Here is a 70,797-nt window from a genome sequence, read left to right as displayed (position 1 = left end):
TCCTCCTGTGCGGTTGTGGAATGACTTGATGGATGGATGAACATCCCCGACCATAGCGCGGGGCTGCTGTGATTGAGACGTCACGCCGGTGGAATCGCATGTCGAGCGTAAGGCGGAGACGTTTCTCTGCAAAAGACAGATTGATGCGATGTGTTTGTAGAAAGAAGAATGCTGCATTTCTCGTGGTCTGGGAGCCATCATCTGTTTGATTTTTTATCTTTATGTTTAGGCTACTTCAGCTCCTTTCATTCCTTCTTTAGTCAAACATCCCATCACAACAAATGTATTGTTCAAATCCGCCAAAATCACATCATCCCCCATGATTACTAAATGTTTTTTAAACACTAATAATACTGGTCTCTTTCCTCTCCTGTCTCCTTCAGCCCGGAGCCTCTCATGCAGCCTCCCATGCAGCCTCCTATGCAGCGGCCCATGCATTCTCCCGTGCAACTTCCCATGCAGCCTCCCATGCAGTCTCCCCTGCAGCCTCCCCTGCACTCCCCCGGGGGCCACAATGGTTTCAACCCACAGTCGGACGTCTACAAGATGCTGCAGGACTACGAGGAGCCCGTCTCTGAACCCAAACAGTCCGGCTCCTTCAAGTATCTCCAGGGAATCCTGGAGGCTGAGGATGGAGGTAGGGATTACTGTGCTGCACTTCACACCATGCTGCTTTTTGCAGGAACAGGGAAACACCCATAACAATCTTTGTATTGAGCCAGAAGCCAGAGTTGAATTTCATTCATTGGAGTTTTAAATGTTGAGATGAGGCATGTGGTAAGCCCCTCTGGACTTTCCCGTGTGCATCCATGCAATTCTCACAAAGTGTTTTGTAACCTAATATTGTTTATTCGTGTATATGCTGAAAATTCCTGGGTCAATGTTTCCTCCAATGCAAATGAGGCCAAGTCCGGCCAAAGGAACATCTTGCTCAAGACTGTTTCCAAATCCTTCTGTCAAACTGGCATAGTTTTCCTTATATAGAAAGACCCAGGCAGCGAGGACAGAGCGAGCGAGTCAGCAGGAGAGAGAACAAGAGACAGAGGGAACAGGAGAAGAAAAAAAAAGCGATGAAGCTCTTTAAATAGCTCACGCACGGATGAACAAGGGAGGGAAGTTTTTCTAAGGCGATCTACTGCAAAAACAACTTCACAAAGGTCACTAAAGAGAGAAATATGGTTTTCCTGTCGGCCCTCTGACCACGCGGCCGCCGAACTTCTGAGAGGGAGTCATGTGATGCTGACAGCAGGGATAATCCCCGGAACTAAAACCCTCTCTTCGGGGTTCCTTGTTTATCACCAGCGCAGGACAAAAGTTGTGAAAGCAGTAATGATAAGCCAAGGGTCGGTATGTCACAGCAGAGAGAGCACAGTCCTCAGGGAACAGGGGTGGTGACCTGTTAGCTCGGATCATCAATGATTGATACATTTTTTTCTCACACTGAGGCGTCCTTTAGAAACGTCCTTTAACTCGTACTGCTGGAACTGGAGTGTCAGCAGCTGTTAATGCAGGATTCCGCCCAAGCATCATCAGCATGTTTGCTCAGTAACAAATTCCACGTGTCAACAATCGTTCGAATGGTTTGTGTGCACCGTGTGAACTTTGTCATATTTAAGAAGCTCTGTCCAAAGTTCTAGCAATTGCTTCAATCTGCTCGGAGAGAGTTCACATACTCTGGTTTGACTGATGTGGGTTTCAGATGGCAGTGCAGTTGCAGATGTTCCTGTTCTACAGCACCGAAATATGGCTAATGTGTCGTGGTATAGTAAACTGAATATTTTCCATGCAACAAATCAAGACAAATATGCAGTTTATGTTTCCTCCTGGGGCCCATTTCAGTAAATTTGCAGCATGCAGGCTTGCAACTTGAGAGCATTCCCTCTTATATTAATGTTAACACAAAAGAAAAGCACTGCAGGAGTTGTATTCCCTCAGTTTATTTATTATTGACAATTCATGCTTGCCATTCTACTGTCTATTAGACACGCAGCTACATCAGCAACACACAAACACACGCACACACACACAATGACACAAGGAACTTTTACAGCGTATACTCTGTCGAGATGTCAAGGTCAAACTCTTACTTAGCATTTGCACATGTTCCGTATTGTTGCACAGTTTGAAGATTTGCTTTCAACTTTTCCTTAGTTTTATTCTTTTTTTTGCTTTATATAAAACGCTAGTGCAAGAGATAACAAAAATAAGAAAGTCTATCATTTTGATACGTATCAGTCATTTTATGGGAGATAATCAACGGCACCATTTGTGTGTAAGACGTGTCAGCAAATCACTTTCGGGAAACAAAGACCCTGTTACTCATTTTTGACAAAAGCAAAATAAGCCCATATCTCTTCTCTCACTAATAATGCTGGGTAATATCAAAGCTCAGTGTTTCTTGCTTCTCTGCCAAAACACAGCTGGGATTGGCTCCAGCCCCGCGGTGACCCTGAAAAGGATAAGCGGTGTAGGTACTTAGAGAGATAGCAACGTTTAGTCTGCAAATCATTATCTTTAGCAACTATATACAGTGCGATATATACGGAAAAATATCAGTTTCTCACATTTTAGAAGAAGAAAACGACTGATTTCTTTTCCCTGTGGAATATTACCATCCCGGGGGCAAAAGTGAAAACTTCCCTGCCGGTTATCACACCTCTGGGTCGGCCTTTTTGATGTGAGAACCGACAGGATAATCCAGAGCACACGGAACAAACGCTGAGGCCTGGAGCGCTGCCAGGCCGCTTCAACCTGAATTTACTGCTCAATACTGCACTCAACGCAGCGAGCGAGAGGGGGAGTGCTGTTGAAGGAGAAGAGTGGCGCTAATGATAGACAAAGGGGCTGCAGGGAGAGAGAGATAGAGGGAGAGAGAGAGAGAGTAAGTAGCGCCGCTGATGGATGGAAGAGATTAAAAGGAAAGTGTGTTTGTCTGCTGTCGGTGGTCGTTCGGCTCCGGGGGAGACTCGACAGGTTGATTGACAGACCGGGTCCTCGGTGAGATGAGCCTGACGAATCCCCAGGTTTAACATCGGGATCACTTTTCAAAAAGCTGTACCTGTCTCAGCGTTCGTCTGCGTGAGATGTGAGAGAGGTCCTGTCGCTGCAGTGCGTCCCCGGGACAGGCAGGAAGTCGAGTTAACAGCTGTGAGCGGGTTCGGGTGAAATCCTCCTGTTTTTTTACGCATACCTTGTTGTCAGGCTTTTAAATCACCACAGTTGGTCCCACTTTTGAAGAAGCACCCCCCCCCCCCCCCCTTTGGTAGAGGCCATGTTGACTTTCAGGGGGCTTTTAAAGTTAAAGCAAACAAGAGTGTCAGTTTACCCAGAATTCCAGAGGCTTCGAGATGATTGGCTAGAAACGGTGATATAGAAAAGGGGAGGAGGTTTAAAGTTTCATTCTTTAAGATGGATAGAATATAGAGAGTTAAACCCAATTTACCAATATTTGGGTCTTCTTTGTGTAAGTTATATGAGAACAAATAAGCATTTACTCAAGAATAGAACAACTACTTTATGTTTTTATTTCTTTTGAATATGAATACTTGAGATTTCTCTATCGCACACGACACTTTATGATATAAAATAAAAAAGCGATTCATGGATAGAAGGATACGAGAGGACAAGACGTTTGAGAACGTGTTTCTTCAACAGCTGGGAAAAGAAATAAACATTAGTGCCGGTGACCTCCGCTAAAAACCTCACACCTTCCCACCCGCCATATTTTCTACCTTCAGTTGTTTATGTCCCACAAAAACGACCTTCTATCAACTGCTCCGGGGTAATGTTGCAGCAGAAAGATGGTCGCCTCACACAATGATGAACGACGGCCACAAAAGCTAGTTTCAGTGCGTGTAAAAGAGCTCAGAAGGGAAACAGGCCGTGTCCTTTCCCAGAATACCTACATCCATCAGCGTCTCTGGTCTGCACGGAGGGAAATGTTATACTCTCAAAGTAAAACACTTCTCTGATTATTGATGCCTGCTGGATGATGAAATGTAAACGTGAAATTGCTCGCACATAGTGGGAGCTGCAACGCTCAGGTCACCTTGTCCCATGCACCATATGGGAGGTCAAAGGGAAAATATATCAAAGTGGTCCCTCTGCTCGAATGCAGTGCAGGCGATAGAGTGATGGAGATAAACATCACATCAGTCAAGTTCCCCTTTTCAATCCAGTGCAGAGGAGGTTGATCCGGGGGTGCGAGGGTTCGAGGGAACGTTAAGCTCAGATGATTATTCCTCAGGGGCCGAGACGGACCTGAAAAGATTTAAAGCCCCGTTAAGACTTCTGCTCCAGTGGTTGTTAAACATGTGATTCCATGGGGACCTTTCAACTGTCGAAAGGCACAGGGGAGAAAACCTCCGATCTCCGAACAGACATTGTTTAGATTCTTAATTTAATTTGTAGAACTAGTTCAATGCTTTTTATGAAACCTGTTTGCTTTGCCTCTTGTGATGCTTTTTTCTGAAGCTATAAAAATACCTGCTGAGGGAGCTGAGCTGCTTCTGCTTCACAAAGAGCTGGTTACTTGTTTAAATTAAATTTCAACTGAAACTTGACTCAGTATACAGAACCCTGAACTGCAGAATCAGTTGTTGTTGTTGTTGTTGTTGTTGTTGTGAATGCGCTGTTATCGTCACTTTCACTTTGGTTGGAGCCGCCGCTGCTTCAGAGCGTTGATCACTGATCATTAATACTTTATGTTTCGCACCAAATTCTAAGCTGCTCTCACAGTGTGAAGCCGATAAGATTCCAAAACACATGGTTTTAATAATAGGTTTTCATTAATCCTTAAAACTATCATGTCAGCACTTTCTTCAGTTGTTCTTTATCTTGTAACAAAGTTTTTCTCTGACGTCCCCAGAGAAGATGAATGTATCCCCCCAGCAGCGGATCATTGGCTCCATTTTCCAATTCTATATTTCTTTCTAAATCCCCTTTTTAAAACCCTTTGAGAATTTAAAACCTGCAAATGGTCAGGAACAAATCAAGACAGTTTACTCTGACTTCCTTAAAGAGTGCTTTCTCTCCCCTCAACAGCTGTATACACTTATATTATTACAGCTGTTTATTTTTCTTTCAATATCGGGATTTGCTCTGCCTGCAACCCCCCCCCCCCCCGGCTCCAAACTCTGCACTTGACAGGTCTCAGTCAGACGGAGGCTAACACACACACACACACGCACACACACACGCACACACACATACACACACACACACACACACACACACACACACACACACACAAACACACACATCTGGTTGATATTAGTCACAGTGAGGGACACACTAGTTGCTTGGGGTGAGATACGCCGGCTTGTCACTGTCCGTCAAACGAAACAAGCTCTCAGTCGTCTTGTTTTGCTTCCGTCCTAACTCTGAAAACTCTAAACGTCCAATGTCTCTCAAAGACAATGCACATAAAAGCTCCTCCATTAGAGAGCATCATTAGCTGGTGGAGACATTAATCCCAGGAATAACAAACCCAGCTCATGTCAGCTCTTTAACACGGAGCGGTGTGAGGGGAACTGGTACAGAGTCCTTTGAGTCGGGGGCCAGATGCCAGGTTGTTAGGCCGTGGTAAGTATCGGTGATATGAGGCCTCCGAGCTGCTGGCACATCCCCAGTGAACTAAGTGAAGGAAAATCACTTCTGTGCTGCAGTGGCTCTGCCCAGCTGATCTACCCTGGTGCACCAGTCTGAAGTGGTTCCAGATATACAGTGTTAACCGTACGCCCCTTTTCATGTGATCCAGTTAGACATGACTAAATGCTCATAAGGATATATATGTAAAACTGTAGCAACATAAATAAAAAGTTGGAATAACAACTCTGGAAAAACAATAGGAACTGAACATTACACAATCATTTTTAAGGCCTGGGCCAGTTTCCAAATGTTCTTGTATTTATGCTGTTGTTATTTTCTTATTTCCAGGTGTGTCCCCAACGGAGAGGATGAGAAACTTGAAGTCTCCCATCAGGTCTCCGATCCCCAAACTGGGAAGCCCCATTCCCAGCCCCATGCCTGGTCTCCAGAAGCTCCCGCAGTGCACACGCTGCTGCAACGGCATTGTGTAAGTACAGACATGATATGATGATAATATGAATAGTATGAATTCATCCTTTTTGTGTCAAATATTTAAAAGCTAAGGTAAAATGATCAATCAGCACTGATCTGAGTAGTGTAACAAATGAAACTCAGCAGGTAGTAGCTCCTCTGGTTGACACATAATACGGCCAAGACTTTACTACAGCACCCGTCCATCGCTACATGTCCTATCCTCTGTCCTCCCCCGTATCCTGTCCTATCCTTTACAGTGACAGCCAAGTAAAGGTCTCCGTGATCCACGATTACAGACTGCTGACGATACAGTAAACATGATACTGAAAATACGATGATTTATTCTGAGCCTCGCTGTTTAGACCGTTTCACTCCCACATCTGGAAAGGGTATTTCTCCCGCATGTTTCATCGACACAGCTCGTGGTCATAAAGCTAACATAGTTATTCAGTTATGTTAAAACATAACCTAACAACAGGCATTTCCCAAGCGCCCGAAAAAAAAAATATATATTCCCATTCATCATTTTTAAGGATCAAACCAAACCCTGCTCCACACCCCTTCCCTGGCACAAATGATGTTTACACGTATTTTTGACTGCACACGTGCATGTAGCTGCATATTCATAAACAGTGAGCACACGCACATTCCCGAACACACACTCCAGCCTTCATGCACTGCTAACACCCCCCCCCCCCCCCCCCCCCCCCCGTAAAAGCACCAGGTAAGCAGTGATGTCATCGGCCTACTCTACCCGTGGACAAGAGGGCATTGTGGGAGCTTGTGTGGCATAATTAAGCTGTTATGACCTGGGAGCATTTTACAGCTTTTTAAACAAGTGCAGAGCAGAAGTCAGGGCTTTATCCTGCAAGTTAGGGTTATCGGGAAAGCTGTTAAAGAAAAAAGAAAAGAGAAAATCAACAGGCCCTCGACTGAATGATCGGGTCCCGAGAGGAAAGTCTAACTGGAAGCCTGTGAAGGAACAAGTGCAGTCACTGTGTCACAGAGCAGAGAGCGTCTAAATGAAGCAGTGTTGATCGGTGGCAAGCCGGAAAAACAAACATGTACTATTCATATGTGACAGAAGGAATATGTGTAATGTTTTGTCGAGGAAGGAATATATTAAAATATTTGGTTAGTTGCTATAAAGCTTGATAAACGTGGATTTGCATAGATAACGGGAAATGCAATAAACATCTGTGAGTGTGCAGCTTCCTTTTTAAGAGTTCTGCTCAATGTGATGTCGTCTGCAGCGATGCCTTTTAAGGCCGTCTGCGTTTTGCACGTCAAAGCATCATCATCACTATTTTAGTTTTCGCTCCCCCCACACATATATGGCTGTGTTCTTCCTGTACACTGGTGGTAGAAAGTAAATGTTGGATTCAGACTATAGAGTCCAGCAGTGCACGCAGCAAAGTGAGTCCACATGAAGGCCGAGCAAGAAACCAGTCGACACTAAACACAAATCATACAGTAAACCTCAAGCTGGATATTAAAGACTGAGTGAAGGACGGAGAGCTGGTCCTAAAATAAATCTTGGTGGCTCTTTTGGACAGAGAGCTAGAAAAAATAACCACATACTCAGGAATAGTTTTTTCTCAAGAGGATTATGCAGTTACAGTACGGGAAGTCAAAATAAAAAAGTTTAAATCAGTACATCGAAGATATTTCTGTGTCCTTTGATCCTGTATTGTTTTATGTCATGGTAACCAACACACCACTTATTTTCCAATATATATACAATTTTATTTTCAAATTTTAGTTTTTTGGGGGGGTGTTTGTATGTTTTTTTCACCTATTGCTCTTGTGCCTTAAGGTCCCGTCAATTTGAAATCAAAATGGTGCATCTGTTATAAGTGTTTGTTGGATTAAGGCTAAAAACAACATCTGCTTGTTTCATGTTGGTTGTTTTTCATTGTGCGACCGTCCCCTGCTGTTTCTAAATGTCTAAAAGTCTGTCTCCCCCTCTCTTGTCTCCCTTCAGCGGCACCATCGTGAAGGCCAGGGACAAGCTCTACCACCCCGACTGCTTCAAGTGCGACGACTGCGGCGTCAACCTCAAGCAGAGAGGCTACTTTTTCATCGAGGACAATCTGTACTGTGAGACCCACGCCATGGCGCACGTCCAGGCCCCCGAGGGCTACGACGTCGTGGCGGTCTACCCCAACTCCAAGGTGGAGCTCGTCTGAGCCGGAGGTGGAGCCGGTCATTCTGTAATATAAGTGGGAAGCCAGGATATGGGAGGATGGGTCTAGTGAGTATCTTAGCCTGGGTTTCATTTGGCTCCGTCAAGCAGGAATGACGGTGTTGGATCTTGGAGTTTTTTTACCTTTTCGCAGAGTCCTATGAAATGTGTGTTTCTACACTGACTGACCTTATGAAATGCAAATAGGCATCAGCTATCTTAAAATATGCAAAAGCATCTCCAACCCATCAACCACCTGATATCGTTCTCCACTCACCCATTGAATCCTACACACACAACTACCAGTTCAAGACAAAACAATGTTCAAATCCACATCCCACCCACATTACCAGATTATCCCATGTAAAAATAATACCACGAATAAGCATTGCAGTTAACACAAGAGATGTTTGAGCTGATTGGTCTGTTTGCTGTGATGCCGTGTGCAGAGGAGCTGCTGAATTTTTCCATTTCACCCATTATAGCCACAGTTTCCCAGACAGAACACTCCACTAGGAAATTACCTGTGTTCTGCAAAGTCACCTGAAGGTATCGGTGATGTATTGTTTCATGCTTGGATGGGTTTAAAGGTGTCCGTGTCTTTTTAAACTATAACTTACAGTTACACATTATACTCCTGCTGCCGTTGGACTTTTTGCATTTGTAATTTACATGTTCATTTTTCAGACTTTTATACAGTTACGCAAACCGGGGAGCATCTCTCTTTGATTGTCAATTTTTTATTTTTTAGTGCTCACTTTTCTGTTAAGTGTGATTCATTATAAGCCGAGCGGGGATGGAATGTGTGGCGGTTTGCTTTGAGGTGTGGGTTTGCTGAACTATAACCTGCAGTGGACGCCTCGGTACACAGCTATGAAAACACCACCTTCTGAAATGTCAACAAAAACTGCAGGAGGCATTTTCAAAGCTCCGCGAGAGTCGTGGTTTGATTTAGTCAAAGATGTGAGCACAAAATAAATAACTGAATTAATTTTCAGCTAAATTGCCACAAATGCAGTGAAGGTCATTCCCAACAGAGGAGATAAAGAGCTTCTGGCTCCTGCACCTGACTGGGAGAGGAATTCGAAGCTCTCACACTGAAGAATTCCAGCTCACCGAGGAGAGAGCACAGAGTTCAGCGGCTGTGTTTATTAAAAACACTCGGGGTTAACGCTCTCCGCCCGCTCGCCACATCCTTTAAAAGCAACCATGTGCATTCGAGGAGATAGAGCCGTAGAAAACTGTTAGAAACTCATAAAGTGGGGTTCCGCAGTCGGCAACATGTGGGAGCAATATTGGCTGTGTGTAGAGGGTCGGACCCACTGAGGAGAAACAGCACTGTTCCTCACTGTGGAAGACAGAGAGAGAGAGAGAGAGAGAGAGAGAGAGAGAAGTTGGAGGTCTGCTTAGCTTTTTATTCCCTTCCTACTCTGAATTCAGATTTCTGCTCATAGCCAAGAGATAAATTAAATATTTCTGTACTTGTCTTTTAAAGAGAGAGAGAGAGACACAGAGAGAGGGAGGGAGGGAGGAAAGAAATGAGGGGACTGCGCAAGTTTTCTCCTCTTGACACACTTTTTTTGTTTTTTTTTCGATATCATTCTTGGCGTGTTGTGAACTGGGTGGAGAACAGTGATTTGTTTCTTTTAAAAAACCTTCCTAACAAAACTACTTGGATCATTTCAGATGAGAAAATGAACTTTGCCGTGCTGATATCCGTCTTTTTTTATTTTTTTTCTAGATATCAACAATGTCGTGTAGCCACTGGTATGCCATCTGTACTAGTCACCTTGTAAATTATGTGAAAATGATATTGCTACCACATTGCTCCTTTGGTATTGTATATATTTGTTTTTAATCGTGATTGCTTTAACATACATAAAACATGTGTACTCACATGCCTTTTGCATAGCCTGTGTCTTCACATGATTTCTTTGACACAAAGCCTCTTTTTGTGTTTAACTTATTGTTCTACCAACACGTGTTTTTGTCCTGGATATTCTTATTCGCCTTTTTTTGTAGGATCTGAATAAAATGAGAATTAAATTACAATGATCGTCCACTTTTCTTTACTGCACGAGAAAAGTTTCAAGACCGGCATCTTTAACAGATATCTGGGTCTGTACTTGGTCTGTATTTATGTAGCACTGTGCATCTATGTGCAGCACTCGCTTCTGTGAGAAGGGACAATTTGGTGGGGTCGGTATCTTCTTCAAGGACACTTAGAATGAATGGGGAAGAGTGGGAATCGAACCATTGGCCTTCTGGTGAGAGGACAACCGCTCTACCCCCTTTCACCCACAGCCTCCCACAAGATGTGTGTCTTACGGCCCAAATCCTCAGACATCCACTTCACAGATGCTTTGATTCTGAGCATAAAATTGTCAGGATGTAAAACCCAACCTCGTGGTTTCAGCATGTTGCGTCTCATGCAGCTCTATTCCCCTCGAGAACATGTCTATTTTTCAAGATGTGAGTTAATACACATAAAGTCTAATTTTGACTACTCTTTCTGGGCAGAAATAACAGGAGTTGGTTTTATTAAAGGAGCTCAGATGCTTGTTTTAAAGTTCACTCTGTTATTAATTCAGTTCTACATGTTGCCTTTGCCAAGTTCAACTATCAATAAGATTACCCATCATCCTCCTGCTCACATGTTCCCATCATTAGTTTCCTACTGTAAATGTTCACTTGAAAGTCAACAGATGATCTATTTTTATCACGTTTTGTATCCGCCAGACATTTGTTTTGGAACTTTGCCTGTTACTTGGTCCCTTTCGGCCTTTTGGCCCAATGTCCCCACCTCCGCGTCACCAAACACTGCCTGTCCTATATTTTAATTTGGGCCTATTGTTTAATCTGAGTATGTATACTGACAACATAGTAAATGACAATAAACAAGGAGAGGAGATAAATCATCAACTTTAATCTGCTTGTCCAGTTCTTGTGGGTGGTCCACATGTATTTCTCAACTGACAGAAATCATTAATTTGGAATTAAACCACTGTTTCTCTAAGTGCATTATGTGCTAAACTAACTCCAATCATTCTTTAGGACCTCGGTTTATTAACTTTGAAGTTATGAGAGGCTGAATTTAGTCAGATACATTTTCAAAACATGTGTGAAACATGTTTAAACGAACACTTCGGCTCAGACGTCGTTTGGGAATCGAGCCTGTGGTGCTAAATTCTTCACACATTTCTGCAACGATGCTTTACATTAACTGCAAATGTGTTGACGTTCATCGCTCTTCTGGCTTTTCCTGTCGCTGTGTGTGCTCCAGCCACAGAGCAGACCGACTCCGACACACAGGCAGAGCAGATGTCGAAGATTCAAGGGGTTCGTAATGAAAATCAGGAGGTGAGAAGTCATATATTACCCCATTAAATGACCCAGCGCCTTCAGCTCATTCAGCACAAAGAATGAATGTGTGCAGATCAGGGCGAGAAACAGACACACAACAAGAAAAGAAAGCACGAGAGAGGAAGAAGTAAACAGAACAGCAGTGTCTGGACCAACAGATACCTACTCCTCTGAGGGGTTTTCGTCTAATCAGCATTTGCATGTGGTAAACATTAGCAAATGCTTCCCACATGCGTAACCCAAACTGAACCTAATGCAGTTAGAGGGCTCATGTAGGAATTTTCTTTAAAATTGGCGCCACGGGCAAAATCCAGTCCACTCAAGATGTATGTATTTGTTTCAGGAGAAGGGTCAGATAAGTTTACTGCAAAGTGAATTTTCCTAATGTTCCAAATGTCAGCCGTCGAGATACCTTAGACGTTCATCCACCTTTTGAAAAATACTCCTGGAAAAGGTTCATTCATCGTGCTTTAGTTCAGTTTAGTGATGTGAGCATGAAGTAAAGGTAAATCTGTTGTGGAGGAAATTTACTGAAGAGACCCACGCAGCGAAAAGGAAACAAGACAGGCAACAAGAGGGAGCGAGGGAGCGAGGGAGAGGGAGAGGGAGACCGAGGCTTAAACATGGAAAGAATTCAGCCTCTCTCTCCCGTCTATAAACATTTAGTTCATTTTAAAGATAAACACTTCCAGTTGCACAGACACAGAGCTCGCTGTGCTCTGCAGGCTGCAGCATCGCCACTTGACCGACTAGTTCAGTGTCCGTCACTTCTGTGAACTTTGAATATCAATATGCATGTATAATGTGCAGTTTCCTTCAGCAAAAAATTAAGAAGTGTCATCCTCAAATCAAACAGTGCCTCAAATATACAATTCTACAAAGACTTAAGCAACTACCCTATGAAAAAGTATAAATACAAACAAATTAAAGTTTTTCAATTAAATATAAGTAAACACAAGTCGAGGTAACGTGATTGCAAGGAGCAGAACCACAAAGACAAATTCATCTGTATGGAATAGATGACTGTTATTTGTTTGTTTCATGCATTTGTTGTCATGTCAGTTCCTCCATCCATTATCTGTATTGTTCCAAGGTCCCAGGGGATGTGGAGCCAATCCCAGCTGACATCAGGCGAGAGACGGGTACACAGGTCGTCAGAATATGGCCGACATACAGGGACAAACAACCATTAACATACACAGTCTCAATAAAGAGTCACCAATTAACCTTTCCTCAAATCTGCATAACTTGGAGGAAGCCATAGAAAACCCATGTAATTACGGGGGGGAACATTCAAAGGTCTGAATAAACTGGGATTCGAACCATCAACATTAAGGAAACATTGCTAACCACTGACCACCATGCCACCTAATGTCAATATTTTGTATCTTTGATAATAGACAATCACAGATAAACAAAATATATATATTTCTTCCTTGGCCAAACTTGCATCTGAAGATTACGATCAGACTCTTTGTAGCTCAGTGCAGAAATACATTAAAAAAAAAAAAGATTTATGTATTGAGAATAGATGTTTGATTTATCAACTGTAACTTAATCCTTCTTTAGGCTTCACATGGAGTTTAATACCATCTCTACTCAATAAATCCCAAAGATGAAAGTCCAGTTCTGTGTCTGTGAGTTACAGGCTTGTTTTTCTTTCTGTAAATGTGCTGCTCCGGCTCTTTATTCATGTGAGTGACAGCTCTGATCTGCTGATAGTTCACCAACAGGTCTCTGATCCACCGTTAACACCAGGTTCCTCGTTCTTATCCTTTCTCCTGCATGGTCTTTTCTCCTCTACTTCGAGTTGCATCCCAACAGTGTCACTATAGCACCTCACCTCCTTTGTGTTTGACGACACGTCCTGATCTCTCCATCGTCTCTCTTTCATCTTTGCACCTCCCTCTCCATCTTGACGGAGCATACTGTTCATTCCAGGGCTGTGGTTCCATACGGTACCAACCTGCTGCCTGGGACAGCCGTGATTTGTGGAGTCTTACTGGACGTGTGCCGGAGATACCTGAGAATAAGACTCTGTACATGCAGGAGAGAAACATTCTGGCCATTCCTGGTCACGAGTAAATTAGAAACATGCAACATAAATCAAAGGAGTCTCATGAGCAACACACGGACCTTTGATTTACTTCAGAAGAGGGTTTGGTTCGAAGATGGAGGAGACAAGAGACGACCTTCTGTTTTGCTTTAGATTAAATGGCTCCAACATGAATTCCATTCAAATGTGAAAGCAATAATGCAAATGATTTCTTTTTTTATACGAGCGTACACGTCACAAAGAAATATGCATCTCGTGCATTAAAGTAAAAATCGAGTTGTAGCTTTTGAAACATGGAGGAGTTCACGAGAGGAGCTCTGGGTTTGTCTTTCAGTTATTGAGGATTTTGGTCGTTAAGGATGAGATTCATGAGGATTCTTCTCAAACGTGACAAAACGTTTACAGACAGAGCAACAGTGCTCAAGTATTTGGCAGAAGACTATAGGCGACATCCTCGGTGAGAAATCTGCTGCTTCAAAATGATTTTTTGTGATTATAAAAACATCACACACAAATTGGCAGAGCTTTAATTTAATGGCGTTGTGTTTTTTTTTTACATTCATGATTGCACATGTGTTTGATATTGTATCTTCATTGTTTTGGCTGCGTGAAGGGATGAGACTCTGATGAGTCTTGCTCTGATTCTCATTGGGTTTTGGAAAAGAAACAGTGAGTGATCTCGAGATATGCACAAAGTTCTCAGAGGAGCAGTGAAGTCTGGTGAGGAAAGTCAGCAGCTGGTCCTGAAGAGGTTGGCTAAAAAAGATTGATGGCGGAACAAAATGTTAACTTGGAGTGAATAAACCTGTGAATAATCAAGAAACACAGTTTTCCCAAAATAAAATAAAGGAACGAGCCGAGTGGAAACAAGTTCTAGGGTCTGACTTGAAAACTTTGTGCCTTCATGTGTGATTTCCGACCCCAATTATCTTTTGTTTAACACAACATCACCTAATTCAACTTGATCTGTTTTTATGTTCACTGAGGAAGAGATAATTTTCAGTTCCATTTGTTTGTCAGATTTACTGAAACGGCTTAAATCTGTGTTGACAGAATCAATCGAACGCAGTGAAGTGCGAGACCATTTGCTCTCCAAGTGATTTCTAGGTTCGTTTGGCTGCCTAATCTTATTAACTGGAAAAAGCTTGACCCCATCCGGGAATTAAACTGCTCCCATTGAGCCTTAAGCTGGTTTCACTCAACTACAGGTAAAAAGGAATATTCCAGTATCATGTTAAAATCAACAATAGTCAAAAGTTTCTGCGAATTTGATTGGACCAAGACCGAATCCACACATCTAATGTTGCACAAAAGAGAAGTGACGTGACAGAGCCGGCATTGGAAAAGAGTTTCGGCATCTAAGTTTGTTTTACAGTCAATATTTATCCATGAAGGCAACATTTAAATTGCACAGAACATACATCACATGTGCTGCAATGCATCGAGGGAACGTCCTCTGACGTCCTCTGTTTACTCTGCACAGTGTAAACAGCCAACATGGCCGTCTTCCAGTCAACAAGGAGCCATGGCCACAGTCACTGTTGATCTCTCGACATATGCGACGCATCTCTGCTCTCACACGTCTAAATAAATGTGGAAATAAAAAAAAGCTGAAACAGATGGCTCGTGTTTGAGACATTCCCGCTCTCACCAGAACCTGGCTCGCTGAACGGTAAACTCACCGACAGTGAGGACGGATCAAAGCGGTGCTGGTTTTTGATGGAGGATTATCTTGTCGATCTGAATTTTTAAAAATATGCACGTATATATCTTTGTTTCTGTGAAGAACGCCTTCTGAAACAAACCAGTGGGAATGTTTATGGATTATAACAAATATTTGTGTATAAAAAAAATGCACATTTTAAAAGGAAAAGACAGTGTAAGGACTTTGTAAAACATTATATTCTATGCTGTTGAATCAACCTTACTCATAAGCAAGACAGTGAATGATTGTACTAACAACCTGCACGGTGGGTTTTCAGGGAATACTTTCTTTATTTTTCAATAAAAAATGGAGGTTACCACATGGTAAACTGTGTTGGCATGCTGGGAATCTGAACCATAGACTCTACCTGAAACAAAACAATGGACGAGGTGGATTTCCACAGCCTCCACTGAGCCAGACACACTTGCATAAAAACCTGTTACTGGTCAGGCCTCTGTGTTTAGGCCATTTAGGCACCGATAGAGATTTAGAGGCAAGAGACAGGAAAGACCAGTTAAGCCGATCCAATCAAAACAAGTCAGCCAAAACGGTAAACAGATGTCGCCAGCCGTAAAGAAGTCTCTTGTCTTGTTTTTTCCTCCCTGTCTTTTATCCAAGCCTGGAACTTTGTCCTTTATACTTCCCCCCAGTTCTCTTAATGTCTGTCTGTACTTTTTAAAGGTCTTTTTAATGACAAACTCCCGACAACACCCTAACAAGAAGCAGCAACGTGTCCCAGTGGATACCATAGTGACTCTGTGAGAAGTTCCACCACTGTTGGCTCTACTTGACAAACACTGCAGGAAACGAGTGCCAATTCTTTCTCTCTTTCTTCTTCGTCTCTTTATTCCTCTGTCTCTCTTCCCCTTTAACTGATTGAAAAAAGGTCTCTTTCTTTCTGCAAACAACTCAGGCTGGATGACGTGAAGCGGCCGGATGAGATACTATCATCACAGGAGCTAAGTATAGGACAAGCAGACTCGTAATTCCATCAGAGGTGCCTGTCTGCTGGAGGTATTTGTGTTGCTTTGGTCTCTCTGTATGAATCACACAAACACAGGCAGCGAGGACAGTTCATCTCTTCACTTCAGCATCAGAAAGAATTGAATCGTACAACTCTTTAGTTTGTTGTATAAACTTTATCTAGACTGAAACCTGAGATCTTTGACTGTGCAAAGCTTGTTGTTTTTGTCTTTTCAAAATAAAACTCTACAAAACGTTATCAAAGTTTAAACACTCACTTCATTTTAAATGTAATTAATGAAACGGTTTCAGACAGAAAAGACAAATGAGCACTCGGACTACATGTCAGATGGACAGCCGATCCTTGGATTAATGTAAACTAATATTAGTGATCACAGCGAGAAGGTTCCTGGTTCTAATCCCAGATTGGCAGGGGGCTTTACCGTGTGGAGCTTTCTCCTCATGTCTGCGTAACTTTTGTCCGGGCACTGTGCCTGGCCTCCTACCAGGAGGAGTGGAGTAGATGAGGGATGGATGGATGGATTTTGGCAGCTCCGATTTTTAGCATGCAGTAGAAACAAAGAAAAAACAGCAGCAGTATTAGAACTTTCATAAAACCACATTGTTTGTGTCGTACACGTTATTTTCTGTGTGCTACAGGTAAGCCAAAATACTAGATAGAATACAGTGTTAATACAAGCATATCATCCATATCTTGGGATCAACAAATAGTTTATTTAAATATGTGGATTGGTTGTAATCTGGTCAGCGGTTCAACATTTATTACGTTCTGCTGCATGTCAGTTGTTTCTGTTCACGTGCATGTTTACATTCCTTACATCTTTTGAAGCTCTTCATATATTTCGGGTTCTGTGCCAAATGGTATTTCATGCCAGTTCCCCTTTTCATGAGTCTGGCTATAATTTTTTTAAGAGGTTATCCAACTCTGCTGATGGCTTCCAAGATCATTATCGCTTAGAGTTACCACAACAGAACAATCATTTGGGAAACATGATATATCTACTTTTAAAGTGGCAATAATTAACATTTCAACAATAAAACTGTATCGAATGCCAACGTGAGAACAATGTGTGCATGTGAAAAGGACCTTTTGAGAGGAAATACCACCTTAATCTGCAACTCCCATCAGCTGTGGAGTTTTACAGCAGGTTTAAGTATATTGTTTATTTCTCTGGCTCCAGCTTCACCGTGCTGGTCACGTGTCCGGCTGCAGCAGGCGGCTGCTTCCAGTGAAAAGGCTGTAAAACTCCACAGTGTGCTACCTGCTTGGTTCTAAACAACAGCATCGCCGAGTTAGTGAGAAGCTGCGGAACATCTGGAGAGTGAGACAGCCGAGGTAAAAAGAGAGTCAGTGTTGGAGTTGTATTTGCCAGATGGTGAAAAACACAACTTCACATTTGCTACATTACTGGGAATAACTGGAAATTCACCTTATCAAGTTAAAGAGCGATGATCTTTTAAAGTCTCATAGAAAATAAAGTCTCCATGTTTTATCGACAGATGTATAAATCTTTCATTTCATATTCATCAGCTTTAAATGACTTTCTTACAACAGGGTTAGTTGAAAAACAGAAGTAGTCTGAGAACACAGAAACTATTTGCTCACACACACACACACACACACAGTTTTAAGTTATCCAGGTTTGTGTAAATGACAGGGATTGTGTAATTATAGTTGTGTTAATATGACATAATGTGCAATCCATCCCCAGATGCGTGGGAGTTTTCTGCCGACCGCCTCGATGAAACCATGCAGCTCCACCGGCAAACATGAGCTCATCTCCACCTTCAGACTCATAATTCAAGCTCAGAGCTTAAAATTTGATTCATGAGCGTGAAGATTTCAAGTTTCCTCCAGGAGACAATCTCCATTAGCCTCCGTTGTACCTCACCAACAAAGATTTCTTTGAGGAAGAGTAGAACTTGAAATTCGTCTCGTATTTCTCATGGAGTAACTGCACAAATATTAAAATAATTCAAGTCATGTCAATTTATAATATATATTGTAAAGCTCGTTTCAAAATAACAGATGTTGACCAAAGTGGCTGAAAGATCAAACAAACAGAGACAGGAAATTAATTATTGGCAGCAGCTATTTTTAGCCCCAACATGGAACAATTAAGTAAATGACTGAACAGAATAAACAATGTGTTTCTTCCTTTTTGTTTGCCGTCTCCATGTTAGTGGATCGAACTCAAAGTATCTTGATACCGCGGCTCCATCCCTCGGTCACTACAATGCAGACTGTGGCTCACAATGTGCAAAATGGCCTGATCGTCCGATCTAGTGGATCTAGTGGCGCCGCAGCATCCTTCTTGATGCTCAGTCAGTTAAAGTTTGGACTTGTTATAGTGAATCACGTTGTGTAAACCAGAGGGGGTCTGACTGGAGACAGGCGAAGTTTGTCGAGGCCCCTGCGGAGCGCACACCTGTTCCATCCTGTTCCATCCCCTGACGCACTGCGCAGGCGTGTACCCCCTGATTGAATTTGACTTGTGTGTGTGGGGGGGGGGGGGGGGGGGGTGAAGAGAGGTTCATCCACCGAGGCTGGGGCCTCCACAAGAAATGTCTGGAGCCTGGTGAGTTAGGATTAATTTCAATGTTAGAGTCAATCTGGAAACTGTACTGACTCTCACACATCCTCATAACACCTGGTGGGTTCTATTTTAGGAGTTGTGTTTTGTGTCAGTTGTTTGGTGGTGGTATGAGTCAGCTGTTTATGAAATGCATTGGTTTGATCCCCACTGCTGTGTGGATGAGCTCAGCAGTTCCCTTAATTCAAATGAAGCTGCACCAAATTGCACAAACACATAAATAGCAGTCCCATAAACATGCCCAATTTTTCCAATGAATAATTACCTGGGAAATATGTAAAAAAAATGGAAAAAAATTATCCTGATCAACACCCTGATCCGGATCAGCACCAACATTTTATGAGTTCTTTCCTGACCTATATTCCATCCATCCACCAAGTTTCGTGATAATTTGTCTCGTTGTTTTTGCGTAATCTTACAAACAAACATAAATGGACATGGGTGAAAACAGGACCTCCTGGGCAAAGGTCAAAACACTCTGGTGATGCCACAGCAGAACTTACATTTTAACTTTTAAAAGAAGGTTCAGAACAGAATGTACAAATGGTTGCTCTTCACTTGTTTGGTGGAAGTTCACAAGTCTCAGAGGATTTTCAGATAGAGCAAAAGCTAAAGTGTCAGTCGGACCACCCAGTTTCCTATCTCCCACTCACCTTGCCCCGTTACTGGTAAATACACTATAATTGTTACACTGTCCCGTTTTTTCAGAATCATCCAGTTAAGCTTTGCCTCAACTTTTAAGAAATAAGTAAAAATCAAATTTTTATCAAATGTCGTTCTCCACAGACAAAACCAAAAAATCTGAACAAGAGCATTGAGCCCATAATGGATCATAGAAATTCTTCAAATAGCTGAAAAGTGGATGCTGCCATAGCCTAAGCCTCCATTTTGGCCCATGCTATTGTAATAATCATTTAACTCATTGTTACCATTGTTACCACAAATCTGACAGCACATGAAAATAACTCTACGAAAGCCTGTGGCTGCTGGAAGCAATGAAGTGGATATGATTGATCAAATCCATCCAAAACAGAAATTTAGCTCTCCTCTAATGCCGAGCCAGGCGTTCCCATGCAGCATTTGTTAAGTGTTTTTATAAAAAAAGGAAATAGCTCCATTAAGCTAGAGCCCTAAAATCCTAAAGGACTATTCCTGACTTTAATTATTGGCTTATCAAGACCAAAACGCAAAAAACAGCTCGCCACCGCAGCCCACACAAACACATTTGTTATGAATCAACACACAAGTGGGCCGCTGTCGGATGAACTTGTTTAACTTTGCCCGCGCTTTAATCTGAGGGGCATCAATCTTCCGCTCTTCGAAAATAAGCCCATAAAGTAAAGTTAATCTAGGGCAAATGTATCCGTGTCGGTTACCTCACCACACCAACCCTAGCAGGTCCCACAGATGAGAGGCCAGCGAGCCGCCCTCCTGCCAGATGACAGCACTTTGTTTGCTTGGCATTCCCATGGTTTCCATGGGCAGGGGCTGGAAGGAGGTGCATGGATGTGGCTGTGTGTGAGGGAGCAAAGAAAGAGCGACTGCATGTAGGATCAATTTGTTTACATGAACATGTCGTGCATATAATTGGGCATGTGCACGGGGAGCTGGGAGCGCTCGTGCTTGTTGGAGTTCGCCTGGGATCGTCTAGATGACGATCCCATTGGACCCTCTGAGCTGCATCACGCCTCCTGTGAAGATTGGGACATCACTTCGTTCACGGGATCATTCCTCTGAAACTGCAGTGACACGATACTTTCTAGCAGGTTCGGTGTGGGCATGAAACTGGTTCCCTCTTTGGACACTGGTCCCATTGTGTTTTGCCCTGACACAAATGCTTACTTGACCATTTTATTTGTTTGCAATTCAGGCTGGGCCATGACAGGTTATCCTGGGTGACAAAGCTTTTAAGGTTCGCTGTCAAAACATTTAAAAAGAGACATGTTATTCTTATAATCGTGTTTTATTTTTCCATTTCTGCAGCTCCTCTTCTCAGCCTCTGTCTAAAACTCTTGTCTCTGTAAGGTCACGCCCCCCTTTAAGTCCAGTCTGCTCTGATTCGCCGAGCAGGTCAAAGTGGGGCATTGTGATGTCACATATAAAAGTAGCACCTACTGATGAGTAGCTTCAGTATCAGTGTTTTCTGTGAAGAAGAGGAGCTTGTTTTTTATCATTTTTGGATTTTACATACAGATAAAATCTACATAACCCACTAGAGGAAAGAGATAAACAGATAAAGCACAAGCGGTGCCCTTACAAAGTAAATTATAAAGCAGTGTTTCTAACACATTAAATTAATGTTTAATTTCTGGGATTCATTTCAGCTGTTCAGTCAGCTGTGACTTCACTGTTGTTTATGTAATACATTTCTTAATTTAAGGCCTCCCCCCCTAAGTGCCTCTTAGCTGGGTGTGTCAGGGTGTTCAGCCAGTTCACCCACCAAAGAGCTTTCACTGGGAGATAAGAGCCTCCATTGTCTGAGTGACCCCGGCTGAGCCCGAGTTGGCCAGCGCTCTCTCCTACTGTGCATAACGCTGCATTAATAACATTGTTCACAGGCCTTGAACTCCTTTATCTGACTTCCAGCGGAGAGAAAGAAACTCGCAGCCACTGGGTGTCAAGTGGAAAGCAGGAGAAGGGCTGGGAGGGGTTGATTGGTGGAGAGGTTTCCGATAAGAAAAGACTGATGGCATGAGGAAGCTTTTTCCCACACCCTTGGCTCATCAAGTGAACATTGTTGGTAGAGGCGTGTGCAGAGAGAGATCTGGGCACCAATTGCTGAACCTTGACCTCTGACGTCTTTAATGCATGATGGGCCAATTGGCAGACCGGTTGTTTTGAGACTTTGCCATGAAAAACAAAAAGATATCTAGGACGACCCTGAGAAGTGACATCTTCTGCTTTCATGACACCGAAGGAAGGTTAACCAGTGCTTTGTTTGAACATTGCTACTTTCATGACTTCAGTTAAATCGATGTAAACGTATCCAGGGCCACCGTGCTCGATATATTATCTTAACAGTTTGAGTGGGTGTGAGAATTATTTATTCAATCTGTGGGTTTTGTCCGTCCAGCACCTCGTTCAAATTTAGGGTTTTCCTTTGATTATTTTGCTTTCCCATAGATTATTTTACCTTCTCAAGCTCATTTTCCTCTCTCTCTGACTCCATTCATTGCTTATATTTTATTACATTTCATTCATTCTTCTTCCCTTTCACCACTTTTCCAGCTTTCAATGCCCCTTCATTTAAACCAGCTGTACAGTCTATCGTCAGTATTGGACCAGAATGCTTCTAATGTTATTATTTATATATTATTGTAGTTATGATTTGTGTTATCGCCAAAGTATAAATTGGCATAAGGACATTTGGTTATGGTATAGCCACGAGTTGAGGATTGCCCAATGTGCTCCTTTCTGTCTTCGAAGACTAAAATAGTTTTTTGGGGGATGTCGGTGAAAACAAATTCATAACGTTTGTAATACAGACACTGAATTGTACTGACCACGGACTGAGAGCAGCAGTTCTGTTCAACAGAACAAACCTCAGTGTTTCCAGGATGTAGCTGAGCGGTGCCGCAGTCAGCTGAGACACACATAATAATACATGTTAGAGTCTTTTGGCTGTGGCGAGGGAGGCCTGCTCTTCCTCCTGCCAATGCCTGACCACTGAATCCCAGACAGCCGGTCTCCCACCCAGCCCCCTCCTAATGGTGCGTTCACGTCAAACACGTTCCAAAGAGAGATTACACACATCAATGCAAAGACGGGATTTCCGTCTCATTGGCACGGGCAAAGCCAATTGCGCGTAATTCACTTTAGCTGAAATATTTGAACTCATGCAAACATTTCTCGTGACCTGATGTCGTGAAAACCAATCAGGACAGAGCATGAAGCTCACCGGACTCAGATCCTGGCACGACCCAAGCTATGTGATCAAACCATCCACTGGTCAGTTACTGGTATCGTTGGACATGTCATCCAGACACAGCTCTTGGAGAAGACGGTGAAATTCCCCGAGCTGTGTGTGTGCTTCTGGATGGTTTTTGTGGACCCACACACAACAGCGCTGGCTTCTCTGGCGTTTACACAAAATGCACAACTTGCATTAGTAATGTTAATAAACACAAATGAACCCGTCAACGCAACGCACTATCCTCCATGGTAAAGTAGTGCACTTTCTATACGTATGATGCTTTGTTTTTGTTATAGAATCCAGGAACAACGTATGGCCTTTGTCGAGCAGCTTTCAAAGTGGATAATTGTTCCAACAAGAAAAACAAAAATTTTCGCAGATTGTATCTTCACATAAATTCAGAGGGGGGATCCTCGCACAAGAAGAAGGGGACAATATTGTTCTCTCATCTTACCCACTGGATGTGGCTGAGTGTATTAATGCTGGGATTGTGTTCCCCTCTCTCCCCTGGCTGGCTCCAGGCTTTCTGCCAGGTCCATACAGTAAAATCCTGAGCCTGAATGGAGGACAAAAGCTGCAGCTGTGGAGGCAGCAGGCAGTCAGACAAAAGTAAATGGAGCCATTCTCCAAATCAAGGCCAACTTGCTGGACTGCTGCTGCAGTTGTTACCCAATTACTCCCAGGCCACATGTTCTCAAAAAGCAGGGACGTCAGGCCGAGGGGGAAGCCCTCCTTCTTTCCCCTGCAGCCACCCCGTAAAAAAAAGCACTGGAGGGGGTTGAGAGGGAGGGGTGGAGCGGAGAGTAAGTGTTATTCCATACGACCCAAGTGTAAAGTCCGTTTCACATGTTGTGGCTGTGGACGAGGGCTGACATGTGTTGTGGTATGGTGGGCTGAATATTCTAGAATTCAACTGGAATCCCAATATGAGATGACAGGGAACCTACGAGAGATAGAGAGATGATTGGTTGGAAGTTAAATGAAGGAAAACTTTCAGGTTTATGTGGACTGCTTCACTTAATTTATTCTACGCCTTTAAAACAGCCACAAGGTTATTTAGTAGTTAAACACTCACAAGGTAAATCCATGTAAAATCACTGAGTGATGATGAGTATGGAGAGGTGTCGGCTAAAGACTGATGTGAGAGTTTATATTGTAAGCCACTGCACAGAGTGGGATTGGTCAACTTCTTTGACCATGTGTTGGAAATGTCACGCCCCTTACCCCGAGGCATCAGCTGTGAACACACTGCAGCCACACGGGGAAGGTTGCAGTACCAATTCAAGCCAGACATGATGCAGGTCATTTGACCATAGGAGAAACATGCCATGACTGCATAGCTGGCATTGTTTCAGTCCCAGACATTGAACTCAGCAAATCTTGTTCATGCAAGTCCAAAGATATGATCTGTTGTGCAGTAGGTAGTTGCGTGTTATTGCCCCCCTGTGGTGGTTAAAGGTGAAGAATTCAACAACACATGCAGGTATTTGCAGCCTGAATGGATTTGAAGGTTAGTGAGGAAATTATTCATTCATCAGTTTGAAAGTTACCAAAGCTAACTGCATTAAAAAGAAGAAAAAGTAAACAGATACGTGGATTACAGTGGTTTCCTTTCTCTCTCTCTCTCTCTCTCGCTCTCATCCGGGTACATGTGATGGCCTTTGTCTCCATCATGTGGTTAAAGACGATCACTACATTACCTGCAACTCGCAGTCATGTAGGATAACTGGCAAACTAACCCTAACCCAAACAGAGGTTAGGATGAAAGAATCACACGGTAAGAAGAACAGGTGCACAAGTCAAAGTGGGAATGCAAATACAGCAGAAGTTACTTTCACAAAAAAACTGTGATAAAAGCAGCAAAAACCTTATTTTCAATCACATCATGTTGTGTTTAATGTCAGGTTTTGCACTGTAATCCATAATAAACAGGAGAATCATGTTACACTGAAAAGATGCTGCTATCACTTGTTTACATAAAGGTTAGAAATTCACCTTCGGAATATGAATATTGTTTGTATCTTTATGTTTGCAAAGGATGCATCATTGTTTGGGAGCCAATTACGCCTTAGTTTCGGCAAATAGGACTTCAGACCCCGACAAGTCCGGCAGGGCTCGGACAATGATTTCGCAGTGAGGGGTTCATGTAGTGCTCGGTCACATGGACTGGTCCGATCCACTTGATCTTTTTACCCTGCGCGTGCCTGTAATCGTGGAAAACATTGGGCTGTGGTCAAGGCGGTCGTCGGGTTGGACTCTGGCTTGCTTATTTTTCTCAGTCGGGCTCTGTGGTCGGGTCGGACCAAAAATATCCCCCTGACCCGCACCCTAATGTGCACTCAGGTGCATTGTTATCGACTGGGTTGGGGTTTGTAACTAGGGTATGTGGCAGTTAAGTGTGACTTAGTGCCCCCCCGCCCCTTTGAGTGACCTTTGACCCTGTGGTGCTGTAGATGGTCACTGCAGTTGTTTTATAGCATCTGTAATAATACTAATAATAATATCATATTAACAGTATAGCTGTTTCAAGTCACAACTCAACAGCTCCCATGTGCCATACCACAATGTGACAGGGAATTGAAACAGTTTTTTACTTTTCCAATAAGAAAAAAGTACCTTAAGATGATTTCATCAGAGGACAAGAGATGATAATAGACGTTACTGTCTCTTGATAAAGTGTGCAAAATGTCCCAAGGTCTAACTTTGAGGTAACTTTGAGTTTCTTTTCACTTCAGTTTTTGTGTTTCAGCGCTGCCTCTACTGTCTGTCATGTTTGCCCTGTCTATTCCTGCTGCTGTCTGTATTTAAACTGACATGGAATAACCCTAACCCTAACCCTAATTTTAGTAAGTGGCTCAGTGAGAACTTCAAGAAAACATTCCAGAGATGTTGCCTATAAGGTCCATATGATTACAGGGAAATGCAGAAAGAAAAACAACATTGCAAACAACATACTCGGCTCTGTTAATTCACAGCCTGCATGCAAGAACGGGAAAACCTAGGGTGTGTCCTCCCGCCTCTCACAAACGAGTGCCAACCGCTGTTGAGTGAACAGTGAAGTTGTCACTCAAAAGGAGGGATTATAAAACCCCTGGTAAGACAGGGGTGTTAAATGCAACTTAACCGGTTGGTGTAGGTATAGAATGAATCCTCACTCATGTCCGACATTACCTTGAGCAAACAAAATCATCTTTACCAGGAAGACGTCCACACGCAGGTGAAACAGATGTGAGAACTCAAGTGTCCCTCTTGCCCTTGGCCTTCTCAGTAACTTCATGTCGTTTTTATGTTGTACTCATTGTGCTGTAACTTTTAATATAAACCTTTATGTACTTTATTCATTGTTGTTTGTCTGCTGATTGTTGTTCGACAGCCATTGGTGGTTATAAATATATCCACATAACCCTCAGTCCTATAATTATACTGCAGCTCTGCACGCACACAAACAAACACACAGAGCTGTACTTTTCAAACTCCTCTCTCTCCCCCGCCTGCATTAGAGCAACAATGGTGTTGGTGACTGATGTTCTGATGTTTGAGCCCATGATGATTGTAAACGGCCGACTGAACATTCAGCTCTACACAGACAGACACGATCAAACAAAGTATGTATTTATAATATAATTATAATTAATCAGATGTGATAATCAATTTAACAGGTAGTGTTGTTTATCTCTTACTCACAACCCGCAGGGACGAGACTGACGATGATGCACGTAGAGGTGGAAGATCTCCGGACTAACACCGTCACCAGTATTCACACCAGAGGTCCAGCTGAGAATACAGCGTATTGTAGAAGAGTGACGGTGCTCACCTCCAGCAGGTTGAACAGCAGAGCTCAACCAGTCGAGGGAACACATGAAGAAGTGGGGCAGCAGAAAGAGGAGAGGGATTTTGCAGAGGGGCACATGCTACTGATTTCACTCGCTCTGACATTGCCTCAGTTTCCATCATCCCGTTCTGGCGGGGCGATGGGAGGCAGTCATATGATTTGTACAACAACAACAACAGAACTCTCATTTAGAACAACAGTAACACTCCTACTTGTTTTCAAAATTGCAAAAGTCACCCTAATGAATACTGTGCTCAAAACAATAAAGAATGACTATGAATCAATGCTGCTTCCATTATGTGGGGTATACAAATAATATTTTATTTTAAGACCTTGGGTTTTGATGAAATGGGCCTGCTTAAGAAAGTTAATACTCTCTTAGATTGCAACAGAATGAATAAGAGTTATGAGAAGAAAAAAAAGCCCATTCTATTTTATACAGTTAAAGAGGGTAAGAAAGGGACGTGAGACGATAAGAAAGAGAGGAATGAGAGAGCGGAGGGGAGGTGCCACTGTGCCGTGCAGATTAACCATATTAGCAGAGAGTGACAGTTTAATTGAAAGCTAAGACTTTTCTCCTTTGTCTTTTAATCCCTCTTTGTTTTCATTTCTAAACCGCGTAGATGTTGTCATGGCTTCATTCAGTCAGATAACTACCAAGTTTGTAGACTGACAGAACACTTACAGGGTTTAAGCTCCATCTTGCAGTGAATCACGTTAAATTGCTTTGTCGAAAACAGGACTGTCTAACGCGGACAATGTCCCACTAATGGAGGAATGTCTCTGTCAGTATTTGCATTTCTGAATCGACTTTTACCTTCGCTGGTTTGACGAAGGTAAATTATCACAGATAATATTCTTTTATAGAACTTAATATAAAACAAGAGCAAATGCAGTTTTCTTTCATGTTAATTACTTACAGTGTAAAATTGGTTTTAATAATCAGGAGCCAATAACTTTTTATTTTCTTAAATCTTATGTGCATATCCTACACGTTGAAATATGTGCAAGGAATATTTTATTGAACTTTTTGCGGTGGGTTGACCTCATTCATTTGTCTCATTCCAGTGAGTTCAGTTACTGGCGGATAATTTCTGTTTACTATGCTTTTGTGAACAAGGCGAATACAAATTATCAGAAAAACTAATGTTGTCAGGCTTTTCTTTTAGGATCTAATTAGATTTTTCCTGGAAAAGTTGTTTGTGTTCTTCAAACGGAGAGAAGTCCTCACGATGAAAACTTAGAAATGACAAAGCTTTGTTATTTTTAGGTTCTAACAAGAGTCCAGCAGGAAAGTCAGTGGGTATAAAATGTGGTACAACTTGTTCAGTTTGTTGTTTCTCTCAAACCTGAAACTTTCTGCCCATTTGTTGAACACTGAGGCAGGAGGTCCCTCCCCCAGTCTCCTCTGAGGTCACAATGAGAAAATGCTGCTTCCAGGAACTGTTGAGACATTTTGGACCATCCTCACACATTACTGTATATGCCACTCTATATTCTGTATATAGTGTATATTACATTACATCTGTACTCCATTAGGAGAACACCGCCTGTCTAATTCCACACATTCTCCCTTCTCTCAGAGCAATATCCAAGGTCAGGTTATAGATAAAGGGCCAACTAGCAGTATATAGGGTCTAAGCTGCGGGACTTTCATATCTAACGCAGATGACACAGAAGCACCGGAATCCAAGTCATTTGCGTGTCCAGGGGCGAGACGTAAAGACACAACGTGAATTAGGAATAGTTACTTTAGGCCAAACTGTCCGATAGGATGCAACATAAAGTGACAGCAGCTCTAGCCGTTCATGGATGTGCTGCTGGAATGGATGACGCAGGGAGAGGGAGATATACTGGGATGCTGTGGGCGACATCTTCAGACTTGGGGGGGGGAGGGGGGGGGGGGAACAATTGCTCATGTAACTCCTTAAGAGTGCTATAGGCAGAACTTCCACTGAGACGATGCAGATTTCCTATAAGACAAATCATTTATAAGATTAAATAAACAAAACATTGTGTTTTTTGTATCAGGTAAGATTGCTGCATCGTACCTGATCCTCTTAGGTAACAGATAACACATGACAGGGTTGTGTAACTTTTGAAATCCAAACGTCTTAAAATGCACAATATACCTATGACAATATAAGCTACCTGTTAGTTCCTGCTCCAGTTGGACAGTATTGGCCTATAAAACAAGCAGTGGGTGTCAGTCCGCCTCTGTAACCTGAGCCTGAGAACAGAAACCTGAGATCACCTGTATTATTGTTGTCCTACAGGTTTGTCGGAGAAGGCCTAGCAGCAGAGTGCTCATGTTGCCTTTTGCGTGCGCATCCGCCACTGGATAAATAGATTACGCGAGAGAAATGCAAACTATTGTCCGGACTGCGCCCAAGTAGACGTTTGCCTTGTGCAGGGCGGGAGTTGCGTGTGCAGTTGGGCGGGCGAGGCACATCCCAACACAGCCTCGGGGCTTTTTTGTTCAAGTTTGCCTCATCTGGACCACAAACATGGTTGTGCGCTCAGCTTGGCACCAGATGACTCCGCAGGACGCAGCTACAGGAGACGACCGGAGAGGAACCTCTGACGATGAGGGATTACGATGAGAGCATAGCTTTCCTGGGGCAATGGGGACGTTTCCAGCAGGTCGTCTTCTTCCTGCTCTGCTCCACCATTGTTCCCAATGGATTTGGAGCTTTCACCCTCGTCTTCCTCACGGACATGCCGAGCCACCACTGCCTGGTGCCTGACGACAACCTCACAGAGGACTGGCGCAAAGCCACCATACCAGTGGAGGTGAGAGCTCCATCTCATTCATTTTCCTCAATGAATAGGGGCATAATAATTGAAATATTGCAATAGAATATCATTCGTAAAACATTTGTATTCATTGTTATTTGATAAGATAAGACTTTATTTATATCAAAGCTCCAGCTGGCTCCAAAATTACAGTAACGCTATCAAATAAAACAGAATACAGTTAAGTAAAACAATGAAAGTGACAAATAGAAGTTTATAGTAAATGAAATAAAGATAGAGTATATGCGGAGAACCGAAGAACCAGTGTTCAATAGTTAATATCAATAGCTGCATGAGACAGAGAAACTAATACAAACACACAAAGTGGCAGTGATTATAAAGGATAAATAAGTAATTCATATGGGATATTACACCTGACCTGTTAATGAAATAATGTAATAATGATGGTGGTCATTATTGCACATGTTTGGTTATGACGCACATGAAGAAAGAGAAAGAACAATTTTGCACTTCTCTTGTGTTGTTTGTGTCCAAAACATCAGTTGTGCAAATCCACACATAAATTCCAAGTCATTTCTTTGCTTTGCCAAAGACATTTCTGCAGAATATTTCTAATTCAAGAATTCAAAGGTCAAATTCGTAGGCAATTTTGTTCCTGTTGTATCCGAAGATAATAGAGATACAGGTAGTGTATGGATATAGTGCCTAATTGATGCCATATATTTCCTTTGTCTCGTTATTATTTTACCCAATATGTTATGACAGATAATATTACTGCAAAATAAACTTGTGACTTGTGTTATTTTTACCACTGTGAGGTGGTGAATGGGAAGGAGGAGCAGAGCAGATGCAGCAGATACCGGTTGGATGTGGTCAGAAATCTGTCGGCTCAGGGCTTCGTGCCTGGCAGGGACGTCAACCTCACCGACCTGGAGCAGGAGGCCTGTGTGGACGGGTGGAGCTACAGCACGGACACATACACATCCACTGTAGTCTCTGAGGTAAGGGATGTGTGCGGCCGAGGCTGTGAGTGAGCTTCTTGTTATATTTGTCTCTTGCGGTGTCCTGAAGGTGTTTAATTAGTATACTGTCTCTGCATAGGCACATCAGCCTCTCCCTGTATATGTCTCTTTTGTCCCTGCAGCATCTGGGTGCGTTAGAAACTCTCCCTCTTTGTTCTAGTCGTACTGAAATTAAAGCGGTCACAATAAAGATGTTGACAAAATGCTGGGCCCAGGATTTCCTAGGCTCGTCAAACCTTGTGCAAATGTACCTTTAGGTCATTTTTATTAACTTCCACATGTTTGCATGGAAACACAAGAATGGAATTTAGTTTTTACGAGTCCACGTGTTGCGTTTGACCTGGAAAAAGAAGACATATTTTTCTCAGAAAGCCTTGAAGGCAAACGTCTCCCACGTGCACATGTGGATCAAGAGATTTCTGTTTAGGAAGTGTCCTTGTTGTGCAAACAGCAATGAAAACAGAACCTCCTTGGGCGCAGGTCATCATATCTTGAAGTCCGTGCAATTCCCTTTGTTCAAATGTTAATGCATTGATATTTCAGTTTAACCTGGTGTGCAGTGAAGAGTGGAAGCAGCCGTTAACCGCCACCGTCTATTTCCTGGGAAGTCTGTGTGGATCTTTCTTCTCCGGGCTGCTGTCAGACAAGTACTCAAACACATGCACCACATGATATTACTGTCAAGTTGTAATGTACGGGTTATTCATGAAAAAACTCCATAAAGAAAGACAATGCACTTTAATTAATATATGTGATGTGGCAGTTGAAGTCTTGACATTTGTATCTTTCACCGTATATTACCTTATACCTTTGTGTGCACAAAATCAGAACATTTATTTTGGGAGACTTTGGGACTTTAGGTTTCCTTCCACAAATGTTGTGGTGCATAACATTTCTATACTTTAACTACAATACAATTTTGAATGCAATACTTAATATTTTGACATTTATTATTAGACTCAACTCAAGAACCCGAGTGTTTCCTCCACCGCTGACGATATTCGCAGTACAACATTTAGTCTTAGACAACTGTACAATATCTTGATTTATTTGACTTCTCCCTACAGATTTGGAAGGAAGCCTATTCTGTTTGCCACCGTCGCACTTCAGACGGTTTTTACCTTCATTCTCGTCTACTCTGCCTCATGGCTAATGTTAACCATCCTCCTCTTCATCAATGGTTTGGGACAGATATCAAACTTCGTAGCTGCTTTAGTGCTGGGTAAATAAATATACGCTTCTCCTCTGTCGTCACACACTTTCGAGATTTACAATGAGAGTGTAAATAACTTGGTGCATTTCTCCTCCTTGTTCCACACACATCACAAGGGTTGTATTTCTTTCTCCCTGCGTGCAGGAGCTGAGATCTTCACCGGCAACGTGCGAGTCCTCTACTCATCTTTAGGCACGTGTTTAGGTTTCACCATCGGCTACATGATGCTGCCGGCCTTCGCTTACTTTATTAGAGACTGGAGATCTCTCACTCTGGCTTTGGCGCTGCCAGGCCTGCTCTACATCCCCCACTGGTGGTAAGTTGTAAGCACCCACTTCAAGGAAGCACATATTTGTGGTTACCCTACTTTGGAGGCTCATGAATGGAATGCTTTGTCTGTTACCAGGATATAAGTGTGTTTGTTAGGAAGAAGTTGAATTCATTCATTATGATTCAACTTCATAATGAGTGATTCGTGACCATCATCGTGACCAACAGTCCCAGTGGAGCTACACTTTAGGTGAAACCCCAGACAAAACAGCGATCAGTGTCCCAGGAATTGGGAGGAGCAGAACAAAGCTTATACATGTTTAACATGTTTTCATCATGGAGTTAGAATTTCCAAAAAGAAATGAAGCAACTGAAACAAATGTGAAACTAAAGTGAAGAAAGCTGTCAATGTCTTTTTTGATTATAACGCGGGTCAGAGTGCTGTTAATCCTGTGAAAGTATCAAACTACTGAATCTACTGAGAAATGCACAGCCTGTATTTGTAAACTATGTAAACTGCATCCATCTGGTGTCTGCCGTGTGGAATGTGGTCTCTCAGCCCCGGGTGCAGCACCCTGGCATGGCGGCTTGCAGCTAGTTAACCAGAGACTTTATGAAAAATGAGCTGAGCCTCTTTGTTTCCTGGTTCAACAGCAGCTGGGTGGATCTTTACTCTCAAAGATCACAGCCTTCCAAGAAACAAACTGCTCTACCTGGATGTCCTTGATATTTACCACACCACTAATGAGAGCTTTCAGGAAGGCCCGCTCATGCACAAACGTGCACAAACATGAACAGTGGCGTGAAGTTGCACCTGAACCGGCAGATAAACTTGAATTACAACAGATAGAGAGTTTGACTGAATTCTCTGCTCAGGGCAACAGTACCACACTATATTTGTATACATTGAAATGAGTGTTTGCTGCTGTATATTTAATTCATGTTGTAAAGTTATTGTCTTTAGATCCACTGAAACTGTTGAACTGCAGGTTCATCCCGGAGTCTCCTCGGTGGCTGCTCTCTCAGGGACGAGTGGAGGAGGCTGAAGCCATCGTGAGAAAAGCTGCTAAATGGAACAAGCTGCAGGCTCCTCCCGTCATCTTTGAGATTTGCAGTGTAAGTTGATCTGAACCCTTTTGGCTGTGAGGCTGAGAAGTACAGTATGTGGATGAAATACAGAGACAAACCCTTTGTTTTGGGAAGGAATAATAATACAGAGCTCTTTTACCATGAACACCTTGAGCCTGAGGTCCTTGTATCTTGCAGGAGGATGAGGATAAGACAGAGGTGAAGGAAAGCCACAGTTTCTTCGACCTGCTGAGGACGCACAACATCAGATTCACAACAATCCTTCTCTGCTGGGTATCGTGAGTTTCACTTCATCATCCTCACGCTGAGATCCTCTCCAACCCTGTCGACAGTTTTAGAATTCCAAGCTGCGATGGCTGAGACAGCTCAACATATTAGAACCAATGAAGAGGATATCTTTCACTTTGGAAACACACATGTTTAGAAAAGAAAAGTGTTTTCTGAAGGACGTTTTTCCTGATTTACTTTAAAATACAGTTTTTTATTTGAGTGAAGTTTACCACCAGATTAGGTACATGTATATATATATATATATATATATATGCATTTGTCTTTGTATGTGCTTGTTCACGTGTATGTTTATCTATGTCCATGTGTGCACTTATGTATGTGCATGTGTATATATGTGTACATGTGTATTTAGGTGAACGTGAATATGCATGTTCATAGACATCTGCATGTGCACATGTATGTGTATTTATATATGTCCATGTGCATGTTTATGTGTCTGGGCATGTTTATATACATGTGCATTTGTATATTTATTTCCATGTGTATATGTATTTGCATGTGTATGTGATTGTTTATGAGAGTGTACATGTGTCTGTGTTAAAGGTTATTTATATTCAGATTTCTGCTGTAGGTTCACCATGATGACCGGATACTTTGGCCTGTCCTTCAGCACGGCCCAGCTCCACGATGACCCCTACATCAGCTGCTTCATCTCAGCAGCCATAGAGGTTCCTGGGTACATCACCAGCTGGGTGGCGCTGCGATATTTTCCACGACGATCAGCTATGATCTGCATCCTGCTCATTGGATCAGTGCCACTGTTACTCATTCAATTTGTACCTGAAAGTAAGTAAAATCCTCATTAGCCTACAGGAGTTATAGCTACTAGTTATAAAGTGTTAGTGGTACAGTTGGAGCCTTGAGGTGATCTGTATCAATATGTTGTTTCAGTGTCGAATGACTGATGAGGTCTGGTTTCAAACATCACTGGTCTTTTCAGAAAGGGCTTAATTTATTTTGACACTAGGCCTGAACTACACTAACTAATTTTTTCAGTGTCGATACCATGTATGTTTAATGCAGCATCACTGGATAAACAGTATTTAGAGGCTGCTTCAAGGTTTGCAAGCCGCCAGCTCCTCCCAGTGCTCGCTTCTTTTGAAATCCTAAACAACGTCCAAAACGCTGCACAAGTCTTCACCTGCAAATGACAAATCCATTTCATTTGCACACACTCATAGATAGCAGTCTCCTCAACACACCAGAGACAAGAGCCGTGAACAATTAGCCCCGTTGTCCAGATACAGGCCCGAAATTGAAACAGTGATTTCTCGGGACCATTTTTCAGGGAGCAAATTGCCACCTCCCTTCAAGCAACATGGAAATCCGATCGGTAGATTTTGCATACTCCTGCTGACAAACAACAGGACTGCAAACAAAGCTCCTGGGCAGTGGTGACTAAGAGCTCCAGGCGCTGTTGTGTTTCCACTGTGTTGTCTTTGGTTAAAAACAAACTCCCCCCTTGTCTTTCAGCTCTACCACACATGTCTCTTGCTCTGGAGATATTGGGTAAATACGCTCTCACCGCTGGCGTCTCCATGATATTTACCTACACCTCGGAGCTCTACCCAACGCCGCTCAGGAACACGGCCACAGGAACAACGTCCACCATCTCCAGAGTGGGGGCCTGCTTCGCGCCGTTTTTGTTGACGCTGAGTGAGTACACACATTGGCGTTTTTATTTTTTCACCTCCCATGAGACCCAGAGCCCGTTCTCCCATCTAAACGTCCCCTTCTCCTCGGTGTAGGGATCTACCTGAAGGGCCTTCCTCATATTGTGATGGGGTCTCTGTGTGTTGTCTCCATCTTTGCCACCCTCTTCCTCCCCGAGAGTTTCGGACGACCTCTACCCGAAACCATTCAAGCGATGTACAAAAGAGAAAGGTATTCTGCGTCAGAAATACATATGTTTTTTCTACCCACTGAATTTGATTGGCCAATGCATTGAATAACTACAGGGTAGAAGTGATTGAATTCAGAACACTACAAGTAATATTGTTTTTGTCTGTTTGTCTTTATTCCTTCTGACAGGATACGGTGCCCATGCATCAGTGGGGGGGAACAAAACGTCCATGTGCACTACCAGGACAGTCTAATATGATTATCAAGTGTTTTATTTATTTACAGTGATTTTCCTCTGTATCAATATCTCAAATCACCTTGAAATGTTACACAACAACCCGTAGGGTGGAGCAGCCGTCTGCCTCGAATTGGAGCAGAGAAATATTTAGAGTGAAGTTATCCATGGAATTGAAAAGGTTCAATGAGCTCTTTAAAACATTTTGTACACAGGATTTTAAACACTATTCTGGATTTTACTGGGAGCAAATGCAGAGAAGCTTAGAGTGGAGAGATGTGAGGTTCCTGTCAGTGTTCCTGCTGCAGCAGTATGGATCACCTCTGACCTATCGGGACGTCCTGAAAATAGAGAATTACAGTAGTCCAATCTACAGGGAACAGATGTTTCTACTCGTTTTTCAGCATCAATCTAAAACAGGGTATCTTTGAAACCCCAGCAGAAGAATGTGACATTGAAAGAAGTTGAGTAATACATCTTAGAATTGTAAATTGATTTTATAAATTAGGTTTCCATTGTTTCAAGAAATGTTACAGAATGTTTTAGTTTTTTTTACATAAATAAACAATTGAAAAACAAGATTGTATCTAAATGTAATTCATTTAAATATTGAAGTATTACTTTGTATTAAAACTACCTTATTTAATGATTGGTAGCTAAGATCATATTACTATTCACTGCGAGGTTTACAGCGGTGACAGTGATCAGAAGAAAGTGGCATTCATATAATTAAATATCTTGTTATGTTTGTGCAGCCATGGGAATCTTCACTGGGATTGTGTGCGTCTTGTTTCCATCAGTATGTCTGTGCTCGATCGATGAGTGTTCCAATAAGAAAATGGCAACAAAACAGAAAATGTCACGATGACTCTTTTAATATATCCCTCAAAACCAAAATACCTTCATCATCATCATGATCGATTGTCTAAAGCGTTAAATACACAAAGCAAATTTGTGTGTCATCGCAGCCTTTTTGTGTTCAGAAAATTCAGATAATTCTATCCACGTCTATTGCACAATGTGATGCTTTATAAACAACTGACGATGAAGAGATATTCAACAATACACCACCATGAAAAATAGACCGTTTTTATTACCGTCTTTCTCCCTCTTAGTTCAGTCTGTGCACTGTTTGTTTATTTACAAAGATCATTCAGAAATGTTTAAATACACATTTTTAAAGTGAAAAAAAAATGAATTGCAGCTACACTAAATGTGAAAATCAGTATATTAGAACATTCTCCTATATGTACCAAGTGTATTTGTATCTAATTCATAACAGTTAAGCAGCATGTGAGTGCAGTTGCAGAGGTTGCTCTCACAGAATATATTATTCCAGGTCTATGGAGATATTTCAAAGCATTATTATTATTATTATTATTATTTATATCATGTTCTTGCTCCTGGTGATGCCACGTAATTCCACATTAAAATACCATTTAATGAGGAACAGTTGGGGGGGGGGGGGGGGTTCTTCCTTCAATAGCCGGATGTCAGTGCTGCTCCTCGATCAAGTGACCACTGGATTTTTCTTTTCACTGGAAATGTCCTCGTCTTCCTCGGTGTGTGCTGCTGTGTAAGGTTTCTTCTGACAGCATCTGGAGAGTAGAAAAAAACAAACAGTGATGCACTTTCAGCAGAGCAGGCTGCTTAGGGCCCCACAGCCACCAGGGGGCCACAATAGTCATTTACCATCAGTTAAATTAGGGTTGCCAATGTATTGCTTACTGCAAGAGACTGAGATTTGACTCTATTGAGACTTTGATCCAAAACTGGCTGCAATGACATTAGTAAGTTTGTAACACAAAGCCCCTCAGATACAGACTTGTGTTGCAGGTTGGAAATAGAAAGTAATAAGGTTGCTGTAATATTTACCAGATGAAAAAGTATTTATTCTTTTATAGTGTACTTTTAAAAAGTTGACATGACTTTTGAATTTCGAATTTTGGAGATCATCTGGATAAATGGGTACATCCATTTTTTTTTTTTTCAAACTTTCTTTAACTTGTCGATAGGGCATTACTCTTGCGGAGATATGTATTCTCCATTTGCCCTTCTAGTTATGGCCATGAAGGGTACAGCATATATTTGATATTACATTAGTATTAGTAGCCAAAGGAATAACTTGGTGGGTTCAAAGCAGTGGTTTGCTGTGTGTGAACAATCACTGAAGTAAATCATTTTAAATCTGGCTCTTGTGCAGCAAATGAATCTGCGAAATGAAAAATAAATAGTTGAATAATTGAAAATAATGCTGCAGAAACACAGACAGAGAACTAAGCTTGAATAAACTAATGACGAAATCCTTATGAGCCCCAGTCTGTGGCAGGCGCTGTGACTGGGAGGTGTAAACTCACCCAGGGAAGGGCTGCATGTGAGTGATGGTGTCGGGCAGAGGCATTCCATAGGTCTCGGGCAGCAGGAGACTCAGCAACCCCACCAGAGTCATCAAACTTCCCATGAGGATGTAAGGCAGCGACACGGAATAGCTTCCTGTGGCAGCACATCAGAAGAGCACAGGGTGAAAAACAACCTCGGCTGCAGAGGAAACCGTCGAGCGGTCCAAAACAAATGAGACAAAAGGTGACGTTGTAAGAGACTCTGAAAAAAAAGTGTGATTTAAAACCAATCCAGTAAATCTTGGTAGAAACCGCGACTGGTTCATCCAACCTGTGAGCTAATCGAGCTGGTCTTTGTTTCTACTCTGGGCACATTTGTTCTTGCAGGAACCAGCGTCTCGTTAACGTAGAAGAAGGAACTGGTTTTATAAGAACTGGACTCAGATCAGTTGATTCACGACCATGTTTTTAAACATAGAAGTAGTTATTATTCAGATAAATTAAATTTTTTAACCAAAACTTTCTACGTTATCATTCAAACAGATCACTTTTAATTTTAGTTTTTTTATGTATATAGCTCATTTGAAGAAGAATGACATTATATCTAGTGTTAACTTGATGCTTGAGTTTGATCTATTAAATTAATGAAAAGTGGCAAATGAAAAACTCCAGAGTGCAGATGTAATTAAATGTAATTCTTAAGGACATAATTACCAAGAACCAGCGATACTTTTTATAACAGTTTTAAAAAGCCTGTGAGCCCAAAAATTGAATTAATGGTGAGACAGACCCACTCAGTTACAGAGGTCCAGTTCCCTCCCACAGGACAAGGGGTACATGACATGAGGACTCTGAACTCACTGCAAGTGTGACTGTGGGTGTGTAAACACTGAAACATAAGAACCAGTCTCACACAACCCTGAACAGAACCGCTGGAACAGACGATGGATCGACGGATCGACATTTTACAAACTGAAATGCGTCCATGAGTCAAAATATGCCAAAAAGTAAGAGAGAGCTAAAGGTTCAGAAACAGGGAGATCAAGATAATGTGATGGAGGGATGGTGCAACTCCGCCATCTATCCCAGATACAGGATGGATAGATTTTGTGTATGGCCTGTACTGCGGCCAGCCACCAGGGGGTGATCAAGATGATTTAGCTTCACTTTGGAGGAGCTGTCAAGTTGTAAAATCTTCATTAACCTAAAACGCAGCTGGATATTTAGGATTTCGTTTCCCTGCACTTACCCCGTAGGGTTGAATAGACGGCTGAGTGATGTCACGTAAACACACTGTACTTTGAGCAGATCTTAGAGCATTCTTACTCAAGTAAATGAAGTACGGGGCGATGATGCTGCCTAATCTGGAGGCCATGGAGCAGGCGCCAATGGCTGTGTTCCTCAGCACGGTGGGGTAGACCTCTGCTGTGTAGGCGTACACAAAGGCGAAGGCTGTCGACACGGAAAACTTCCCCATCATCTCCAGCGTTATGGCGACAGGAATCAGGTCTGGAGGGAATACAAAGGTTTTTTGGTTCGAGGCTAAGTGTGAGTTGTTAAACAATTCGGCTTCAAACTAAAGTTCTGCTCTTATTGAAACTCGAATGACGAATGTCGCCGAGGCATCGTACTTGCTGGGATGAGCTGTATGAACAGTAGAGACAGTCCTCCCATGGAGAGCGTGGAGAAGATGCTCAGTCGTCTGGAAACCCAGCGAAACAGAACCCACGACAACATGTAGGCGGGCAGCTCGACCACGGCCGACAGGAAGCAGTTGAAGTACGGGTTGCCGTGAAGGTTCGCTGTGTTCAGGGACAGCGCGAAGTAGCCAATGGTCAGGATGTTCCTGTGGGAATGATTGATAAGGTCAGAAACAGAGTGAGTTTTATCAGTGTTTCAATACTGTGGCAAAATTGTAAACACGACTAATAAATTAAAAAGCTGCAGAGGAACAAAGGGTACGACTTTCACAAAGTGGATCACAAATACAGTTACGTGGTGATTGATCAAGCATGGATCTGCCATGTCAGGGCGGGAGAATCAGACTGCAGGAATCTGAGAGGCCGAACCCGGTTCCCTTCAGCACTTAAAGCAACACGATGTATGTTTTACTGAGCAACAGCGCCCTCTGCAGCAACAACTGAACTGTGGGTATTACCCATGATCCTCGGCTTCCTGAACCAGGAGATCTGCTGCTGTAACAAATCCACCAAATTCTGTTTAGAATTCTTCACATTTTAAGTTTCCTGACTGAATATTGATAAAACGCTAAATAAACGCTGGTTTTTAATGACTTCTTAGTCTTTTTTAACTTTTCTGCAGTTCAGCATCACCCTTGAATTGGCTGGACCTGATCCTGAAATAAAGTTGTTTTGAATTTAAATTTGACAATTGAAGCTGTGATTATCAGGTCCACACTTCTCACCAGAGATCGCAGCCACTCAACCAAATAACTCCAGGTCACTGTGTAGCATCAATCACATTGTGAAGATGCTGTTTTTAGGTTGACCAAGTTGCATAGTGTTGCTCAGCTCATTGGTTTATTTTTTACCGGTCCGCTACTTTACTAAGATAGTAACGTTAGTGGACAGCAAATAATAAGATTCATCAGGTGGATGCAAAGCAAATAGTGTTTTGTAGGACTGTTAGGATATATGTACATAACTGAAAGACTTGTAAATAGTCTATTTACTTAAAGGTTTAATAAATATGACTGTTGTGTTTACAGTTTGTTTCTGCTGTCTACTAGCGGCGAATAAGTGTTGCTGCAAGTCTAAGAAGCATTAACAGCACAAACAGGACAGTAACAATATTGCTTTCCGTCCATGAGCGCAAAGACACTTGCAGTAAAAATAGTTGTTGAATATAATATATAAGAAATATAATTACAAGTTAAGAGGAAGGAGAACTACATATGAAGTTTTGGTAGAGAAAACAAAATGAAGGTATTTATTAAAACCTGTTATGACCCGTATTACAACAATATTCAGTTAGGAAATTAATGAAAGCCTAGATAAATATTTAAATAAAATATTATTAGCTGAAGAGGTAAAAATGCCAGTATACAAGAAGCAGACTAGACTTGAAAAAGAAGTACTTTGCATTTGCAGCCTTAATTAATTTGAAAGTATTAATGTAAATTCAAGTATTCTTAAAAATCGGTAAAATTTTGCTCATTCACCTGCTGTGATTCGCTTTTATTATGTAAGAATAAGTGTTTCGACCAAAAAAAGAAAAGAAAAAGAATCAAGCTGCATCTGTTTTCCGACTCAGCGAGGAAGTGAGCACAGGAAGAACTCAGTCGTGCTGTGCAGTTACATAAAGCCTGATTTTGATCTGGGTCTCAGGCTTCACAGCACCTGACAGGTCATTATTTGTTGTTAAGGAAGCAGGTTGACATTCAGTTGAGTTGATGCATGAACCGGCCATCACCATTCGTTAACAGGGTGCATGTACTACATGTCTGCATGCCAGTGCATACACACGTGTGTGTGTGTGTGTTTGTGTGTGTGTGTGTGTGTGTGTGTGTGTGTGTGTGTGTGTGTGTGTCTGTGTGTGTGTCTGTGGAGCTGTGCATGCAGGGTCACTGTACTAAAAGTGGAGGTCGCCTGGGACAGCGGGGACTCACCACACCAGCCACAGCGTGAGCGAAGTCCCGCAGATGTTTCGTGATCGCAGCAGATCGCAGATGTTGTGGGTCGTTCTCTCCTCGGACTGGCTTTTATTCTGTGGGGCAGTGGAGCGAGTGGAACAACAAACATGTAACAAGGAGAGGCAGCAGTCCAGACATAATGTCATTACAGAGGGAACATCGTGAAATAGTGGCCACTTGCTGAGTGAACACGTGCACGTGCACAGGTTCACACAAACAGAGACCAAACGTGATCAGAAATGAGTGCAGGGGAAATGTCCAAAGTTAAATGAGAAAATGAGCTAGAAGACGACTAGAAAGAAAAGTACATATTGTATGGTTTTATCCCTTGATCCCATTTATAGTTATCAAACCATTCCTTCATTAGTGCGGCTACACACTGTTTGTTGACTTATGCAACTTGGTGGAACCTTAAACTCCAGATTTATTTTTGAAAAGGAAAAAAACAATGACTTCAGCATGAAGCTTCGGCAAAAGTTGGGGAGAGTAGAAAAAAATAGCATCTCCTCTTGTGGTGGACTCACATTACAATCAAGGACATGTACAAATGAGCAAAGAACAGAGATGAGAGTTGTGTTCTTTTAACCCACAGCCCCCTCCCATTGGGTGTGAAAAGGTATTTATTACCCTTCTGATGACTTATCAGTGTGGGAGCCATCCTGCCCTCATGTCTCTGTGGGAGAACCCTGGTCTGAGACCCCTGATGTGAGATCCCAACCATTTGCAAAAAGGCCCCATAAAGTTAAGGCTTCAAGAGGCCATGGGGTAAAAGTCGCTGAGCAATAATCGTAAACCCAAAGTTGCATGGTTTAGACAAACAAGCTGGTCAATCTTCCACACACACGTCTGCTCGTGCAACATCACTTCCACAAATGACAACGTTTCCGTTACAAGCTCTAATACACAGCAGGATAACAGTGCCCCTCTATCCAGTTATCAGCAACAGTTTCCCTTGGCTCTACGTGTATCAAGAATGTAAAACAATGTTTTTTTTCTACGATAAAGGAAAATATAAGACTAACCGGTCCTTCAGTTTGTTTCCTTCTGTCAGTTTACCATCATGTCAATAGCAAATGTGGCACTAACACCCCAAAACAAATATTTCACAAACATGCGGTGCTCAGAGTGAGGTGCAATCTGGATGTGAACCTAATGTGGCCCGTGTGGTAAATGGAGAATATCGTCCAAATAGTACCTAACAAATGGCCCCTTTGGGTGACATGTGGTATTGCCAGATGGCTGGATGTGGGCCAAATCAGATTTTTGTGCAATTTTTCCTTGGATTGCCCAGCTTCCACGTTTGTGTAACACCATAGTGTCACAGGTCCGAATACAGGATGACACTGCCCTGGGGGATGAGCGTTGAACTATTACTGGAGTAACTCTTGGGTAAAATCTTGCTTAAGACTCTTCTACTGTAAATTATTGTTGACTCTTGCGCAACAGTAAATGATTACCCCAAACTAACCAGTGCAAGGGTTGCACGCATTCACACCCCCAACGTGCGTAGAGAAACAGATCCACAGCGATTTTGAGCAGGGAAACTGGTTTGAACTGGATAGTGGCTTAGGCACTGGGATCCAGAGGGTTTCAATGCTTCAAATTCAAATTCAAAAATCAACTCCACACTCCCTTCCCCTGATATGTTAAACAAGCATCTACTTGAATATTATTCTCCTACATCTGGTTATTGCAGCAGCCACATAAGCCATCTATTCCAGTGGGATCTCACCTGCAGGGGACTGAAGATGACTGGCGGAGGCTCGATGTTGTTCCTCCTAGCAGCGTCTCTCACTATGGCCTCGGCCTCCTCCACCCGTCCCTGAGAGAGCAGCCAGCGAGGAGACTCCGGGATGAGCCTGCCTCGATACACAACAAGTGGACGGTGAGTGAGAGAGAAGAGGAAAGCCAACTCATTTTGACTCCTGATCTGAGTGACTGTAGCTTCCATAAAGTTAACGTACACAGATTATTTTGTGGTTGTTAAACTGGCACGACGCGGTGATAGGATAGAACTTTTTAGTCAGTAGTTTTTCATAGATTATTATTTCGTTTATAAAATTAAAGCAAAAGAAAAAACTGAAAATGGTCCAACTCAAGTTCCCAGAGTTCAAAACTTTAATAATTCCACAGTAGATGACTAAATATTAACATCCCAGAGGAAGGGGAAGTTCATTTATTACATTTGGGTTAGAAAAACAATTTGATCTCTACAGGTTCCTTTTCTGATTACAAATAATCGTTAATCTGACAGTTACAGCTCTAAAATAATACAAAAACATAGTTTAAAAATTGTGAAAAGGGAAACTTTTACAACCTACGAATAAATATAGCAGATACAGTAGAAAAACAGATGGGAATGATCAACACTGCCCTGGCACTGCCACGATCAGCCTGTAGAAATCCACGCAGACACACACAAGCAAACATACACCTACCTACCACCAGAAAGGCAAACAAAGCAAGCCAGGCAGGTTGAGGGCGAGGGTGAGCATCCTCCAGTCTCTGATGAAGTAGCCCACCAGCGGCAGCACCATGTAGCCCACGCAAAAGAAAAGACACACACCCATCGTGGAGAAAATGGTCCGCACACGTGGGCCGAGAATCTCTGTCCCTGGAGCACGAGAGAAAAGAAACACAAGGAATGTATGACACTCGCTTTTGCTTTAGCGTGAACCTGAAGTGACTATATACTGTATTTCTGAGAATTTTATTACCTAACACGAATGCAGACACATAATTGGAGATTTGTGTCATCCCGACGACAAAGTACAAAGCGCAGAACACGGGCCAGGATGGAGAAACCACCATGATGAGGGCAAACACCGTCTGGCCGGCCAAGCTGACAAACAACACGATTTTCCTCCCATACCTGGACAAGACATAAAGCAGAGGTAAAACACCAAGAAAGCATGTTTAGATCGACTGTTCATTCACACACATGCCACCACGACTGACTCTTTATACAATATATTATACTTTCATTACATTTCAATGATTTCACAGCGAAAAAGCTGTATTTTTAGCACTTTTAATGGGCCTCCTATCCTCTTTTGGCCTATTGTTTAGTTTTTATGGTACTCTTAAAGTATGGCTCAAATCTAGCTTAAACATCTCCCAGTAGCCCTGTCCACCGTTGGATTGCAAGACAGAGTTAGGGCAGAGCTACACTCTGAATAGTCACATGTTGTCTTTACAGATTTATCCGGTGCCCGAGAGAGCTCAAAGAATTACAAATGAGGAAAAACACATGCAGATAGAAAAAACCAACATGCACATTTAGAAAAAACAACTTCATCCATTTGGCAGAAAATTTGCAGTAAATAGCGAAAAAAGGCACCAAAATGTTTCCAGTGGGACTAAAAAGGTTGTTGAAGATGTTTTCGGAGATTGCTTTGTGTTGATACTTTTTACAGCGCACGTGTCTTCAAATTGATCTCTCTCAGCCACCATACTTTTGGTCTGGAGGAATCCACTACCGCAAGAGGAGTGAGAGCGTCGGGCTTATAATCATTTAGAGGTCATCAGACGGGACCCCAGTGGAATGATAACCTTGCTCTGAGTTGGCTGGATGTACACTGAAGCCGCTGTAGGATAAAGTGGTTTGCCATATCAGCTACCTGGTATGTCGAGCTTGTGGGAGTGAAAGTGGGTGTGAGCTCATTTTGGAGATCTTTTAAAAATGTCCCACTTTTGTAAAACCTTTAAACTCTACCGATTTCACATTATTATCAATTTATCTCTCGTTTGGCTGATGTGGGAGGTGACACCTCTTTAAACAAGGTGTTCAATGCACTGCTAGTCTTTTTTTTGTGTTGATTTGTTTCATCTCTTTTCCAAGCACTGTCAGTTTATCAGTCCCTGCATGTGCAATATTTCCCCCTATACTTTGACTTCCACAGATGCAAAGACATGAACTTTTTCCTGCAGAGTGACACTCTTGTTGTCACATGTCACACAATGTCATGAGTCAAAAGTTAGAAAGCCCATTGCAAAGTCGGCCACTCAGTGATTAACTTATTCCGCAGCAGCTCGAGTTGTCCCCGACTGAAGGTGATGTGTTGTTTGTCACCTGTCGGAGAGCTGTCCTGAAATGATGGAGCCGGCGAGAGCCCCGAAGAAGAAGACAGAGGAAGTCAACGGGTTCTTCCAACTGTCATCACACACCAGGTTCCACTGAAAGATACACACACACACACACACACACACACATACACACACAGTACATGTCAAGAAAAGTGTTCAATTCGGATATGTTAGCTATAAAACAGTGTCAAGGTCATAATCAATATCTTAAAGTGGAACCTGTTTAGATTAAGATGAGACAATAAATCATAATGCCCATTATCATAATTCTAATAAAGTGGAATTTAGATATTCACTCATTATTTCTGTGCAGTAGCAGCGCTAATGTCATCTTAACTACTGTCATATTCCAAAATGCTTTAATGGAGGTGGACAAAATATTTGAAACAAAGAAACAGACATGTTTCGATTTCTCTAATATGTTTCTATGATTGTCTTCTATCATATTTTATTTTCGGGTTGTTGCTCTTGGTTTACCCATGAATTTATTCTGACGTCAAACTCTAGTATTTGTAGTGAAGGGTGGACAAACCTTATCCATCCCTGTCTGTTCGTATGGGACAGTTTCCAGTACTCTCGTGACTTTATGATGACTAATAAGTCTCACATATGGATATAGTTCAGCCAATTATCCTCCCTCATCCAAGATCTGTGCCACGGCTGAAACCTCCTCTAAACAGGGGACACCAACCTCAGTTATGATGGTGGAGGTGTAGAGGCTCTGGTCATAGTCCCACCCGTCCAGGCAGCCTTCTTTTGGCACCTCGCTCAGATTCACGTCGACGCCGGGCACCAAGGCTCTCTCGGAGAAGCTCAGCAGATCATCCAGTTTGTATCTGAGGCACTTGCTGGGCCCCAACTCTCCACCGCTGTCCTCCTCAAGCGGGATGATGCTGTTCCTCCACGCCGCCGTGAGGTTTACGCGCGCCGGCACGACGCAGCGGTGCAGCGGCGTGTCGGCCACAAACACGATGGAGAGTGCGGCGAAGCCGTTGGGCACCACGGTGAGACAGAGGAGGAGAAACACCTGCTGCTGGAACCGGCCCCATTCTCCCAGGAAGGAGGTTGCCTCTTCATAGTCGCTCATGGTGCCTGCGGAGCTGCGCGTAAAGTGGGGGAGAGTCGACAAGAGACGCAGAGGACTCTGCAGTGGGTATTTAAAAAGAGTGTGTGTGTGGGGGGGGGGGGGGGGGGGGGTGATCAGCAACGAAACCATCCCACCTCTTTCTCAGTATTGTATTCATTTGGGGGAAAGCGGGTTTTAAAGGCACAACCCGAGATTCAGATTGCAGAGAGGACCAAAATTATGTTTTTCCTTCATATGTTGGGAAACAATTCTTCTGCTCTCCATCTTTTCCAAATTATAAATAGCTAATGTAGTGGCTAAATATCTTTTTCTTTTTGCCTATGTCCCCCACATGGATTCCATTTTTGTGTGTGGCTCATATCTTACACACAAAGAAATGCTATTCTTTCTGAATATTAAGGAAATAATCAACCAAGACCTATTGACCATGATGAAAAAGGTGTTTTGCTGTAAAATGTCTCTGTATTTTTGAGCTTCTAATATTTTATTAATAAGAAAAATCTCAAAGAAGTCTGAGTCGTGCTTAGAACAATTGTGTGTTGATACATTATTTCAAATGTTGGTTAATGGCTGAACAGACTCTGTGTGTGTGTGTGTGTGTGTGTGTGTGTGTGTGTGTGTGTATGTGTGTGTGTGGGATCAACATCCATGTGCACCTGTATGAATACATGATTCCTCTTAACTGCTCAGAGAGAGATCCATCTTTGAACATAAACAAATAAAACTTGAAAAACGTGATGTTTGAGTGAGATAATCTGAGGGATGATAAATCATTACTAACATGAAATTAACATGTATAAACCCAAAATTTAAGGACTTGAAATACATACATGAACTGTGGAACGACCCTTGACCCCCCAGGACAGAGAAAAGTTACACACAAATCCCGTTAATCAACAACTCTGTCATAAAGGGGCCGAGTTTCTTCAGGTCTTTTCATGTTATAAATTCATGAAGAAGATAAAGTGGGTGTAACGGTTTGTGGAAGGAGATGGACCCAGGAGCAGAGGTATTTAACAAAAAGAGTATTTAATATAAAAATAATCTTAACTAGCCAATAAGACAAAATATAAACACTAATAGAGTGGAATAACTGCAAAGACAAGAACAAGAACACAAAAACACAAGGAAGCTTACAAGAGGCTCAGGAGATCAGGAACACAGGAAAAGACAACACCATGGAACATCAAGAACATCAAGAACAGCAACAACAGCAACAACATCAAGAACAGCAACAACAGCAACAACAGCAACAACAGCAACAACACAAGAACAATCCGACAAGGACAAGGGGGAGGACAGAGGCTTATATACACAGAGGGAAGGAAGGGCCAATTGAAACACATGAGGACTGGGAAGACAATCACTGACAGGAAGTGAAGATAGAAACAACACACAAGGAACAAAGCCTACAAAATAAAGCAGGAAACAGAAACAGAGTTCAAACATGAAAACAACTCAAACATAAACAACAGAGATCTTACAGATAAACAGAAAACACTTACAGAATTAAGCCTGACTGTTACAGTGGGTCCACAATGATATTAATGCAGTTTTTTTAAGGAGAAAAATGAAGATGTTTTTGTGCTACAGTGATTATTTGCTCTGTGCGGTCTTTCACACCAGCCTTTTCCAACCAGTAGGATCCCAGAAATGTGAATTATTGTGTGGTTAAAGCCCAGGTTAATGATTGTGCACGCCGAGTTTTCAACTTAAGTGTTCAGTTTGTCGATTTTTGGGACGTCGAGTGGTGCGGTTGCATGTTCCAACTGAATAACCCCTCACCTCACCCTCCCCTTCCACACATGAAAGAGAAGCTGTGGAAACAAACGTTTAACATGTAAAAGTACTAAATAGGGCAAACTGTATGTCCTAAAATGCATGTAAATGAATGTCTCCTTTTGAAGACCTGGGTGCTCTTTGTAAATAAGCCCTGTTGCTGTGCGAGTTGAGTGTCGACACCCGCTCCTTGATTTAGATTTAAACTGAGGTTCAGTTGTCATGTGATCATCATCACCTTGTTAGAAGAAATCACCTCAACTCTTTATCCACTTATAAGAAACCTGGTTCAAAAATATAGTGACAAACTTACTCCCATGAAGACTCTACAGCATCTTCCCTTTGGGTTTTTCACCACAGGCCCTGAATCAGGCATCCAGATGTTTTCACACTTTGATCAGTTGTCTCTGAAAGCCAATGGGTGTCCTCTGTGAGGAGAGACTGAGATCTAATCTTGTCACAATGTCATGTCTTTAATCCCCTCCTGTGTGCCAGGACAAAACACCACAGCTCAGCCTCCTCCGCTGAAAGGTTCCTGATCATCTTCATGAAAGGAAGTCAATGCAGGTACTTAATGAACTGATTAACAGTGTCACCAGGGACATATTAGTGATTCATTGAGTAACAAGGTACCCAGCATAAAGAGGGCAATACAAAGCATTAAATGTTGGCTTTTATCTGCAGATTTTAAATTTGTACTTGTTTAACATTATAAGTTGACCAAACAAAGAGCTTAACAGACTACTGTTGTATCTAAAAGTAGTAGAAATTCAATCAAACTGCACCAAATTTCACACACTCATTTATATCAGTTCCCTAAATATGCCTATTTTTATCATCAAGATCCATGAAAGAATCCCTGGTCAAATTTTGATAATGTTATGTAACGTAAATGGAAGTGGAAGAAATTCCTTGATCTGTCCCCTTCCACCAAATTTCATGAAAATCTATTTATCTATATTTGTTTGATCTCGCTCACAAAAACAAACATATAAATCAACCAACAAACAAACAAACAGGCTCAAACATAACTGAGTCACTGTGTGTGGCTCGTCTCCTTTAGAACAGGGTCCACGGGTTATTGCACTGATGCTGAGGACTTAAGTTAAACGTGAACTTAATCATATTGAAAAAAAGTAAGATTCCACCAGGAGATTAAGAGTAAGAGAAAAACAAGTACACAAACACATCCTGCATCTCTAAGTAGACTGGGCTCCGACTTGTTGGAAGCTAATTCACCTTAATTCTGAGCATAATGGAGTCCAAGGCACAATGAAGACACACTGTTCTAAAACATCACAACGAAAGCTTCACAAATCTCTGTGTGTTGAAAAAAGCTGACGAAATGTGATGGGATTTCAGATTGTGTTGTTTTTTTTAGATGTATTGTAAAGATTTAATCGCTGTTTATCTTAAAAACCAATACAGATGCATAACACAAATAAATATAATACAAATACATTTTCTCTATGAAGCACTTTTAAGACATTTTATGTAGGTTAAGAGAAAGCAAATAAAAGCATGTAGCTACAAATACAATTTTCATAAAAAAGGTAAAATACACATGTTTTGTATTTATTATTAGTATTATTATTTATTATTATCATATCCACGATCTCAGGAAATAGTGGGGAAAAAAAGATATACACTAAGCATTTGTGTGTCTGGGAAAGTTTAACAGTTGTTTCAAGATCTAATTAAATGGCGACATTTGTTATGTAAAACCGACCAACTAGTCCAATGAGAGTCCTAAAGCTACTTAGCAACATTTAGAGTGCAGGCACGTGCACCTCTTTGGGGTATTTAATAGTGTGGAATGTTGTCGAGAGAAAACTCCACTTTGACCACAGCGCTGCGGGGGCTGGGCGACCAGACCGGCCACTCTGAGCCTTTTGATCATTTCACTTTTAGTCAATCAAATCTAATCAGTGGGTGGGAGATCTCCCCCTTTCGCTCATCTCAGATAAATAGTCTGAAAAAAACTGACACCCACGTGTATCTGGCATTCGTGCTGCAAGGATGAAAAAGTGCTCTGTGACTCTGTCCCACTGAGGGATCAGCTTACTCTGCCCCACAGAGAGCTCAACTCTACCACTCTGGCACTAAGCTGAAGACTTTAAGAGGGACACAGCGCCTCTTACCTTGAAGAACTTTTTTTTTCTTCTAATTCTTCCTCAACGGCAGGGAGGCACTTTTATAAAGAATGGGAGACTATGATGAAGACACTGCATTCCTTGGACAGACCGGTCCTTACTTCTGGACCACGTTCTTCCTCCTCAACACAGTTTTTGTCTCCACTGGATTCAACGGGCTTTACATCGTCTTTATTGGAGCGGCGCCGAAACACCACTGTCTCATTCCGGACGTTAACTTGACCGAGGAGTGGAGGGATGCCGTGGTCCCCTTCAGGATAGTGGACGGGGAAGCTGTGCCGAGCCAGTGCAGCAGGTACAAGCTGGACGTGGTGAGAAACCTCTCGGCTGAAGGGTATATTCCTGGAAGGGATGTCAACCTCACTAACCTGGAGGTGGAAGGATGCTTAGACGGATGGAACTACAGCAAAGAAATCTACCTATCCAACATTGTCACTGAGGTCAGAATCAATGTGCATATGTGTTCCTTGCATAAGATGTGTGAGTCATGAAAGTTTTCAGTTTCCTGTTTTCTTCTTGTTTATGTCATGTTTTACGTCTGTTCACAGTGGGACCTCGTTTGTGACAACAAGTGGAAAGTTCCCTTTGCCTCCTCGACTCTGTTCGTGGGATACCTGGTGGGATCCCTGATCTCAGGGCAGCTCTCTGACAGGTGTTCAATCCATAGTTATACATGAAATTCCCCTACAACACACTTTACATCACTATGTTCCAATATAAAAACTACTAATACTACTATTTTATCTTCATCAGTAGAGGACTGTTGCATTGAGTTGTGTAAGTTTTAAGAAAAAGCTCGCGAGAACTAACGAGTGATTGTGAAGTGGTTTCAACATTGAGGATAACTGTTGCAAATGTGGAGGGCTGATACGCTGCCATTCTATTTACAACAATAGCGCCATCTACTGTTAAAGTCAAAGACGCCTGCATGGAAAGCTCTGTGAAAGTGCCTTTGACATTTCTGGACTGAAGAGCTTCAGCCAGGATCAGAGTTTGTGAAATAACAGTGATTGGGGGATGGTGGTAAAATGTGAAGCCAGATGACAGGACGTCCTCTGTGACCCTTTAATGACGCAATGGTCGCAAGCTCCTGCAATCATCTGTACGGTTGCTGCTTATTTGAAATTAGTTTCTGCTGAATAGTGGTTTAATTTACTAGTTCAAACACAATAGCTGCTTTCAGACACGCACTGAACTCCGGATGATCTCCTGATATTCTGCATGTGAGAGCGCAAGGAGGCCGAGTCAGAGCCCCGGACTTTCTCCGCAGTTTCTCCTGTAGTAGATGTCTACTTAGTTCAAGTTCAAGAACAAGTTTCATTTCAGCGTTGGCTTGGGTTGAAGTGGTCGTGCTTCCTGTCTATTGTCTTTATCTGTTAGAGATGTACATGGTTGATCAGTGTAGAGCTGATAACCCTGACTATTGTAGATCAATGAGTCCTTTCCAGGGTTCACCTCAGAGTTTCATCTCTGTGCTTGTGGAGACGCATGTGGCTCAGGACACAGCAGTGAGGAGCGCCTGTGTGTTGATCTATTTATTTCCTCTGCAGCTGTGAAAACTCGGCCTCCATGGATGAGAGCTGGAGGGGTGAGGGGGGGTTGGAGGTTTTAGAGCTTTTAGATCAGTGTGTCACATTAGGGCTTTTCAAGGATTCAAATGAAGCCGTCCAATAGTTTCCATCAGTTCAGGAGAGTTGGAGGATACGTGTAACCTTTTTTTAGGTGGAGGATGGAGAAAAATGAGTTTGCAAGTATGTCTTTGTATGATGAACAGATTTTTACAGAAGTTGCAGACATGTTTCAAGCATCTGCTGCAGGGAGGGTGTGAAAACAGTTATCTAGCCTGCTTACAGCCAAATTTTACCAAAAAGAAACCCAGCACACTTTAATAGAAATCAATAAAAGGTTTTGAATATAACAGCCAAATAAACAATGAAGGTAATTTTATGGAACACAAAGGAACCGTCTAAGTTGATTTAACAGGGAATAAAATCTGTTAAAAAGTAAAAACTCTATCCCAGATATGGGTTGAGCATCAAATAACAAAATAAAACCAAACTAATCCTAACATAATGGGATAAAGTGTAAAACAAAACCATCTAATAGGGGGTTTGGCCCATGTTCCACCCATTGAAATGTTTACTACACTATATTACTACATCCACCTATACTGTCAGTGATATTTGTATATATTTTTCCCCTCAGGTTTGGGAGGAAGAAGGTCGTTTTCGTCTCTCTTGCTGCTCAGTGCATCGCTGTCATGCTTCAGTCCTTCTCCAGCTCGTGGAGGATGTTCTGCATCATGTTCCTCTTCGTTGGAGCCTCCCAGATATCCCTCTACATTTCTGCATTTGTACTTGGTAAGAAATTCAAAAACACTCCTCGTCCTATGTATGGTCTGACAGGCCTTAAATTCACACAGATATCTCAACATGTTGTTTTCCCCACAGGGACGGAGGTGCTGAGTAAGACCATGCGTGTGCTCTTCACAACTCTCGGGGCCTTTCTCTTCTATTGCATCGGGTACATGACACTGCCCTGGATTGCGTATGGCATCAGAGAATGGAGGACTCTTCTGGCTGTTCTGTCCGCAACTTCTGTCGTCTACATCCCCCTCTGGTGGTACGTTGCTCCTAATCAGTTTCTTCATTTTGAGTATGGCCACTGTGATCTATTTTATAAATGACACTTGATTTTACCGTGCAGGTTCATCCCGGAGTCTCCGCGCTGGCTGATCACTCAGGGAAGAGTGGAGGAGGCCGAGGAGATAGTGAGAGAAGCTGCCAGGAAAAACAAAGTGGAAGCTCCAGTCGTAATTTTTAAACAATCTCAGGTGAGATTCACACATTGCAATTAATAGAGTGATTGTCCGTCTCTTCATGGATCCTGGTTATTATCTCTGCCAAGAAAACCAGGATGCAGCATGTGTCAGGATTTTTTTAGTGTAGATCTGGAGCAGAAGGTAGATCCATTAAAAAAACTTTAATTTCTTAAATATATAAATTGGTGTTGATGCAGGTCCATTTAAGAATCTGGATCAAATGCCATTCAAGTTACATCTCTTTCTGCCTCATATAAATTCAAGCTTTTCTTTCAACATGCATCCATTCTCCAAAGTAGAAATAACATTATTTTTCGATGTATATCTCGACCCCTGAAACATTATTCAAAATTCAACATTAATCTGTGATATTACAGTTATTGCTAAAAAGAAAAACATGTTCTCCCATAGGTCTCCATCACCTTAAGCAAAGTCTAAGTGAATCTGCTTAGAACATATTTTAAATAATACGTGTGCAACTCTGGATTAACAACGGGACAAATGCTGTGTTTTGTTTTTGTCTTGTAGCGACACGGGATGGCTCCGTTTAAGTCGTACACAATGCTCGATATTCTCAGATCCAAGAACCTCCGATGCATCACACTGATGTGCCTCCTTCTATGGTGAGTGGTTGTGTTCCTTTCTTCTTGTCTTTATTTTAATCTTAAAATCTGATCGCGGACGATGATTACACTATCATCACAAGTGTCATCGCTGCTCCTTTCATCTCTGTCAGATGTTTTCAGATACAATATATTTGGTTGATGTGCTAAACGCGAGATGTGACATTCACTTGATAATGCAAATAACATTTTCTTTTTTTGTCAGGATGGCCATAAACATGGGGTATTTCGGTTTATCCCTGAACACTTCCAACCTGAGTGGAAACCCCTTCATGAACTGTTTTTTATCGGCCACCACTGAGGTCCCGGCCTACGTGGTTTCCACCGTGCTGCTGAAGAGGTGTCCGCGCCGGGCTCTTCTGTCGTCCTTCCTCATCATCGGAGGAGGAGTCCTGCTGCTCATCCAGTTCATCCCTGACAGTAAGACATCTTTCATCAGGACAACCTGACCCTTAAAGGATAGATATGGGATGGATGGATGGATGGATGGATTGATGGATTTATTGACTAATTGATTGACTAATTGATTGATTGATTCAAGATGTTTTTTATGGCAGTACTGTCACTTTGATGCCCACTGTTCTTCTACTTAACTACTAAAGATTAACTGTCTTCTACTCTCTCTCTCTCTCTCTCTCTATCTCCTCTCCTCTCTCTCTCTCTCTCTCTCTCTCCTCTCCAGCCCTCCAACACGTTGCTCTGGCTCTGGAGATGACCGGGAAGTTTGGCTTCACCATGGCCTTCAGCATCGTCTACATCTACACTGCTGAGATTTACCCCACTGTCCTCAGGAACGTCGGCATGGGAATGTGCTCCTCTGCTGCACGCATTGGCAGCATCACGGCTCCTTATGTCATCTATTTAGGTACGTGGGTGTTGAGTGCAATGCCTGTATAATATCTGTACCATATATCTTAAAGAACAAACATGTCTTCTTCGGATAATATGAAAGAACAACAGCAAACTTTTTAGAACAATTTAGTTTAAAAAAAAACACACTCTTTTACAAAACAACAACAACGCATGCAGAACCAAAACACACACATGGTAGGAAGAAGAGGGAGAGGAGGAGGAAGAAGGAGGAAGAAAGGGAGGGAGTCAGAGTAAGCGGCCTTGTCTGTTGAGACAGATTTCCTTATCGATGGGGCAGGAGTAAGAAGAGGAGGCAGGAGGAAGGAGGGAGGAGTAAGAAGAGGAGGCAGGAGGCAGGAGGAAGGGAGGGAGGAATAAGAAGAGGAGGCAGGAGGGCGGGTGGGAGGAGTAAGAAGAGGAGACAGTAGAGAGAAGTAAGAAAAGGAGGCAGGAGAGAGGGAGGAGTAGGAAGAGGAGGCAGGAGGCTTAATTTTAGTAATACACAAGTCATATCTTTTTCATTTTCTAATGTCTACATTTCCATCTTTGTTCTTTTCAGGTAGCTATAATAAGGTTCTACCTTATATCCTGATGGGCAGTCTCACCATCGCCGCCTCTGTGGTGAACTTCTTCCTTCCTGAGACCTTCAACAAAGATCTTCCAGAAACAGTGGAGCAGATGCAAGAATGTCAGGGGTGAGCACATTTCACTGGATTCAACTAAAGTTCATGTGTTTCACGTCTCCATTCACAAATTGTTTTAGATTAGACAGTAAATAGTGGCCTTGAAGCAGGATATCTTTCAGAAATAATATTTGAACAATAATAATAATGTATGCAATTATAAGATGCATGTCCTAATCAACCATTTAAAGCAAATATTACTCTATTTTGTTGGCTCCATAGTAAAGAGACAATAATGTTTACTTTGTTGTTGACTATCTCCAAACATAGGAGTTGGTCCTCTGTGGTAACTGTGTTGCTGATCAGCCAGTTTAAAGAACCATTTTCTTCTGCTTGCAGGTTGTGTTATGGACCCACAAAGAAGAAATACGTCGAAAACGGAGGAACAGGCAACGCACCTCTACAACATGAGGCCAAATCTGACGTGCCGACACTCAATGTGTAGCAGCCACTATATGTCTTGAAAGAAAGAAGGAATCTGAAAATAAAATCCCAAACATGCACAGTGGGTATTCAAAAAAAAAAGCGTTTCCAAGAACTGTTTTTTTTATATTAATACTTATTTTTTTACTCAGTTGGTGCTTGGTGAGAAATATTTTGTATGAAAGTTGAAATGCATGAATATCTGATTATTCTTTAATGTTTGTGCCACACAATTAAAGAAATGAACATATCTTTGGAGCCATTTCCTGTTTTCTTTTGTGTTTATTAATTAAAAATCTGTTTATTTTGTTTTGTTTGATATAACTAGTGAGACAATGCCAGTAAAACTATTGTTGTAGTTATTTTCACTTGGTTTTGGTAGTTTATGCTTTTATTTTGAAGGTAAAACAGTTAATTTTATATATGTGTAGGCAGCATAAGCAGCCAGGGTTCATGTTTTTTTTACCAGGGCTTTTTGTTGCTTGCAAAAATGGAAAAATAAAGCCTACACAGCCTGCACAGCCCCGGCACAGTCACGGGTTTCAGCCTGCCAGATACTACCGTATATAGCTCTGTACTGTAAACCTTCGAGGAGGCTGGCACACACATTTTCTTCGGGATTGATTAAGTCTTATCTCACCCTATGTTATCTGTTCGGAATCCTGAATGAAAATGTTTTTTTCTTTTATTTTAACATCTAAATAACTTTTCAAAACTGCACTGAGGACAGATTCTGAATGTGCTGCTGTACAACAGGACTCCTTCATCAGTGAAAGTTCATGGTTGACCATAGTTGATAGTTAATGTGGAGGAATGTTTGACCATCCTCACATATTACATCAGTACAAAACCAGTGTGAGGCCTGTCTAATTCCAAACACTCCCTTCTCTCACCAAGCAATATCCAAGGTCAGGTTGTAGACAAAAGGCCGACCGGCAGGACATTGTAGTGTCTACGCTCATGGACTTTCACATCTAACTCAGATGCCCCAGACATAGAGAGTGACAACAATTCTACCCGTTCATGGATGTGCTGTTGGAATGGGTGATGCAGGGAGAGGGAGATATACTGGGATGCTGTGGGAAACATCTTCAGACTTGTTGGGGGTGACAATTGCTCATTTCCCTCTGTTGAAGGACTCTGTTGTTTGCACCTTCTGGTCTCATTGATGCATCAAGTCTACATTAAACTCTTCTGCATCAGACATCAGCTGCTGACTGAGTTCTCCTTTCATCAGCTTCCATTAAACGTCCATTACTCCATCTCGACAGAGCTGGTAAGTTGCAAGTTTAAAGTTATTCTTTGATTTGCCTTACCAGGTCAGAGCTTGAGAAGATCGTGAAGAACGACTGGCCTCAAGGTCAACAAGAGTTAAATCCAAATTGACCTATCTGAATCAAAACTGAATGAGCAGAAATGAAAGGAAGGGAACTCAGCTGTAGCGAAAATTGGATTTTCTATATTTATAACATTATAATGCACTGTACTAGTGTGCTTAGTCTCTACTAAATCTGTTTACCAGTGGTCGGTTGGTTTACGGGACGACTTCGGGACATGCCTGTCAAAGGCATATGCCACCACCTGGTTAGACCCTGACCTCTTTGTAATGTGCAGTTTTTGTGGGAGCCTGTGTCTGTCAGGAAAGATTAGTGTCAGACTGTGGTGTGTTAGTTGAACCCCACAGCCCCAAAAAGGAGGGAATTTTTTCGGGGGGCTTCGGGCTGTACTCGACACAGAGGGACCCACCTGAGGTTCAAACTATAGAAAAGAGGGTAGTGTACACAAGGCGAAATACTTTCTGAGTTTCCGTTTAAAATCCTGTAAGTTTGCCACCACTGACGTAGTAAAGCTAAATGTAACTGTGGAAGCTCTGATGCTGCAGCAGGGTTTAGAGTGTGTGAGTGAATGTTTTTAAATTTTTCAAATATATGTGAATATGCCAACAAATAAATCATCAGTCCACAGCCGAGGTTAAAACTAAACTGCTGAAAATGTGTTTTAAAAACATTTGATAAAAAAAGGCAAATCGGAAAGCAGAGCAAAAGTGTCAAGTTATTAAATCAGTCCCACGGTGATGAACAGGCAAAACAAGGTGCCTGGACTGAAGCCATGTTTTGCTCCAGAATGCCATCTGGAGCCACAGGCAGATGAAAAGAGCAGAGTTACAGTATGTTATGTATTTTACTGCGCTCATGTGTGAGTGGACTGATGGTGACTAGTCTGTTGCTTTGTCATTTTCCCCACAAAGTTAAAAAGGTTATGACAAATGAGAGGAGATTGTAGAAACCAGAGCAGATGAAGCCTTATCCACAAATATCAGTGATACAATGTTCCTGATGAATGCTGATGAATAAATGTACAAAAGTTTCATAAGAAAACACAATGATAAAGTGAACAATGATTGTTTTTTCACAAATCTGCAAGATTAATGTGCTAAATAGGAAGTAAAGGTAGAATATGTTTGTTCTGACATCCCTGTATGTGAGTCGGTATTCTTTTGAGGAATTTGCTACTGATAGCCGAAGTGATCATATCAGATAATGTGCGATATGCTTGAGGGAATCAATAAAATGGGATTTAGGAATGCATAAGTAAGGCTTAGCTGTCCAATAGGATGCAAACACCTACATGTAACATAGAGAGTGACTGCTATTCTAGCCATTCCTGGAGGATATGCTTTAAGAACGGGTGACACAGGGTGAGGAAGACAGACTGGGATGCAGTGGGAAACATCTTCAGACTTTGGGCGGTGGCAATTGCTCGTGTTACTCTGTTGATGTTTGCGTATTGTTCAACCTTCTGGTCACATTGATGCATCAAGTCTACATTAAACTCTTCTGCATGTTACATCAACTGCGGCCTGAGTTCGACTTTCACCAGCTTCCATAAAAACTTCCATAACAGTAATTATCATAGTTATTATCTTTCTGCAGTAATAAAGTCACCTGCATCACTTGATGACAAAGACAGACTTCACAGACTGTTTAACTGCTGGGAAATGATTAACTCCCTTTACAAGGGTTCCTTTAGCATTTCCTGGATTACTGTATATTATACCTGTCGCTTGAGCTTGAAAGTAACCATTTAAATCAAAATAATGTTCATATTGAGGCAATGTGTTGCACGACGAAGAAGTTGCACGTCACCATTACTAGTGTTTTTGCACTTGTTTTTTATTTGTTAGTAACTGAGTAACTTCCAAGATCAGGTAAACCCGCCATAAAATCTTCCACCGAGCAGCAGGACATTCTCTCTCTAGTACTGATCAAGTATCTGTGTGTCTTCCTTCCTTGCGTCCTTCCTTCTGTGTTTCTAAATATCAAAGATATTGTTGAGATCATGGTAAACTTAAAAATCAGGGACTATGACAGCATCACATCTTTTCTTGGATCTTGGGGACCTTTCCAGCTGAGGATTTTTTTGGCACTGGCTATCAGCATCGTCCCGAATGGCTTTATCGGTGTCTATATAGTATTTGTGGGTGATACCCCACCTCACGAGTGCTATATCCCCGAGAACTACAGCATCAGTGAGATGTGGAGAAATGTGACAATCCCACTGGAAACAGTCAATGGCATCGAGAAGCGCAGCTCCTGCTCCAGGCTCAACTTGGACCTAGTCAGGAACTTCTCCCAGAATGAACTTGTTCCAAATGTGGATGTAAACATGAGTGAAGTTCCTCTGGAAGGTTGTTTGAACGGGTGGACATACAGCAACCAAATCTACCAGTCCACCATTGTCACAGAGGTGAGCAGATAATTCATGAATGAACTTCTGAAGATGTTTATGTTTTCTGGTATTTAGTCACGTTTTTTGTAACTATTCAGGAGGGTCATAGTAATGTAATCTGTATCTCACAGTTTGACCTGTGCGATAATCACTATAATCGATCAGCATTTTAGGCAATTTGGAGAAAAAAAGTAATCACAAAGAGTAATCGGCAATAATCAAAAGCGATAATCAAAAGCGAGACAGGAGACTTTGAATTAATAGAAACATACAGTGCCTTGCATAAGTATTCACCCCCCTTGGACTTTTTCCCATTATGTACTGTTACTAACTGGAATTCAAATAGACTTAAATAAACTTTTTCCCGTTTGATCAACAAAACATGCATAGTACTTTGGAGGTGCAAAATATTTTGGTCTCATCTGACCAGAGCACCTTCTTCCACATGCTTGCTCTGTCTCCCACATGGCTTCTGGCAAACTCCAAACGGGATTTTTTATGGATCCCTTTCAACAATGGCTTTCTTCTTGCCACTCTTCCATAAAGGCCAGATTTGTGGAGTAGACGACTAATAGTTGTCCTGTGGACAGATTCTCCCACCTCAGCTGTGGATCTCTGCAACTCCTCCAGAGTAACCATGGGCCTCCTGGTTGCTTCTCTGATTAATTTTCTCCTTGTCCGACTCTTCAGTTTGGGTGGACGGCCTCCTCTTGGTAGGTTTGCGGTTGTGCCATATTCTTTCCATTTTCTTATGATGGATTTTATGGTGCTCAGAGAGATGTTCAAAGCTCTGGATATTTTTGTATAACCTAACCCTGCTTCATATTTCTCCACAACTTTATCCCTGACCTGTTTGGTGAGCTCCTTGGTCTTCATGATGCTGTTTGTTCAGTAATGATCTCCAACAAACTCTGAGTCCGTCACAGAACAGGTGTATTTATACTGAGATTAAATTGCAGACAGGTGGACCCTATTTACTAATTATGTGACTTGCAAATGTGACTTGTGAATGCAATTGTTCGCACCAGATCTTTGTTAGGGGTTTCACAGTAAAGGGGGTGAATACATATGCACTCAACACTTTTCAGATTTTTATTTGTAAATAATTGTGAAATCCATGTAATATTTCCCCCCACTTCCAAATGATGCACTATTTTGTGTTGGTCCATTACATAAACTCACGATGAAATAAATTTTAATCTGTGGTTATACCATGACAAAATGTAGAAAAGTCCAAAGGGGGTGAATACTTATGCAAGGCACTGTACGTATGTGTAAAGTCCAAACCAAACCAGCTAGGATAACAAAAATGCTTGATTTACATGAGGACAAAGCCGGGTCAAAGGCCGAACTTTTAATCATTATATCACACACACACACAAACCTTGTCCCGTTTGCTATTGTGAACCAATACTTTAAACAGTGTTCTCACATGAAATAGTTCAAAAACTAAAGAAAAATCGTTTCAATTACATTAGTGACACTAGTGATTTGATTTAGTTATGAGGAGTTAATAATACCAGCTTTGTATGTTTAAACTGCCGAGGTTATTGACTGATTTAATTGTGTGTAATCAGTAAAATAAAGCTGAGCATCATCACAGATGCTAGTTCATAACAGGAGATGCAATGTTTCTGGATATTTCAGCCATGAATGGTGTATCTGTAGCAAAGTAAACTGACCCGAAAGAAAAAGAAAAACAACATTTTCAGTGAGGAGTAAAGGAAAGACAACATTTGACATGAATCTATTGGCAGAAATTTAATAAAAGATAATCCTTGGAACGTTTTCATTAGTGTGTGATCATCTAAATTGTATGAATTGTGGGTCCTCTTTAAGGATTAAAATCAATTTAATATATCATTTTGTTTACTAACTGGAGTGATTTTAAAGGTTCAGTGTGAGGAATTTAGTGCCATCTAGTGGTGAAGCTGCATGTTGCAGCTGAAGACCCCTCACCTCACCTTCCCCTTCCAAACACGAAAAAGAACCTGTGGTAGACTTCAGTGGTCATAAAGAATCAAAAGGTCTTAAGTTTGTCCAGTTTGGGCTACTGTAAAAAGCATCAGTAGAGAGGACCCGCTCCAGATGTAAATATTAAGTATTTAAATATAAAGGGCCCATTCTAGGGTTAAAAAAATCCTACAATTTAGATGTAACACACGTGAAAATATCACTTGGGTTATTTGATATTACATTTCTGCTAATAGATCCCTTTCACCTAAATCTTACACAATGAACCTTTTGGTTATAATTTCACAAAATTAACTCACGAGACTATTATCAGTTCTTAAATTTTGAAACCTTATGACCATAATGATTATATAATGCTGCGTGGGTTAGTGTAATCAGTATTTCTTAGATGTGGGAGGAGACAAAGATTTTTTGTTCCTGTGTGTTAATGAGTCTTAGCCGAGCTGAGAAGTTAGAGGGGAACTCGTTATTTTCAAATACTTTTCATAGCCTGTACTTTAATACTTTTTTAGTTTTCTACTTGAGAGAATAATGTGAGTACTTTTACCACCTCTTGTTACTCATTGCACTGATGGATTTTGCAGTGGGACTTGGTTTGTGACAATGCATACAAAATGCCACTGACCACCTCCATCAATTACCTAGGTGTGCTGTTGGGGGCATTAATCTCAGGCCAAATGTCCGACAGGTCTGTACACTGTTTTTTTTTATCATTGTTTCCATTATTTATATTTTTTTTTCTAACTTACTCAAACCTAATCTGCTTCATGCCTACTCAGGTATGGAAGGAAGCCTGCACTCTTTTTCATGATGATCCTTCAAACTTTAGCGATCACGGCCCAGATATTCTCCCCGAGCTGGGAGGTCTTCACATTTCTGTTCTTCTTGGTTGGTGCCGGGGGATTTTCCAACTATATCATTGGATTTGTGCTGGGTATGTTTTACCATTAAGGATGCAGCGTTTGGTTACTGCTTAATGTGTCAGGTTACTTTTTGAAAAATGCTCCTTTCATTTATCACAACTACAGGAATAGAAATCCTAAGCCAAAATGCGCGAGTGGTCTTCTGCTCCCTTGGGGTTTTCATGGCCTCGGCTGTGGGTTACATGGCAATGCCCGCGGTGGCTTACTTCCTCCGTGAATGGCGGATGCTGATGATTCCCATGGCGGCCTCTGGCCTGATCTACATCCCTCTGTGGTGGTGAGAATAATAAGAAATGATCTTCTCACACAGCAGCCTTTACATTCCTTGGTAGTGTCTTTCAGTTAATGACTCGGGTGTGATGGTATCAATAGAATCAATCAGTTTATTTATTTCAACTCTCCAGGTTTATACCAGAGTCGCCTCGCTGGCTGCTCTCTCAGGGACGCATGAAAGAGGCCGAGGCCATTCTGAGACGTGCTGCCAAGGAAAACCACATCGAGGCTCCACAAGACATCTTTACTCAAGCTGAGGTCAGTTCATCAGCAAGTTTACGATTTGTATGTTTCGGGGTTGTCCGTTGGGTTGTCCGTTGGGTTGACCGTCCATCCTATCCTCGAGAAGGGTATTTCTTCAAATTTCGTACAAATTTTATTTGCGCTTAATGATTAGCTGATTTGATGTTGGTAGCCAAAGGTCAAAGGCCAAGGTCACAGTGGTCTCACAAACAGTGTGAAGTCACAGAAATGCCTAAAGGAGATTTCATTAGCCTACATGTGATAGAAAAATTCACTTGTACTCAAAGATGACCTGATGCGAAATTGGTGGTCAAAGTTCCAGGTCAGTGTGACTTCATAAAGTTAATATTTTATGATATCTCCAGAAAGGCTTTAGGCAATCCTTTCACATTTGGCACAAACATTCACTTTAAATTCCAAAGGTCTAATTCACGGTTTTCTGATGAACTACGTTTATGATTTTCTTTTAACATGATATCTTAAGATCGCTTTGACTCATGGATAACCTAGTTAGAATTTGGTGGTCAAGGGAGAAGGTTGCTGTGAATTCGCAAAACACGTGATTTGCCTTTTGAGTGCGATACCTCAGGAAGTTTACTTGGACTCACCGATAATAAGATTAGGTGAGGGTAGTCAAACGTCGGGGTCAAAGTGGGGTCAAAAACTATTTTCAGCTTCTTCAATATGATATCTTAGTTGTCACTTGGAACCAAAGATGAAGTAATTAAATAAAAGTGGTTAAAAGTCAATCTAGTATATAATTCTGAGGTAAGAAATATGTAGAAATGTGTAGACAGAAACTGCACTTGTTGGCAGAGGCACAACAGTGTGGTAATTGTAGTTAGTTGTAATATTTCATACATCCTAAAATGTTAAAAAATATATGTAACCTTTTTTTTATCATGTGTACCATGTGATCTCTAGGCTCAGTGTTAGGTTTCAGGTTTTCCTGTTTTGTTCGGTAACTTATCTTCTTGTTTTTTCCCAGATTGACAACACACTGAGCAAGAAAGAAAATAAATACAACATTTTAGACATCTTGAGGAACTGCAACCTGTTCTCCATCACATTAATTTGCGCGCTCCTGTGGTACGTGAACCGTTTCCTGACATGACATGAAACCATAGACTGTATATAAAGATGGACGACATGACCGCTCCTCGAAAGTGAAGCCAAATCAGCTGGGTTCCTGTTCTTCATTTCTCTGCAGGGTCATCATCACACTCAGTTACTACGCTTTAATCCTCAACACGTCCAACCTGCATGGAGACCCTTACATAAACTGCTTCTTGTCTGCTGTGACTGAGGTGCCAGCTTACCTCATCGCTTTATTACTGCTGCAGCACTGCTCCAGGCACATCTGCCAGTCGTCTTCACTCTTACTCGGGGGCGTGATGATCCTCTGCGTTCAGCTCGTCCCGCTTGGTAATGCTCAAATCGGTAGCTCCGGAGGCACGAGGGTGACAAGTCAAACTGTACAAGCAGCTCACATAAATATGTTGATAAATAAATTAACACAATGATGAATATGCTAAGACATTTTAATGGAACGCAGTAAAGCACATTCTTATAATTAAAAGTACTCTGTGATGGGGGTAAAGGGCCAATGTATTACATTTAATACAGTTACAGATATTTCAGTCAAAACTTCCAATAACTGTAATAAATGTTAGCCTTCACATTGCCATCAAAAGGGCCAATGCCACTAGCATAGATATTTTGCTGGCAACTCATTCGATATTTTCTGTTAGCTGTTGTTAAAGTTGTCCCTCTTTTGTTTCCTTAGATTTACCGATTGTGGCTGTGATCCTCGAGATGCTGGGGAAGTTTGGCATCACAAGTGCATTTTGTATAGTGTACGCCATCTCGTCAGAGCTCTTCCCCACTGTTATTAGAAACACAGCAATGGGCTGTTGCTCCATGTCTGCTCGGATTGGAACCATCATGTCTCCCTTTATCATTTACCTGGGTAGGTGCAAGTCGTTTCCCAGTTGGCACTAATGATTCATATTTCTGGAGAATAGAGCTGCAGTGATCAGTCTGAATCTGAATCTGCAAATATTTCAGCCATGTTCCAATCAAAATGCCAATCATTCTCCGGTTCGAGCTTCTCACATGTTTACTCGTACATGCCAGTAAATTCTATATTCTAAGACAAGCTACCACAGTTTGGGGAGACCCTGCCTTAATCTGCAAAATGATAAAGTCTTATTTTCCTCACCAATCATCATTGAACAAATATTTCACCTATTAAAAATGTTTTATTTGTATTTCCTCTGCCTTCCTCGTGGTTATTATTTTCCTCTCTATGTAGGACAATACTTCAGGGGACTGCCGTACATATTGATGGGGGCTCTCGCCATCGCTGGTGCCGTCTTGTGTCTCCTGCTGCCTGAGACTTTTGGGAAGACGTTGCCAGAGACCATAACACAAATGCAGCCGGTATGGAGGTGAGTGCACCCAGCGAACCTGCTGGACTGATCCCAGTGTTGTAACATTACTGCACAGAGGGAGCCAATGCAAAGGTCACAATCTTAAAGTATGGAAGGTATGGAGGTGAGTGCACCCAGCGAACCTGCTGGACTGATCCCAGTGTTGTAACATTACTGCACAGAGGGAGCCAATGCAAAGGTCACAGTCTTAAAGTTTGAATCAGCTTACGGTTTAAAATATGACGTAAAAAAGTAACTTGTAAGTGCAATGTTCTCTCTTTTAAGTGTTTTTTTTAATATGTTTTCATAAAAATGCAATGAATATGAATTATTGACTAGTTAACAGCTGATTACGCTTTTAATGTGCAGAGTTGTTTAATGTTTACGGGGTAAACTGCAGCTGTCCCATGACCTTTGATGTCACTCTTACTGTAACCATTATCATCATTATTATTCAAACAGGAGAAGAGGGAAAAACCAGAAGGAAGCTGAACATGGAGAGAGCGCGGCTGAAAATCAGACTAAAGAATCCAAGTTTTAATGACTTATCATCTTTTGTTTATTTGCATTGTGTTTATTTGACTCTAACTAGACACCAGGGAGTTGTGCTATGAAACAGGATTTGTTCTTATCCTTATAACTCCGGGTTTACTTGAGGATTTTCAGTCCTAAGAAGCTCGTTCACTTCTCATCGCGACAAATGACCTAACTGTGTTTCTTTTAGCCTTGATAAAGTGTTTATACTGATGTCAGTACATGATGGTGATTGGTCAATTTCAGTAAACCCCACCCCTTTTATGTGCACCAACCAATTATCAAGAGAAGGAAAACCTGGGTTGACTTGTGGAGTTTATAATAATTAATAATCCCATTTGTTCGGTTAACGTCAGACAGATAACTGAAACCTATCCTAGGTATATTGAACTTTTTTGTTATACAGGCCCAAGGTGACACATTTTATGAAATCTTGTTGTTTTATGTTTGGTTGTATGTCTTTGTATTTGAAAAGTATCCGTCTAATTATTTTTTGTGTAGCAAGTAGAAAAATTGAGACTAGGCATGTTTTAAAAAGACTTGCACTTTTCTTTTTATTTTTCCACTGATTTACAGTTCATTTGTTTAAGTGTCTGCATTTTTGCTGAGATAAAAAACTACTTTGAAATTATTTGGTAAGTGGACATCGTGGATTTAATATTGATTGCAATGTCTTTTACTCATGTCTCAGTTACACTAGCAACCTTTAAAGTTTTTTAAGCATGTGATGATGTTGTAAAATTCACCAATAAAGGATTTCTAAATGTCTTGTCTCCTGCAATGGCTGGATCATTCCTGAGATCAGGGAGAAGCTTCGGGATAGATTTGGTTTACATTTGATACTTAACCATCTCTGAGATTTCTACATCCATCACTCACTTTAATTTAGTTGTTGTGCTCACACAGCATTGACAAGTTAATGACAGGGCACAATCATCTAGCCCTATGCAATCTTTTCATTCGAAAGAGTTCGTGCACGGCCCTGATGACCAGCATTGTCGTGGAGGCCAAGAAGAATCTGAGACTTAGGGCCATCTGGCACAATGAACTGAGACAGCTTCTTGTTCAGCCGGTGGTCTTTTTTTACCCTGCACAGAATCCCATTCTGTATCTTCAACTTTTTCCAGTGTCTGAGGAGCTTACAGATACTATCCGGTTCAGATGTGGCCTCACGTCTGGTAGCTCTCCTTTTCCGTCGAACATAGTAGAGGACCCTGCTTATTGTTCGGTCTTGCTCCTGGAGACTCAAAAGCTGGCTTTGGGGAATAGCAGTGGAATGGTCTTCCTCAGGCAGCTGAGGTAGTGGTAGATTAGCACCGAGCAAAGCACAACCAGCATGAGCGCTCAGCGCAGCTGACACCTCGTCTGAACTAATGGAACTTCCAACAGGCTGAAAAACAGGATTAGCACCAGGGTCCTGTGTCTTTGACCTTGTGCCTTGGAAAATCTGACAGTTGTTTGTAAGCCGAAAAGCATCTTGCACTGTACCCTTAACAACGCCATTTACCTCATCCAATAGTGCTACATACGGCTCTTTCAGCAAACGATAACCAACACATGACTGGACAAATGGTTCACGGCTCAGAGCATCTGCTACAATATTTTTAACTCCTGGAACATACTTAAGATCGAAGTTGTACGCCGCCAGCTTGGCCACCCATCTCTGTTCACATGCATCTAAGCGTGGTTTTGTCAGAATGTAGGACAAGGGGTTGTTATCTGTCCAGGCGGTAAAGTGTTTCCCCTTCAACCAATGACCAAACTTGTGGCACACAGCCCATTTCAGCGCCAAAAATTCCAGCCTGTGTGCTGGATAGTTCATTTGAGACCGGGTCAGCGTCTTGCTGGCAAAGGCGACAGGACGCGCAACTGTCTCACCAGGTGACATTTGTGACAAAACAGCTCCAATGCCATCAAAAGAAGCATCGACAGCAAGGATGAAAGGTTCGTCGAAGTTCGGGTGAGCCAATGTGACACAATGAGCAAGTTCATTTTTCAGGGTTTGGAAGGATTCCTGACATGCAGCTGTCCAGTCACTTGGTGTAAGAGCTGGTGGAGCAGATAATTTCCTCTTCGGCTTCCTGCCTTTCTTGGCCTGTGATTGAACTTGTCTCCCAGAAATGAGCCTGAACAGAGGTTTGGCTTTTGCAGAGCAGTCAGCGATGAAATGCTGATAGTAAAAGACCATGCCCAGAAAAGATCTGATCTTTTTCCAGGAGGGTGTGACACCATCACTCTCCATCAACTCCGTCTCTCCTACATCAGCAATGACTTTAACCTTGTCAGAATCCGTCCTAACTCCATCTGCACAGATGACATGTCCAAGAAACTTAACTGAGCTCTTCAGGAGATGGCATTTCTTGGGGGCCAGCTTAAGTTTGTGATTCTTCAGACGTGAAAACACCATCTCCAGACGCTCAAGGGCAAGCTGCTCATTGGGGGCGAAGACTAACAAGTCGTCCAGGTAAAACAGTAAGCTGCTGAAGTTTTCGTCTCCGAAGATTGACAACATCATCCACATGAAGGTCGCAGGACTGTTACACAGACCTTGGGGCATCCTATTGTACTCATGGAGGCCAAAGGGTGAGGAAAATGCTGTGTACTTCTGGTGTGCCTCATGGAGTGGTACATTGTAGAATCCAGAAGTCAAGTCCATGGTGGAAAAGAAAACATTCCCTCCAAGTGCAGCAAGGGCATCTGCTTGGTGAGGCAGTGGGTGTGCATCTTTCACAGTCTTTGCATTGAGCAATCTGAAGTCAGTACAGATGCGCAGACTTCCATCTTTCTTCCACACCAAGACCAGTGGGGATGCATACTCGCTGCGCGACTTCCGGATGATGCCTCTTTCCTCCATCTCATTGAGTGCTGTTCTCAGCTTCTCATACTGGCCTGGTGGTACTCGGCGGTAGTGCAGGCGAAATGGTCTCTCATCCACGAGGTGTATTTTGTGGACGAAGTCAGTAGCCTCCCCACAGTCCATCTTGTCCCTGGAAAAAACTGACTCATACTTCTCAACAAGCTGCAAAAGTATATCTTTCCACTGGTCAGAAACCTCACAGCCCTCTAAGTCTAAGTCTTGTAATCCCAACTTGTCTAAAGAATCCTTTCTCTGCTCAGGGGACTTTGCTGTCACAGAGGCATGTGTAACACCATGGTTATTGACACTTTCTCAGGTGAAGACAACTCCTCTACTGCGACACACGGGAAAACATCTGCAATCTTGCAGTTTCTCCTGAGAGTCACTGCCCTACTGCTAGGATTGATAAGTTTAAGAGGAACCCACCTATCGCCCCACATAGGCGTGACAACATGGCCAACCATCACATTTCTGGGCCTGGATCTTGATTGTGTCGGTTCAACAATCACTGTGCTACCTACTGATAAAGGTGCAGATGCGGGCAGTTTACCCCAGACAAGGTGTTCACGAAGGGGTTCAAGTTTAACACTCTGCCTCAACTTTACGGTGCCGATCTTGTCAGGCATGGGACCTCCCCGCCATTTCTCAGTGTTTGAGAGCAGGGACAAAAACTGGCCACATTCATCATCTGCGATGTCAACTGGTGCAGCCAGAAGTTTCCAATAGTCCTCAGACTTTTTCATCAAGTGTATTAACAGCTTGATAGCATTGCTACCGACAATCATGTCATCCATTTGTCCAGGGATGACCAGTGTTGGGATGAGCAACTTGAAACCATAAATGACCACCTCCAAATCGTAGACAGCTGAAGGGTAAACATGGTGTCCTCCAGCACCAACAACAACAATATCATCAGCAGGACCACTTTTCAAATCAGGACAATGTAACAAAAGGCGTGAAACAGCAGCTTCATTTAAAGAACATGACATAGAGCCACTATCGATCATCGCTTTCAGTTGAACACCACCTGCGGCACAAACATCGGTGTAGAATAAGCTGTCAGATTTCTGAAGTCTGTGTGTCAATTGAAAAATAACAGTCTTTCCAGATGGTGCAAATGAAGAAAGAGATTCATATAAGGATTCAATGTCATCACTATCACAGCTGGGAGGGTCCCTATCATAATCCACACTATCCTCCCTAAGGTGCGGATCCACTAGTTTTCCTGCTGCTGATGAATGGCTGACGATGTCCGGCCAGGACAAGCAGGCCTAGAGTGGTTCGGTGAGTGGCACTGGAAACAGAGTCTATGGTCACGACAGTGGGTGAAGGTGGAGTGAGCAGCATCATGACAAACAGAACAAGGCATCTCATGTAACCCTTCAATCCTAGGCCGCCGTGGGCCAGACTGTCTGGCTGGGCCCGAGTGAACAGGTTTCTGAAGGAGCACCTTCTCCAGCATGCTAACAAGGCGTTCTAGGGTAGCAGAGTCTGTGGCCTGCGACTGCGGTGAGCTTTGCCCCCCAGTAGCTGTCGGCGTGGCAGTGTGCTGCATGTTCATTGTTACTCTCTCCTTAGTTGCCTTGCTCAGTGTGGAGGTCAAACCTGAATGATACTCATACAAAATGTCCTGAACTTCATTAGCAGTCCACTTTTCCATTGTCTTGGAACGAAAGGTCATAGAAAGTTCAGGAGAGGGACAGTTCCTTATAAACATGCGCGTCACCTCAGTACCAGGACAGTCAAGTGATTTGCCCTGCTCTTTAAGACGTTCAATGGCAAGGTCAACGGCACGGTGCAGCCTGAGCCAGTAGTCAAATGCACCCTCACCTTTCTCAGGCAAAGTGGTGTAAAAGTCAGCTAATGGGAGTGGTGAGCATGGGGCAGAGTCAAAGTGCCTTCGAAGGAGACCATAGATAG

General features: G+C 42.2%; 5 protein-coding genes and 1 long non-coding RNA gene across 6 annotated transcripts in view; 5 read left to right on the top strand and 1 right to left on the bottom strand.

Annotated features, from left to right (window-relative positions):
* pdlim4 (PDZ and LIM domain 4) overlaps positions 1–10,300 on the top strand; it is a 42,903-nt gene extending 32,603 nt beyond the window's left edge. Inside the window, exons 5-7 of the mRNA XM_053441423.1 lie at positions 384–637; positions 5,938–6,076; positions 8,048–10,300. Of these exons, the coding sequence (XP_053297398.1) occupies positions 384–637; positions 5,938–6,076; positions 8,048–8,252 (598 nt within the window). The 3' untranslated portion in view covers positions 8,253–10,300. The remainder of the gene's footprint in view (positions 1–383; positions 638–5,937; positions 6,077–8,047) is intronic.
* Positions 10,301–26,023: 15,723 nt separating this feature from the next.
* LOC128457662 (uncharacterized) lies at positions 26,024–26,884 on the top strand. The gene is made up of 3 exons (XR_008341957.1): positions 26,024–26,091; positions 26,364–26,468; positions 26,557–26,884. It is a non-coding gene; the product is annotated as an uncharacterized LOC128457662 (long non-coding RNA).
* A 2,079-nt stretch (positions 26,885–28,963) lies between these two features.
* LOC128457590 (solute carrier family 22 member 4) lies at positions 28,964–35,993 on the top strand. The gene is made up of 11 exons (XM_053442367.1): positions 28,964–29,488; positions 30,271–30,453; positions 31,018–31,121; positions 31,542–31,696; positions 31,832–32,003; positions 32,947–33,073; positions 33,224–33,324; positions 33,909–34,123; positions 34,811–34,993; positions 35,086–35,221; positions 35,369–35,993. The coding sequence occupies exons 1-11, from the start codon at positions 29,282–29,284 to the stop codon at positions 35,436–35,438; spliced, it is 1,653 nt and encodes a 550-aa protein (XP_053298342.1). The 5' UTR covers positions 28,964–29,281; the 3' UTR covers positions 35,439–35,993.
* A 931-nt stretch (positions 35,994–36,924) lies between these two features.
* LOC128457387 (organic cation/carnitine transporter 2-like) lies at positions 36,925–46,584 on the bottom strand. The gene is made up of 10 exons (XM_053442053.1): positions 46,183–46,584; positions 45,478–45,581; positions 44,123–44,277; positions 43,848–44,019; positions 43,138–43,264; positions 41,382–41,479; positions 39,385–39,599; positions 39,080–39,262; positions 37,772–37,907; positions 36,925–37,012 (listed from the first exon to the last, which is right to left on the bottom strand). The coding sequence occupies exons 1-10, from the start codon at positions 46,576–46,578 to the stop codon at positions 36,925–36,927; spliced, it is 1,674 nt and encodes a 557-aa protein (XP_053298028.1). The 5' UTR covers positions 46,579–46,584.
* A 3,976-nt stretch (positions 46,585–50,560) lies between these two features.
* Positions 50,561–55,934, top strand: LOC128457386 (organic cation/carnitine transporter 2). The gene is made up of 10 exons (XM_053442052.1): positions 50,561–50,950; positions 51,059–51,162; positions 52,716–52,870; positions 52,961–53,132; positions 53,217–53,343; positions 53,860–53,954; positions 54,160–54,374; positions 54,637–54,823; positions 55,370–55,501; positions 55,829–55,934. Exons 1-10 carry the CDS (start codon positions 50,561–50,563, stop codon positions 55,932–55,934), a joined length of 1,683 nt encoding a protein of 560 aa, XP_053298027.1.
* Positions 55,935–59,251: 3,317 nt separating this feature from the next.
* On the top strand, positions 59,252–66,027 carry LOC128457383 (organic cation/carnitine transporter 2-like). Its single transcript, XM_053442050.1, has 10 exons — positions 59,252–59,659; positions 62,200–62,303; positions 62,395–62,549; positions 62,644–62,815; positions 62,943–63,069; positions 64,043–64,143; positions 64,265–64,479; positions 64,841–65,023; positions 65,369–65,504; positions 65,949–66,027. Exons 1-10 carry the CDS (start codon positions 59,252–59,254, stop codon positions 66,025–66,027), a joined length of 1,680 nt encoding a protein of 559 aa, XP_053298025.1.
* Positions 66,028–70,797: the final 4,770 nt, after the last annotated feature.

The sequence above is a fragment of the Pleuronectes platessa genome, chromosome 15 (genome assembly GCF_947347685.1).
Source record: "Pleuronectes platessa chromosome 15, fPlePla1.1, whole genome shotgun sequence".
Lineage (NCBI taxonomy): Eukaryota > Metazoa > Chordata > Actinopteri > Pleuronectiformes > Pleuronectidae > Pleuronectes > Pleuronectes platessa.
The sequence above is the reverse complement of the archived record's forward strand: the minus strand, read 5'-3'. Positions and strand labels throughout refer to the sequence as shown.

What these genes read in the sequence shown, in the direction of transcription:
- LOC128457387 (XM_053442053.1), bottom strand. Translation starts at nt 46,578, where the DNA reads ATGAGCGACTATGAAGAGGCAACCTCCTTCCTGGGAGAATGGGGCCGG. An exon ending in CCTCCACCATCATAACTGAG is followed by an intron (nt 45,582 to 46,182) that starts GTTGGTGTCCCC and finishes TGTATCTTTCAG; the next exon opens with TGGAACCTGGTGTGTGATGA. An exon ending in TCAGGACAGCTCTCCGACAG is followed by an intron (nt 44,278 to 45,477) that starts GTGACAAACAAC and finishes TGTCTTGTCCAG; the next exon opens with GTATGGGAGGAAAATCGTGT.
- LOC128457386 (XM_053442052.1), top strand. Translation starts at nt 50,561, where the DNA reads ATGGGAGACTATGATGAAGACACTGCATTCCTTGGACAGACCGGTCCT. An exon ending in TCAGGGCAGCTCTCTGACAG is followed by an intron (nt 51,163 to 52,715) that starts GTGTTCAATCCA and finishes TTTTCCCCTCAG; the next exon opens with GTTTGGGAGGAAGAAGGTCG. An exon ending in CATTTCTGCATTTGTACTTG is followed by an intron (nt 52,871 to 52,960) that starts GTAAGAAATTCA and finishes TTTTCCCCACAG; the next exon opens with GGACGGAGGTGCTGAGTAAG.
- LOC128457383 (XM_053442050.1), top strand. Translation starts at nt 59,252, where the DNA reads ATGGTAAACTTAAAAATCAGGGACTATGACAGCATCACATCTTTTCTT. An exon ending in TATCATTGGATTTGTGCTGG is followed by an intron (nt 62,550 to 62,643) that starts GTATGTTTTACC and finishes TCACAACTACAG; the next exon opens with GAATAGAAATCCTAAGCCAA. An exon ending in ATCTACATCCCTCTGTGGTG is followed by an intron (nt 62,816 to 62,942) that starts GTGAGAATAATA and finishes TCAACTCTCCAG; the next exon opens with GTTTATACCAGAGTCGCCTC.
- LOC128457590 (XM_053442367.1), top strand. Translation starts at nt 29,282, where the DNA reads ATGAGGGATTACGATGAGAGCATAGCTTTCCTGGGGCAATGGGGACGT. An exon ending in CATCCACTGTAGTCTCTGAG is followed by an intron (nt 30,454 to 31,017) that starts GTAAGGGATGTG and finishes TTGATATTTCAG; the next exon opens with TTTAACCTGGTGTGCAGTGA. An exon ending in CATTCAATTTGTACCTGAAA is followed by an intron (nt 34,124 to 34,810) that starts GTAAGTAAAATC and finishes CTTGTCTTTCAG; the next exon opens with CTCTACCACACATGTCTCTT.